The sequence below is a fragment of the Callithrix jacchus genome, chromosome 3 (assembly GCF_049354715.1).
Source record: "Callithrix jacchus isolate 240 chromosome 3, calJac240_pri, whole genome shotgun sequence".
Classification (NCBI taxonomy): Eukaryota; Metazoa; Chordata; class Mammalia; order Primates; family Cebidae; genus Callithrix; species Callithrix jacchus.
This window is the reverse complement of record NC_133504.1, coordinates 32518979-32591067: the sequence shown is the minus strand read 5'-3', so window position 1 is coordinate 32591067 and position 72089 is coordinate 32518979. Positions and strand designations below refer to the sequence as shown.

The window sequence follows — 72089 nt, the reverse complement described above, 5'->3', positions numbered from 1 at the left end:
AGATTGCCACAAACTTTCAATTTGTACAACATGCATGAAGTTTATTGGACTTCTGTGAAATCCAATAGTGCAAAGCATGATGAAATAATCTATCCCTTTATGTTGTAGAAAGGGCTCAGACTGAAGCTCCAATTCCAGTATTAGTTCATATTGTGCTACTTTGGCTTTGCTGAGTTTCCATTTCCCACCTTTAAAAAATGTAACTTATACATTCGAGAGCTTATAAGATATGTTCTACTTTTAATTTAATAATTCTGTGATCCTCCAATTTAGCCGGGACATGCAAATTTAATCCTGTAACCCTGTAACCAACAATCCCCAGTGTAGGATGTTATCAGCAGAAGCACAGTTGGATTTATTTGAAAAGATGCTCAAGGCATCAATGCTAGCCCGGATGATGGACAAGAGAATCTTTTCAGCTATGACCATCTGGCTTAGCCATGTCCGACCTTTGCACACCAGTCCTTGCTAGGCTACGAGCTATGTCAGGACATGAGCAACAACAAATTATAATTCCACTGCTCAGTTGTGAAAAATCTAGGATAATGGATCATGTGATGTGTAATGGGAACATGAGATTTGGAGTCAGACCTTGGTTTAAATCCTGACCCACCGCTTACTAGCTTATGTTTATAAACAGATAAGTGGATCTGGAGTGAAGGGGAATCAGAGTACATGAACTCTGAGCAGATTTCTAAGAACTAGGACAGAGATGGTTTTACCCTCTGCTCCATTTTAAACTGCCTGGACAGAGGTGCTCCTGGACCTAGAGGTGTGATTTCCAGCCAGCCAGAAGCCATAGGTCGGAGACTGAATCCTACCCTTAAAAAGTGAAGTCAAGAGAGGACAGGATGACCTCATAGCAGCTTAGTACTAGTAATTAGCACAGATGAGTGTCAGAATCATAGACCTTCAGATCTGGTAAAAAACTAATTGATGTAATTCTCAATATTCTACACTATTCTGAGCAGTGATTGACTACTCTTTGCTTCAGTATGCCCGTGCCCAGGGGTGGGTAATTCATCATCTCCCAGAAAAAGAAAAAAACATCCTTTATTTTTTTGCCTTCTGAAATGCATTATTTTCTGAGGACTGTTTTTAACTTTCTTATACTTTTCTTGTGCACAGGTTTGAGTAGGGAGTATAAGAAAGGATGGAAGAAAAAACAATGGCATCTCTTACTGAAACTTGGTCTGATGCTATCTCAGTTTCATTTGTTTTATTTTCAGGAATAATTTAACCTCAGAATCCATGAATTGCTATGAAGAAGCAATTCTTGGTGAGCATTTCCTTTGGACTTATTTTGAATTCCATCACTTTAGAGGGAACTATTTTATATTGCTTAAAAATTCACATTATTATGACTAAGTTTTGGAAAAATGCCAGAACAAATGGTTTCTTTTTTATATCTATTTCAAATACATAGTTTGGTGTTTTCTCTAAGCTCTTGCTTAAAGTGTGAAATTGTTCCCACAGCTCTGGTAATGCTTCTTACATTTCTTATTAAAAACAAAGGGCAGAAATATACTGTAGGGGAAAAAAAACTACCTTTAATAAAAATAGCTAATCTTAGATAGAATCAGACCTACAGTGTCTGTATAAGATTTACAACTTTCCAGAATAGTTAATGGTAATTATTTTTATGTTTCCTCAAACTGAAGTGCTCTTTAGCATTCTTTTCTCTTTCTTAAATACATAGGGCTTATATTTGAGGACAATTAGCAGTACTAGAAATGCAGTAACTGTATTTCACAGGAATAATTCATGCTGTCTACAACCCAGTTGCCACTATATTTTAATATCTAATACATAGTCAGTAGAAACATGCTTTCAAGATTCAATTATTTAGTTTTTATACCCCCAAAATAGCATGCACTATTAATTTCTTCCTGTATGCAGTTATGAAGCATGGTTGTAATGAGGTTGAAGTGTCCGACTTTTTTTTTTTTTGACAGAGTCCCTCTCCGTTGCTCAGGCTGGAGTGCAGTGGTGCAATCTTGCTCACTGCAACCTCCGCCTCTCAGGTTCGAGCGATTCCTCTGCCTCGTCCTCCTGAGTAGCTGAGACTGCAGATGCATGCTACCATGCTGGGCTAATTTTTGTAGTTTTAGCAGAGACGGAGTTTCACCATATTGGCCAGGCTGATTTCAAACGCCTGACCTCATGATCCACCCGCCTCAGCCTCCCAAAGTGCTGGGATTACAGGCATGAGCCACCGCGCCTGGCCAGGTCGGACTCTTAAGGAATCACCCATCTAGGAAATTAAATATATTTCAAGAGGAATATTTATGGGTACCAGTCTAAACAGTGCTGTTTATCATCAAGTCATACTAAAATCTACCATTAAGGCTGGGAGCGGTGGCTCACGCCTGTAATCCGAGCACTTTGGGAGGTCAAGGCGAGTGGATCAAGAGGTCAAGAGATCGAGACTATCCTGGACAACATGGTGAAACCCCGTCTCTACTAAAAATACAAATATTAGTTGGGCGTGGTGGCACGCACCTGTAGTCCCAGCTACTCGGGAGGCTGAGGCAGGAGAATTGCTTGAACCCGGGAGGCGGAGGTTGCAGTGAGCCGAAATCGCGTCACTGCACTCCAGCCTGTGGCCTGGAGACAGATCGAGATTCTATCTAAAACAAACAAACAAACAAACAACAAGCAAACAAACAACCTATCATTAGAATCTGACTAATTTTTTCTAACAAAAGTGACGAATTTTAAGACAGGAAAACAGAGCAGTGCAGTCAGTGCTCAAGAGGACAGACTCTGGAGCCAGATAGCCCCAAATTTGGATTTTATCTTCATTATAACTACCTACATGACCATGAGCAAGCTATTTGTATTTAAACCTAAGCACTTTAATTATACACTTAAAGATCAGCCTAATAAGAATTTTTAACCTCATTAAATTCTTGTGAAGAATAAATAACACACACAAAATATCTTCTATGGCACCTAACATAGAGTAGATGCAATAAATATTAAGTGCTGTATTAGTCTATTCCTATGCTGCTAACAAAGACATACCCAAGACTGGGTAATTTATAAAGGAAAGAGGTTTAACTGATTCAGTTCTGAAGGGCTGGGGAGGCCTTAGGAAACTTACAATCAGGGGTGAAAGGGAAGCAAACACATTCTTTTTCATGTGGCAGCAGGACAAGAAGTACCAAGGAAAAGGGAGAAAGCCCCTTATAAAACCATCAGATCTCATGAGAACTCACTCACTATCATAAGAACAGCATGAAGTTAACAGCCCCCGGGATTAAATTACCTCTCACCAGGTTCCTCCCGTGACACGTGGGGATTATGGGAACTATTATACAATTCAAGATGAGATCTGGGTGGGAACACAGCCAAACTATATCAGTGCTATTATGTGACTGCTTAATCCTGCATTCCAGAACTGCATATTGTGATGGCTATATTCCAGTCCTTGTGAAAGTACTGGGGATATAAACATTTGAAAGTTCTGGTTTTATTGGTTCTCCAAATCTAGCAGAGAGGAAAGAAACATACATAAACAGCAGTATAATGGGAAAAGTGCAGTGGCAAAGGGACACGGGTACACTGCCTAGGGGAATCGAGAGAGGCATTACACATAAGACAATGTTAAGACGCAGAATTTTAGAAACATTTCTGATCCTTTTCTAGCTACTGCAGAGGCTCTATGGATAAGATTTCTGGGAATAAATCACATGCTTCTAAAATCCACTGTAATTTATTCAAGCTTTTAAGGATGCTGTCCAGGCATTATTCTAGTGATTCTCATCAAAGCAGAGTATTTACAGCATTTTCGGAAGTGTCAGGAAATTCTATAGAATCTCTGGGGTCCCTTAGCTGACCGAAGGCCATGTGTCATTTCATGTGTTGTAGTGGGTTAAGTGTGGCCTCTGGAATCAGGCTCCTGGGGTTGAATTCTGACTCTTCCACAAGCACCAGTTTGCTGTATGCAAACTACTCAGCTTCTCTACACTTCAGTTTCTTCCCCTATAAAATGGGGAAGCAGAATAACAATTTCATAAAATTTTGTGGGGATTGAGAATAATACAGGTAAGTCACTTTCAGATGTTAAGTGTTAAATGAATGTTAGCTTTTATTGCATATGATTAAAAAACTAAAAAACCACTCTCATTTCAGGAAAGTTGTCATTTTTTGTTTGGTTTGATTGGACCATAATCCACTAATCAGAAGAAAGAGATGGAACTCCTGGTGAAAAGGAAAAATCTAGAGGTGCTAGAAGGAACACCTCCATTTGTTATTCTGTTCTTTTGTATTTCCCTGGATGGTGAAAGGTGAAGGATTCTGTAAGTGTCAAATAAGATAAGGGGCTAGTTTCCATTTACATTGTTATGATAGCTCTATTTTCTGTGTGTTCATTCATAATGCTCTTATTTAATGTGTAAATATGTTTTAGTCCTGACATAGGGTGCTCTTGGTTTTATGACCAAATCTGTAGCCATGCCATCCATAATTTTATTTTTCACATTTTAATAAGAATCCATTGGTTTATCCTTTAATTATGTTCTTCCTGTAAAAAGATTCATGTAAGAATCAGCCAAAGCTAAGTAAACAACCCCTTAGATAGCCAAGACAATAAAGAAAGGAGCAAGGTCTTGGAAAGGAAGATATGTCATCCATAGAAATATTAATAATAAACTCTGAACACAGGAAGTGGTGGGAGTGTAGTTCATACTAAAATAAACATGCTGATTAATTAAAATCTCAGTCACCATGCCCTGCCTGCAGGCACTTCATTGTTAGTTTTTCTAGGAGCAAAGCTTTATTGTTGTTCTCTGATTTCCAGAGATTATCATATGGGCTGTCTTACTATAATTGAAAAAGCAGTTCCAGAATCACCAACTGCTCCACACTACATGACAACGAAAAAACACACCAACACACTTGATGCATACTAAAAATTTTATATATATACCATTTCGGCAGTAGACCAAACTTATTTCATTTATCCGTTATATTTCTTAACCCCAAATACTTATTATACTCAAATTTGATAGTAACAAACATTTAATGGGAGGTTTTCTGCTTAAGCAGGCTTTTTAAAACCTGTGCAATATTGTGAGACATAACACAAATACAAAAAAACGTATGAAGCATGGTTGAAGAATATAATGAAAATTATAAACAGAACACCAAACATGAGAAATAAGATATGGCTACAGTCACAGAAGTTTTCCATATCACTGTGTGTCTCTTCCGGATTCTATTCCTCCTTCTTTCCCATGTGAGACAGCAACTGCCTTGACTTTACAGCAACCACTTTCTCTATAGTTTCCCAACTATATGTACATCGCTAAGAACATAGTTTAATTTTGCATTTAAAAAATTAATTTGAGTGGATACATACAAATGTATTATTATATGTTCTGGTTTTATTTATTCAATATCATCTTGAAAGATTTTAGAATACAGCCAGGGTTTATTTTATTTGATTGCTGCAAAAGTTCTAATCTCTGAATATATCAAAATTACTTCTCCATTCTACTGTCTTTGGACATTTGGATTGTTTCCAGTTTGGGATAATTAGAAAAAAGGATGCTACAGACATTCTTTTACATGTTATATATTCTGGTCCACATAGGAAGAGATGGTATGAGTTTTATTTCAATGTTTGAAATTGTAGGATAAGACATGCATATCTTCAGTTTTACTAGCTAATTCCAAACCGTTTTCCAAAATGGCTCTACCAATTTATACTCCTAGTAGCAGTGTACGCAACTCATAGTGTTCTCACTTTTCTCAATCTTCTGGCTCTGTAAGGGTATCATATTACAGTTTTAATATGCCTTTTCCTGATTATCACTTATGTTAAATACCTTTTATAAGTTTTGCAACAATCTGAATTTCCCACTTTGAGAAGTTCCTGTTCAAGTATTTTGTCAATTTTTCTACTGGATTTTCGTCCTTTTTCAAATCATTGTTTGTTCTAAAGTCTCTGTACTATTCCTTTGTTACTTATTTAACAAACATTTTTTTAATTCTATGACTTGTAGTTTTACTCTGTTGATGATGTCTTTTGAGAAATGAGTTCTTATTTTGATGTAGTCAAATTTACTCATTTATTTCTTAAATGTGCTTTTTTTGTGTCTCGTTTAAGAAAGAAATATTTTCCTAACCCCGAGGTTACAATGACAGTCTTCTACAGTATCTCCTAAAAGCATTCGAATTTTCTCCTTTACATTTACGTTCACAGCCTGCTTGGAGCTGTTGTTTTTGTATGGTCTGAGGTAACAGTATAACTTGTTTATTTTTTAAATCTAGAACCATTTTTTTCATGGTAAGTATATTGAGAAGACCATCCCTTACTCATTCTTCTGTAGAATAACCTCTGCCATAATAATAATGACAATAATAATAGCAATGACAATAATGATAGCAAATATAGTGCTCATTGTATATAGTCAAATATACTAATTTGATTAAAATGTGGCTATTTTGGGGCCCTCTCTTTTGTTCCATCGGTGTATTTGTCCATGTGCTTATTTCAGCACCAATGCTGTTTTAATTATTATAACTTTATCTGTGCTTAAGATGTTTTAGGTGATTAAAATTAATTATATATTAATTGAGATATTGAGGGTATTATAGTAAAAACTAGATGTCTGTTAAGTTTCATAATTGTTAATGATCAACTTGATGATCAGAATCCATGTTAAATGTAGTTAAATCAATAATTCTTTTTTTTTTTTTGAGATGAAGTCTTGCTCTTGCCGGGCTGGAGAGAGTGTGGCGTGGTCTCAGCTCACTGCAACCTCCGCCTCCTGGGTTCAAGCTATTCTCCTACCTCAGCCTCCCAAGAAACTGGGACTACAGGCATGCACCACCACGCCCAGCTAATTTTTGTATTTTTAGTAGTGATGGGGTTTCACCCTGTTGGTCAGGATGGTCTTGATTTCTTGACCTTGTGATCAGCCCATCTTGGCCTCTCAAAATGCTGGGATTACAGGCATGAGCCACTGCCCCTGGCCAATAATTCATTTTTAAAAGATGACAAGTGATTCTTGATGCTCTAACTCTAGTATGAATAGATAATAGAAAGAAGCAAATGAGGAAGCGGCGGATCTTAACCAGGGGTGCACAATAGAATACATTGTGGAAGCTTTTAAAATTTACATGATTTACTAGACCCAAGGAAATCTAAAATATACGCTAGAAGTGAATTTTGAGAAAGCTCCTATGTGATTCCAATCATTATTCTTGTTGATAATTACTCGAAAGAGTGACTTTTTTACAATGTTAATTTTAAGTGCCAAATCTATCACTCATTATGACTTCAAAGATTTACAGAAAGTTTTAGTTTTCTCAACTGTAAAATAGGGATGAATGACACCTACCTGAAAGAGTTTATGAAGACTAGCAGGCATCATCCTTTTTTAATCTTGGTTTTGTGGTCTGTAAAATTGAGCTAATAATTATTTAGTATAAAGAGCAGCCAAAAGTATCTAAACACAGCAAACTTTATGGAAGCAGTTAATGAGTTGCAAAATATTATTTAAATATAAGTTATTTTTCTCTAAAGAGCTATCAGGTCAAGGAAGGGCTGGGAACAAGAGATAGTGAATTGCTTAGTACAGGAAATGAATACAAACTTTCAGGGACTTAGTGTCAGTTTCTATGAGAAACTGAAAATGGCGTCCTGTGCTCTTTCTGAGGCACCATCTTCTTGTGAGTGGGGCCATTTGTCAGGTAATACAAGTGGCAGCAGGAGATATGCGCATGTTATTTCCTGAGACAGGATCTCACTCTGTCATCCAGGCTGGCTGGAGTGGAGTGGCATGATCTTGCCTCACTGCAGTCTTCACCTCTCAGGCTCAAGCGATCCTCTTACCTCAGTCTCTTGAGTAACTAGGACTACAGGCGCATGCTACCATGCTCAGCCAGTTTATTTTTACTTTTGGTAGAGATGTGTTTCACCATGTTGCCCAGGGTGGTATCAAACTCCCGGGCTCAAGTGATGTGCCTGTCTTGGCCTCTCAAAGTGCTGAGGTTACAGGTATGAGCCACTGAGCCATGCCACGATATTCCTTTAGCCCTAATACCCAGTCAACCATTCTGTTGTCTCCCCAGTGCAACTAAGAGTGTCTGCCCACTTGATCTTCATCTAGTTTACTTGGATATTGTTTAGCAAAGAATGTGGCTTGGACAACACTGGAATGGAAAAACCTTGTTGAGCAAAGCTGGGTGCAAGTCAAGATTGTTAGAAAAAATTACCAGTTTCGTACTCACACAGATCCCCAAGAGAGCCTTAAACTGGTGTTGTTTTCAAGGCTGATTGTTTAAATAAAAAAGAATTTCTGCTTGAAGAAAATGAAAGAGTACTTGGGTGTCACACCTCGGTTTCAAATGTCTTACACAATAGACACCCATAATAATACATTCTCCTCAATCAGCCTAAATATATTTAACTGGAGTTTCCAGTACTGTCCTCAGTGTTATTAATGTGCCAATGCCTGTATTCAAGAAAGAAACAGTCCTTAAATAATTGAAGTTAGAACCAAAAAGCTAAAAAAAAATAAAAAGCATGATTCTTAGATTTAGTAATATTTTTCTAGCACTATGAACATTAGTCAACATGTTATTTTACACTTATCTTTGATTAATGTTAGTTCCTTCCTTTGCTAAAATGCTTTTAGTTTTATTGTCTTTAAAAATAACTTTTGATGCGAATGCATAAACTATGCATAATATAGGCTAAGATAAAACAAGCAGACAACTCTAACAATTTTGTTGTATTTTGTATGAACTGGACAGATTAAGATTCTCTGTTATTCTTTCTGTCAGGTAATTGTAATTCTACCTTGTTTTCGAGGTTTGGTTTGGGTGTTTTCAAGAAGCTTCCTTCAGTCCTGTCTGAGCTAAGCACCTCTGAGAACACCGTGAATATACATTTAGGGTTATGTTCACCATATGCTACATATGAAATGATGTATATCTGCATATTTCCCCCACTGAATTTAATGTCTGTCCAAAGTAAGGACTGTCTCATTTTACTGCCAACGTCTTCCCCAGAACTTGGCACCAGCTGGTTTACACCTTAAATGTCAGTCAAATGAACCTGAACTAATACTACCTTTTACTGTAATCCATTCTTCTGCTTCAGATAAACTGAGAATGAGATGAACATATTCTGCTAAATAAAGATGGGATGACAATTCTTAACTTCATCCTCTGCTGTTTCTCCCTTACCGACCCTTCAGCCAAGAATACTGTGTTAAACTGTTCAGAAACCCAACAAAGCTGGCTGGAAAGAGAACATTATGTCCAAACCACAGGAAGCATGAAAAGGAAATAAAAGAATTTCTCTAGAAGCATAAAGTTAGAACTGTTAAGATGCCTTAGAAGCCAGAAACAATTGAAATATTTTCAAAGCACAAAGTTTCTTATTTCCTCAAAGGAAAATATTTGAATAAGACTTAACCATATACTATCTTCTAATATATTAGCTTACTTGATTTTCACCCTGCATTTGGCTAACTTAGTTGAAGATATTCTACTAATAATGAGATAGAGTATTATCATGGCTATTTAATATAATTTGTATTTTTTCTCAGGATGTGACTTTTTAAAATTTTATACAGTGCTCAATCATATTCAGGTACATTTTTTCCCCTAAAGAAATACATAAAAATATTTTCACAAAAACTTGCACTTTTTTTCAAAAATTGTTTTGTGTTTTTTATTTAGCATTAAGTATAGGCTAACCACAGTACCTTAAGATTGGTTATTTTAAAAATAGACTGTATGGATGTGCTCAAGCTAAAAGCTATGTATGCAATTTAAAAAATTCCATTTGTCACTGGAAAGTGTGATATACTAGTTTTTAAGTAGACATGCTTCGGAGTCATCCAGATGTGGGATTAAATTCAACTTCTGCAGATTAATAACTGAGATTTTGGGGATTCTATGTAATCTCTTTGAGCTGCACCTTTCTTGCCTGTAAAATAATACCACCATATACATATGGCTTGTTTTGAGGCTTTAAGTGCTCAATTGGTAGTTACTTATATACCCTATATTAAATATATATACATATTTTACTATTCATTTGATGTCAAGAGATTATTTCTTGGTTCATAGAATTTGTCTACTTTCCAATTGGATATTTTCTAATTTCCAATCTGTTATAGGAAAAACAGATCACTGTCTTCATTTTAATACTTACTAACTACCATGTTTTTTATTTCCTTCTACCTCACCATAAACTCCTGGCCTCCATGAGTCTATGCATAGTATAGTCATTGACTGTGAATTTCACCTTGTATATAGGGTCTGTTTTGCTAATTTGCTTTTCTCTTCTCTACTTCATTCATAACCATATGAGTTTATGAACATCGTGCTCTCTTCTAATTGCAAAATGTCCTTTATATGGCCTTTAAATGCATTGTCTATTTTGAAAATTAGGTGCACTTGCCTAGGCAGCTTCTCCACACCCTCTGCTCCTTCCAGTCTGCCTCAGTCTTAATATATGTTCAGCCAGACTTGGTTCTCTTTGGTCACAATTTCACCTTCTGCGTGTTTCCCAGTCTGTTCTTATGTATAGCACAGAGTTCTTCTTACTTGTTGTATCATGTCTCTATATGTTTATTATTTATTTATTTACTTACTTATTTATTTTTGAGACAGAGTCTTGCTCTGTGACCCAGGCTGGAATGCAGTAGTGCAATCTAGGTTCGCTGCAACCTCTGCCTCCGGAGTTCTAGAAATTCTTGTGCTTCCGCCTCCTGAGTAGCTGGGATTACAGGTGTGTGTTACCACGCCCAGCTAATTTTCGTATTTTTAGTAGAGACTGGGTTTCACCATGTTGGCCAGGCTGGTCTCAAACTCCAGACCTCAAGTGATCCGCCTGCCTCGGCCTTCCAAAGTGCTGGGATTACAGGTGTGAGGCACCCCACCCAGTCTTTGTCTTTATTTTTCAGGACACTTCCTCCTACAGGATTTGTTGTAGGTAGAACATTTTATCTACATAGAGTCTCTGAGCATGTCTCCGCTTTCTGATAACTCATTAGTCTTACAAATCACAAAATTTTGGAGCTGATATCTATCTTTTATTTAGTTTAATTTTCTCGTTTTGCAAATGAGGGTGTTGAGGCCTAGAGATGCACATAGCAAACATTGTCTTTCCTTTCTTTCCAATTACAATCCACCCTTGAAACCTAGAGTACATTTTATGCACATCCCCATGTGTCTGCGAAATCTGAATATGCTTTGGTGTTGAGAAAATAATTACTATTAAAGATTTTCATATAATTTTAGAGTCATAATATCAAAACACTGTGCCTGTAATGGGTGCTCTTGTTGTCAGTACTTAAAACCAACAGCAGAGAGGATGTAGAACTTTTGCCTCTGCCATATTTCTGTTTGTCCCCTGCCATCTATTAGGACTTTGGGTAAACTCAATCCCCATGAAGGGCAGTGTGTGTTGTATATAGCAAAGAGATCATGGGCTTTGAGACTGGACAGATCAGGATGGAATTCTACCACTTTACCAGCTCGTGGTCTTGGTTAACTAACGTAACCTCTCTGGGCTTCAACAAGGACCATAATTCAAACTTGAGGTGAGAATCAGATGCAAATTAGAAAGGCATCTACCACATATGTGCTGCATAATTCTTGGCTATTATTGTTAAACTTTATTGGATATAACTAGGGGAAATGCATGCATAGGATAGATACAACTATCTCCAAATTTGTCTTCCTCAGAGAAATAAGTAGTACAATGAAACAAATGGAACTAGAGAAACTTACTTATTTCATTGTTCTTTTAAAGAGTCATAAAATGTTAGGGCTCAAGACAAAAATAAAATAAAGGAAGTGGGGTTGGGGGAACAAAGGTGATATTATGCCAAACGACAGAAAAATTTAGTTATAAAAAGCACTTTTCTTTTCTTCTTTTTTATTTTGTCGTTTGACAAAGCAAAGTATTTTGCATGATTGCCTTTACTCATTTTTGTTCACTGGTAGTTTTGTTTATGTGGATCATAGACAAAAATAAATCAACTGTATGATGTCATTCAATTGCTCACTGATGTAGAAGTATAGAAGAAAAATCCACAGAATTTGCAGTCACGTGGACCTAGGTGTCAATCTTATCATTTCTTATTTGGAATATTATGAGATAATTTAGAAATAAAAGCATCTGGCAAAAGACCTTAAGTCAGATACATGTTTTGCTGCCATTTTCCCAAGACATGATTTAAATCAACAAATGCTTCTCTTCTGTTTCCTTTAGGAGTGTAAGATGCAAATGCAAAATCTAACATGGATACAGGTCTCTAGATCTGTGACATTATCTCCAGGGTATATTTAGTGCATGCCCAGTAAGTGCTCATGAGGCATTAATACAGCAGCTTTCACTGGAAGCGTTTGAAGCATTGTACAGAATTTCTTATTAAAAGCAAAAGTAATCATCTAAATAATTTACTTTTGACCAAGTTTAGCGATGTTTAGAAAATAAGAGAGGAAATCTGGTACACTAGAAGTGGCACAAAACTTGAGAGTCAAACACATGAAATTCAATTCCCGCTTTGCTTTATATGAACTCGGTGATTTTGGAATGCTGCTTAATGTGTCTAAGACTGTTTCCTTATCTGTGAAATTAGGATAGGAGAAGTGACTTTACAGATGTTTCATGAGGATCAAATGAGATGACATACATGAAATTTGTGGTACATAGTAGGTGCTCAAATGTTAGTAGTTTTCTGGCCTTCTGTACCTTTTTCTCCCCTGTAGAAATCATTGTGAAAATAAAATTCATTTTTATGATAACTAAGATGCCTCTTATGTAAGTTTTTCTTCTAGGAACTTATATTTTAAAATTAAATTATAAAAGGCAACCCAAAAAACAAGAAAGAGTATGTGCAAAGCATATATCTAATAAAAGACTAGTATCCAAAATGTATAAAGAAGGCTTACAACTCAAAAATATCAAGAAAAATGACCCAATTAAAAAATGGGCAAAGGACTTTAGTAGATGTTTCTCCAAAGAGGATATACTAGTGTTCATTAAGCATTTGAAACTATGCTCACTGACATTAGTCACTAGGGAGATGAAAATTAACAACATGCTGCGGTGATAACCACTTCACACCCACGAGGATGAGCATAATCAAATGACAGACAATAGTGAAGAAATTGGAATCCTCACTCATTGCTGGTAGGAATGTAAAATGTGCAGCTGCTTTGTAAAATGGTTTGGCAGTTCTTCAAAAATCTAAACATAGAGTTAGCAGATGACCTGGCAATTTCACTTTTAGGTATATATCCAAGAGAAAGGAAAACGTATGTCCACACAAAAAAAAACCTTATGAAAGAATGTTCATGACACCATTATTCACAATAGCTGAAAAAGTGGTAACAATTCAAATGTCCATCTACATATGAATGGATAAACAAAATATGCTATATTCATACATAGAAATATTAATTGCAATGAAAAAAGAAATGAAATATTGATATGTGTTACCACATGGATGAACCTTGTGAATATTATGCTAAGCAAAGTGAGGTAAGTCACAAAAGATGACATATATTTTCCATTTATAGGAAGTGTCTAGAATAGGCAAATTCATAGAGACAGAAATAGGATTAGTGGTTGCCAGGGGGTGGAGGGAAAAAAGAACCAGAAGTCATTGCTAGTGTATACATTATTATTTGTTGGTTTTTGTAAATATATATATATATAGTAAAATATATATATAGTAAAATATATATATATTACTTATGTAACTGCTTTTAATGTTTTTATTATTTGTAGGGACAGGATCTCTCTGAATTGCCCTGGCTGTTCTGAACTCCTGGCTTCAAGCAATCCTCCTGTCCCAGTCTCCTGAAATGTTGGGATTACAGGCATGAGCCACCACACCTGGCCTAGATTATTTTTTTAGTGCAAGTTTAGGTTCACAGAAAAATGGAGTGCAAAGTACAGAAATTTCCCATTTACCCCTTGCCACTCCCATAGACAAAAACCCCCACCAGACTGGAACATTTGTTACAATTGATGAACCTACATTAGCATATTATTATCACCCAAACTCCATAGTGTACATCACAGTTCACTCTTGATGTTGCACGTTCTGTGAGTCTTGACAAATGTATAATGACATGTATCCACCATCATAGTATCTTACAGAGTAGTTTCACTGACCTAATAATACTCTGCACTCTGCCTATTTGTCCCTCATTCCCTTTACCTCCGGAAAACACTGAATTTTTTCCAGTCTCCATTATTTTGCTTTCTTCATAGTGTCATATAGTTGGAATTATACAATATATAGTTTTTTCAGATTGGTTTCTTTCATTTAGTAAAATGCATTTAAGGTTTCTTCACATCTTTTCATGGTTTGATAGCTCATTTCTTTTTAGCACAAAATAATATTCTATTGTCTAGATATATCGCAGTTTATTCATTCACCTTCTGAAGGTGAATCATAGCTGCTGCCAAGTTTTGAGGAGTATGAGTAAAACTGCTATAAACACCCATGTGCAAGCTTTGCGTAGACATAAGTTTTTAGCTCATTTGGATAAATACCAAGGAGTGTGATTGTTGGATGATATGGTAAAAGTATGTTCAGTATTATAAGAACTTCCAAACTATCTTCCAATGTGACTGTACCCTTGTGAATTTCCACTAGAAATGAATGACAGCTCCTGTTGCTCCCCATCCTTGCCAGCATTTGGTGTTGTTAGTCTTTTGGACATTCTAATGGTATGTGGTGGCATCTCTTTGTTATTTTAATTTTCAATTCTCTAATGCCATGTGATCTTGAGCAACTTTTCATATGCTTATTTAACTTCAGTGTAACTTGTATGGTGAAATGCCTGTTCAAGTATTTTATACATTTTACATTGAGTTGTTACTTTTCTTGTTGTGGAGTTTTCAAAGTTCTTTATTTTTTTTTTATTACAGCCTGTTATCAGCTATGTCTTTTTTTGAAATTTTATTTTTAGTTCCAGTATCCATATGCAGGATGTGCAGGTTTGTTACACAGATAAACGTGTGCCCATGGTAGTTTGCTGCACCTATCTACCCATCACGTAGGTATTAAGCCCCTCATGCATTAGCTATTTAACCTGATTCTCTCCCTCCCCTGACTCCGTTCCAACAAGCCCCAGTGTGTGTTGTTCCCCTCCCTGTGTCCATGTGTTCTCATTGTTCAGCTCCCATGTAAGAGTGAGAACGTACAGTGTTTGGTTTTTTGTTCCTGTGTTAGTTTGCTGAGGATAATGGCTTCCAGCTCCAACCATGTCCCTGCAAATGACATGATCTCATTCCTTTTTATGGCTACATAGTATTCCATGGTGTATATGTATCACATTTTCTTTATCCAGGTTGTCATTGATGGGCATTTGTGCTGATTCCATGTCTATGCTATTGTGACTAGGGCTGCAATAAACATATGTGTGCATGTATCTTTATAATAGAATATTTTATATTTCTTTGGGTATACACCCAGTAATGGGATTGCTGGGTCAAATGGTATTTCATAGTGGGCAAAGGACATGAACAGACACTTCTCAAAAAAAGACATATGAAGAAAAGCTAAACATCACTGATCATTAGAGAAATGCAAATCAAAACCACGATGAGATACCATCTCATGCCAGTTAGAATGGCGATTATCAAATAGTCAACAATCAACAGATCCTGGCGAAGCTATGGAGAAATAGGAATGCTTTTACACTGTTGGTGGGAATGTAAATTAGTTCATTATGAAAGACAGTATGGTGATTCCTCAAGGATCTAGAACCAGATGTGTCTTGTGAAAATATTTTCTCCTAGGTCTGTGGCTTCTCATTCTCTCTTTGCTTTTTCTACTTTTATTTTAGTTTCAGGCAGTACATGCGCAGGTTTGTTACGTGGGTAAATTGCATGTCACTGAGGCTTGGTTTTCGAATGATCCTGTCACCTAAGTAGTGAGTGTAGTATAGGTAGCCTTCCAACCCATGCCTCCTTCTCAGCCTCCTCTATCAAGCAGTCCCCAGTATCTGTTGTTTCTATCTTTAAGTCTATGGGTATTAAATGTTTAGCTTCCACTTGTACGTGAGAATGCGGTATTTGGTTTTCTCTTTCTCTGTTAGTTGGCTTTGCTGAGAGTTTTTATTAGAAATGGATGCTAGATTTTTTCAGATGTTTTCTCTGTATCGATTAACATGATCATGTGATTTTTGTTTTTAACCTGTTGATGTTATAAATTATATTAATTGATATTCAAATATACCCAGTTGATTGTTGGTGGTGTTGAGTTCAACTATGCCCTTACTGATTTTCTGCCTGCTGTAGTTGTATCTGTCCCTTCTAATAGAGGGATATTAAAATCTTCAACTCTAATAGTGGATTCATTTATTTCTCCTTATAGTTAAATCAGTTTTTACCTCACATATTATGCTACTCCTTTGTTAGTCATGTAAATGTTTATGTTTATTATGTCTTCTCAGAGAACTGACATTTATCATTATCTAATGGCCCATTTCATCTCTGGTAAATTTCCTTCCTTTGAATTCTGTTCTTTCTGAAATTAACATAGCTACTCCTGCTTTACTTTGATAAGTATTAGCACTGTACATCATTCTCTATCTATGTACTTTTCATCTATGTACCTTTATATGTAAAATGGGTTTCTTGAACACATCAAATAGTTGGATCTTGTTTTTTGTCCACTCTAACAATCTCCATATTTTAACCAGTGCATTTAGAGCACTGATGTTCAAAGCAATTGTTGATATTGTTGAATTAATATTTTTCACAGTTGTTACCATTTTCAGCTTATTGACCTTATTCTTTGTCCCGATTTTTGCCACTTTTTTGCCTCTGTGGTTTTAATCATTTATTTTATATAATACTGTTTTATTTTTTCTCAGTAAATCAGTTATGATGTCTTAATTATTTTTAGCGGGTTTTAAAAACTTTTTTTAGTATTGTAGTTTTTTTTTTTACTATTTTAATATTTTTTCTAGAGTTTGTAATACATGTTTACAACTAATCTAACCCCACTTTTAGAAATGGTATACCATTTGTATTAGTCCATTCCTGCACTGCTATAAAGAACTACCTGAGACCAGGTAATTTACAAGGAAAAGAGGTTTATTTGGCTCACAGTTTTGCACACTGTACAGGAAGCATAGCGGCTTCTGCTTCTGAGGAAGCCTCAGGAAACTTTTACACATGGCAGGAGGCAAAGCGGAGTAAGGCAATTCTTACATGGCAAGAGCAAGACTTGGGGAACACTGCTACACACTTTTAAACAACCAGATCTTGCTATAACTCACTCACTTACTCACTATCACAAGAATATGACCAAGAGGATGGTGCTAAACCATTAATGAGAACTCCACCCACATAATCCAATCACCACCCCAAGCCCCACCTCCAACACTGGGGATTATAATTAAACAGGAGATTTTAGTGAAGAGACAGATCCAAACCATGTGATTCATCCCCTGGCACCTCCCAAATCTCATGTCCTTCTCACATTGCAAAATACAGTCATGCCTTCCCACACAGTTCCCCAAAGTCTTAACTCATTCTAGCATTAACCCAAAAGTCCAAAGTCCAAGGTCTCTTCTGAGTCAGCGTTAGTTCCTTCCACTTATAAGCCTGTAAAATCAAAACAAGTTAGCTACTTCCAACATACAATGGGGATATAGGTATTGGATATACGTTGTCATTCCAAAAGGGAGAAATCAGCCAAAAGAAAGGGGCTATAGGCCCCATGCAAGTCTGAAACCCAGAACACTCATTAAACCTTTCCCTTTTTTTTTTTTTTTCTGAGATGGAGTCTCACTCTTGTAGCCCAGGCTAGGGTGCAGTGGTGCAATCTCAGCTCACTGCAACCTCCACCTCCCAGGTTCAAGCATTTCTCCTGCCTCAGCCTCCTGAGTAACTGGGACTACAGGAGCTTGCCATTATGCCTGGCTAATTTTTTAAATATTTTTACTAGAGACAGGGTTTCATTGTATTAGCCAGAATAGTCATTAAATATTAAAGCTCCAAAATAATCCCTTTTGACTATGTCTCACATCTAGGGTACACTGATGCAGATAGGGTGCTCCCAAGACCTTGGGCAGCTCTGCTCCTGTGGCTTTGCAGGATCCAGTCCCAGTGGCTGCCCTCAAAGGCTGATGTTGAGTGTCTACAGCTTTTCCAGGCACAGGGTGCAAGCTGCTGATGGATCTACCATTCTGGGATTTGGACAACAGTGGCCTCTTTCTCACAGCTCCACTAGGCAGTGCCCCAGTGGGGACTCTGCATGGGGGCTCCAACCCCTAATTTCCCCTCTGCATCACCCTAATAGAGATTCTCCATAAGGGCTCTGCCCCTTTAGCAGGCTTGTACCTGGACATCTAGGTATTTCCATACATCCTCTGAAATCTAGGCACAGGCTTCCAGACCTCAACTCTTCTTACACTCTGTGCACCTGCAGGCTTAATGCCACATGGAAGCATCCAAGGCTTATGGTATACATCTTCTGAGCAAGTGGCCCAAGTTGTGCATAGGCCCCTTTGAGCCATAGCTGGAGCTGGAGCAGCTGGAATGCAGGGAGCAGTGTCTAGAGGTGGCACAGGGAAGTGGGGTGCTAGCCCTGGCCAACAAAACCATTCTGTCTTCCTAAGCCTCTGGGTCTGTGATGGGAGGGGCTACTGGGAAGATCTATGAAATGTCTTAGAGGCCTTTACCCTATTGCCTTGCATAGTAGCATCTGCCTTCCTTTTAGTTATGCAAATTTATACAGTTTGCCTCTTCTGAAAATGGGCTTTTCTTTTCTACCACATGACTAAGCTGCAAATTTTCCAAACTTTTAGGTTCTGCTTTCCCTTTAAATAAAAGTTTTAGTTTCAGATCATTTATTTGCTCATGCATATAGGCTTAGGCTGTTAGAAGCAGCCAGGTCACATTGTGATTACTTTGCTGCTTAGAAATTTCTTGTGTCAAATACCCTAAATCATCTTTCTTAAATTCAAAGATTCATAGATCCTAGAACAGGAGCACAAATTCTTTGCTAAAGCAAACCAAAAGTGACCTTTGTTCCAGTCCCAATAAGTTTGTTCATTTCCATCAGAGAACTCCTCAGCCTGGACTTCATTGTCTATGTCACTATTAGCATTTTGATCACAATTTAACAAGTCTCTAGGAAGTTTCAAATTTTCCTTCATCTTCTTTTCTTCTTCTGAGCCCTCCACAGTCTTCCAACCTCTGCCTGTTACTCAATTCCAAAGCCGGTCCCACATTTTCAGGTATCTTTATATCAGTGCCCCATTTCTCAGTACCAATTTTCTGTATTAGTTTATTATTGCACTGCTATAAAGAAATATCTAAGACTACATAACTTATAAAGAAAATAGTTTAATTGGCTCACAGTTTTGCACAACGTACCAGAAGCATAGTGGCTTTGGCTTCTGGGGAGGCTTCAGGAAGCTCTTACTCATAGATGAAGGCAAAGGGGGAGTGAGGCACTTCTTACATGGCAGGAGCATAAGTGTGGTGAGGGGATAATGCTACATGGTTTAAAACAACCAGATCTTGCAATAACTAACTCACTCACTATTACAAAGCAGCACCAAGAGGATGGTGCTAAACCATTAATGAGAAAGAACTCCACCCACACAATTCAATCACCTTTCCCCACGCTCCCCACCTCCAACACTGGGGATTGCAATTCTACATGAGATTTGGGTGAGGACAGAGATCTAACCATATCACCACCTCACAAATCATGTGAATATCTTGTAATAACAAAATAATTATTTCCTCCCATCCCTTGCATCATGGCTGTCATTCATTTTACTTGTAAATAAGCAAAAATAAGCATATATAAAAAATATGTATACAGAATATATATATTTATATATACATATAAAATTGAATAAATTGTTGCTATGATTACTTCAAGCAAACTGTTACCTGTTAGGTCAATTGGAAGCACAAAAAATAAAGGTTTATTTTATTCTAACTTATTCTCTTATTCTTTCTTTTATTTTCTTCCTTTCTTTGTGTAGATTTTAGTTTCTGACCTATAGTATTTTCTTTCTCTCTAAAGAACTCCTTTTAACACATTTTTGTTAAAACAGGTCTATTTTGATTTCTGATGATGTCTCTGTTTGCCTGCCAAAGTCCTAATTTCTCATTCACTTTTAAAGGATACAAAATTCTAGCTTTCAAGATGTTAAATATTTTGCCCCACTCTATTCCTGCTTACATGGTTTCTAAAAAGTCAGATATAATTCTTATCTTGGCTCTTTGACTGGTAAGATTTTTTTTTCCTCTGGTTACTTTCAGAATGTTTTGTTTATCTTTGATTTTCTAATATGAAATGAAATGCCTATATGTAGCCTTTTAAATATTTATCCTGTGTTCTCTGAGCTTCCTGGGTCAGTAGTTTGTGTCTGTTACCAATTTGAGAAATTCTTACTGTTATTGCTTCAAATATTTCTTCTTTTCTCTCTTTTTCTTCTTTTATTCCCATTTTGCTTATGTTATACTTTTTATAGATTACCCACAGTTATTAGATATTTGTTGATTTTGAGAATCTTTTTTCTCTTTCCTTTTCTGTTAGATGTTTCCATGCCATATGTCCAAGCTCAGATACTCTTTCCTCAGCCATGTCCATTCTACCAATGAGCACGAAAGGCATTCTTCATGCCTGTTAGTGTTTTTGCTCTCTAACATTTCTTTTTTATTCTTAGAATTTTCATCCGATTGCTTGCATTGTCCATCTGTTCTTGCATGCTAGCTACATTAGAGCTCTTAGTGTATTAATTATAGTTGTTTCAAATGGCTGGTCTGATAGTTCCAATATCCCTACCATATTTTAGTCTAGTTCTGAGGCTTGCTGTCTCCTCAAACTGTGTTTTTTGCCTTTTAGTATGGCTTGTGATTTTTTTCCTTGATGGCTGGACAGGATATGCTGGGGAACAGACTTGCTACAAATAGGTTTTTAGTAATGTGGTGGTAAGGTACTGGGGACGGAAAAGCATTCTATACAACTAAGATTTGCCCTCAGTCTTTCAGTTAGCCTTTGACTGGGAATTTCAGAAAACTCATAGTGAGAGTTTTCTCTCTCACTAAGTGGAACAGGATGACTACAGGAGGCAGGAATTGAGTATTTCTCTTTTCCAAGGTCACAAGTGCTGATAAAAACTAACACCTTACACTATTGTAAAATAGTCTCTTGAGGGCAGAACTGTTAGGAAGACCAGAATGTTTTCGCCTATTTCAGAGCACTGGTTTTGTTTCTTCTCTCCCTGCCAGAAGCACATGGAATTTTCCTCCAATATGCACTTGCATTGTCCATTGCATTGAGAATTTAGTTGAACTCACAAAAGTGTGGGGGGTCTCCCTGTGACTGGTTCCCTGGGAATTTTTAATGCTCAGACTTGTCCTATTGTAGGGACCAACCAGGTATTCTACTCAGGCACTGGTTGGTTCCAATGCAGGTTTCTTTTTAGGATTCCTGCGCTGGTGAACTGTGATTTTTTATATTGGTCTAATTCGGGGCAGCAGATTTTCCTTCTGACCTCACTTTTATGAAGGATCTAAGAGCTGTTGATTTTTCAATTTGTTGAGATTTTTGCTTGTTAGGACAAAGTGACAACTTCCAAGTCCCTTGCATATGAGACCAGAAACCAAAACCTGGAATTTACTTTTGGAGTAGAGAAAATGCTCTGGGATTCGATAAGGATAATGATTAAACAACTCTGCAAATATTCTAAAAACCACTGAATTGTGTACTTGTAAAAAGTGAATGTGTGTCACTTTTTAGTATGTCAATTGTATCTCGATAATAAAATCATAGAACAGATTAGCCAGAAATGCAAATAACCTTCACAATTTTCATTCCTGATGACAAAACAAACAGATGCTTGAGAAATGCTATTTATGACATTATAAATAGCTATAATAAAATATATTAGTTTTGGTTTTTAAACGCTATGTCAGAAAACACAATATAGTACCGTTAGGTGACAGGACCATAGTGTCATTCATTTCATCAATTATTTTGCTTCTGTATGTTTTACTGACTTCGATAAAACAGTGTTGACCATTAGTCAACAATTTTAACTGATAGCTTTTTTTGTTATCTACCAAACAATATTCAAGATTTAGAAGTCAGATAGCAATGTTTGTTCTAAAACTCAATTCATAAATGTCCGTTTTTCTAGCCTGTGGGCTAGAATACAGGACCATGTAGAGTAATACTCTAGACTCCAAAGGAAAGAAAGTTGATTGAAACTAATCAGGTTTCAAAGCTCCAGCCGTTTACTGGGAAAATGCTCCCAGAAGATGACTCAGGCATTGGCTAGAAAAATAAGGATTGTGTAAACCAAAAGGACAGAGGAAATCAAGACCTAGAGCTTTGCAGTGATAATTTTTGGATGGAACAGATTTGTATCTCAATTCAGCAACTGCGCCTAAACCACCATGATTAGAAATTTGTCTTAGATCTCAGTGAGTGACATTGAAAATTATCTTTTATCTTTCCGAAATTATTAAGGATTAGAACAGACCAGAATGGTAGGTGGGGTCATATGTGGATCCAGTTTTGGAAAGATAAGAGATGCAGAGGTTGAGGCATTCAGGCTGGCATGTGGGGAAGATTTTTAGTGTGTGCCGGTTAACAACTTACTGCCATATGAAGACTCAGGAACCCAACTGCCTGGATTTGAATTCTAGTTCTATCATTTGCTAGCTGAGTGACACTGGGCAAATTATATAACCTCTTATACCTGGATTTTCTTATCTGTGAAATGAGAAAAACAAAAGTACTACTTCATAGGGTAGTTTGCGATAAGTATCACATATGTAATAGCTTTGATAAGAAATCAAGAAATGAATAGCAATAAGAATAAATTCACTGTAAAATTATATGACATATATCTGTATGTAAATATATATATATATATATATATATATATATATATATCCATAGCCACATAATATGTGGTATGTGCACACACATTTACACAAAAATATATTAATAAACAAATCATTAAAAAAACACAATTTGAGAAATCTTATTAATTGACTCTGGTAAGTCACGTTCTCATTTTCACCAGCTGTTCTCACCTGCTCAGACACTTAAGTCCAACATGTTGTCTGATGGATCATGGGAATAAGTAGACAAAGTAAATATGGAGACTATCAAAGAATTCAGGACTCATTGAGAAACTACCTTAATTCCCACACAGTCCTTGATTGCTGAAGAAAGCAACCCTGGCCGTGATGAAACACCTAGTAATGCCCATAAACTTGAATTGCAGTAACGACACAGGCCAGACATTTTTGGAGCTCCAATTTAAACGGCCTCTTTCCAGTACTATTGTTGTGTGAAGATATTTAAATTGTCAAAGTCTCTATTTGACTGTCAAAATTTGAAATTACAGTATGTACTTATATTTCCTTGAGAATTCATGGAACAAATTTCATTATAATGTATACTTATATTTTCTTAGAATTTGTAAAATAAGAGAATAAAGTTAACAAAACAGAAATAAAATTAATGTGAATAATGAAATATTATTTTTAAGCAGAATTGTTTAATTCAGAAAGGGAGACAATGGGTACCTATAATCAAAACGACCATTCTCTCTCAACTCTTCTACTCTACGCCATTCTTTCTGCAACTAAAATTGGAAAGAAGGTGGATGGCAGTGTTATGCCCTAAGATTGTAACTTGTAAAGAGATAAGAAAATTATTTTCCAAATTGTCATAAGTATAGTTCTGTCATTACTTTAGTAGCACTGGACAGACCTGGGTTTGATTCTTGCTCTACCTATTATTCAATGTGTGCCTCCTCCCGATATTTCAACTTGAGTTTCAGTCTCTTCTTATGTGAGGTGGCAATAACATTAGTCCTCACAGGTACTTAAGTACTTGACATAGTACTTGGCACAGGCTAGTTTAAAAATTTTAGCTATTCTCAGTTTACTTAATATTCATACAAGCCACAATATAATTGTACCCTTCTACTAACTTAATAATTCACTTTTGTTCTTGGGTTTAAGAAAACCCAATGGTTCATTCCATAGTTCATGTTTAATATGGGCATTTTTTTCTTTTTGAATTCCAATGCATCTGTTGCTGACCCTAGACTCTACCAGTAGCTCATCAACATCTTTGGACAAAAGAAGAATCTGATATTTGGTTCATTATTTATGTGAAGTTAAGGAGTTGGCAGCATACACAGCTGAATGAGAATTCTAGAAATGACCTTTTTAGCCAATGTACTGGCAAAGAAGCACTCATATATTAAGACTCTTCCAAAGTAACAATTTATTTCCATATTACCTAGACAGACAAAAAAGAAATTACCATTTGTTCCCCAAAGCAGAAAAGAAATCAAGCAATTCAAAAATTCAGGCTTGGGTAAAGAAAATTTATGATATTTTCCAATAAATATTAAAAGATAATTTTAGAAAATTTTTTTTTTTTGAGAAGGCACCTCACTCTGGTTGCCCAGGTTGGAATGCAGTGGCACTATCTCAGTTCACCACAACCTCTTCCTCCCGGGTTCAACTGATTCTTTTGCCTCAGCCTCCTGAGGCTGAGCACACCCCATCTGGTTGATTTTTGTATTTTTAATGGAGACAGGGCTTCACCTCATTGGCCAGCCTGGTCTCAAACTCCTGAGCTCAAGTGATCTGCCCTTCTTGGCCTCCCAAAGTGCTAAAAGCTGAGACTACAGGCATGAGCCACCGTGTCCAGCCAAATTAGTTGTTTTTTTTGTTTGTTTGTTTGTTTGTTTAACTAAAGGACATTTTTAGGCTGTAATTTGATTTCATATTACCATTCAATGCAAAAAGTGTGATATTTGTTTGAGTTATAGGACTAATGCAAATTTCCAAAATCTAAAATGTCCTTTTGCTTACTTTAGAAACGAAAATAACGTAATAGAAGAGAAAACATCTTCTTGGTAACGATTAACCTTAGGAGGAAGGATCTGAGAGCACTGATGGACATACGTTCCATAGGATTATGAATGAGAAAGAAAGAAACTTGGTCATTAATTATTCATTTGTTTTAGAAATATCTTTTGAAAAAGTTTCTAAGTATTTGCACTGTGCTATATGCACTGGGGACAGTCATGTTAAATGATTCTTGCCTTAAAGACGCTTACAATCTAGTAAGAGAAGGCAACTGAGCCACTAATGGTTATACTACATCAAGTTACAACCATCGATGGCTATACCAGAGCCATCGATGGTTGTATTACATCAGTGGTTACGTTTCAGTAGCAAGCAGATACAAGATGCTTTGGGAATATCATGTGAGGGAAATCGTGGGAAGAGAAAAAATGAAACTGAAACTCCTCAGAAAAAGCAAAAACAATATTGATTTTAATAAAGCCCTTCTAAAATCAAACACATTTAATACTTTATTTGTATAATACATTGAAGTATGTCTTGTTCTTTAAAATATAGTTTCTCCAAGTGATTCTCAGGCTCAATCATGATTACAAGATACATGAAATTAGGCACATTAATATGAAACAACTATTCAGTAATTTTTACGGTGCATTATTTATAAGACACCACAAGTCACACAGTTTATACAAGTTAAAATGAGCTATATGAAGTATTCTGTTTTTGTGTATTTCCCTGCTAGGTGAAGTGAATATTCTTTTAACATTGGACCTTGGTGTTACCTGTTTTGAAAGATGGATATTGAAAGTTAAAAATCAGTCACTATATAGGCACTGCTGTATGGAAAACACATTTTGTTTCTATATATTGTAAGCGGAAATGCCTTTTGAGTTACATATTTATGCCAGGAAGCTTGACAAACACTGAACAGTCTGTAAAGAATGGAAAATCTCTTGACCATCAATTCAAATGAATATAATTTAACCATTTGCAGCAATACTAATTTACATTATTAATTACTCTAAAATGTTCTTGTTGTCAAACCAAAATAGTTTTGAAGTTAGGGATCTGCTTTGTCTCTTCATTCCTGTGGGTGCCCCAATTCCCCATAATATTTGCAGCTGAGAAATATGTACTTTTATTCACTTTTAAATTTTCATTTAAGTGACAATCAATTAGGAGCATATTAAATCCTCCCTTAACATGAAAAAAACAAACACACACACCAAAAACCAAAAGGAAACCTCAAACCACTTCTGAATGACTTCAGACTCTCTTGGATCCTGGATGCTGCTTTTGCATACTACTGTAGCACACTAAAACGATGCCTATCATAAAATAAGGATGGCCCAATCTATTGACAATCTAATCTAATCTAATCAAGGTGACCCAATCTAATGACAGTATTGGATGGCAAGTACTTCTGAAGTCAGTTAATAGAGATACTTTAAAGAAATTTCATTCCAATAAATACAGTATAAAAGTCTTTACATTATATTCATAAATTCACAAAATGCACTCCGTAGATATCTGGTCAAATCTGCCAGAAGATTCCAAAGCCCACACCTTTTGTTTCAAATGTAATTAGGACGACTATAACAAAAGCAGTAAAATGCAAGACACAAAATCTTGGTCATTTTCAAATGATTTCAACCCCATTTCTTGGGAGAACAAGTAATCAAAGTATGTTGCAGGTTGTGCTTGTTTTTAGACAGATGTTATCTAGGACCATAGTCTAGAAACAGTTTCAGATTTTTTCATTATCATCATTGTTGATTTTTTTAAACGCCACTGGGCTGGCTTGCTTCAAAGAAGTCTTAGAAACATCTGTGTGCATGGTGGACATGGCAATTGTCTCATAATCATCATCCCGAGACCGGAAATCACAAAAGTTAAAGAAGAACTGCAAGTCTCTCTGGAAGTTTTTGTTCAGGAACCCATAAAATATGGGGTTGACACAAGTGGATATCATTGCTGTGAGGTGGCAGAGCAGGAATAACAGATTGTGGTTGCAGGTAGCAATGATCTGATGATTCCAATCAAACACAGTGTTAAAGATGGTAAGCGGTAGCCAGCAGACTGCAAATGCTACCACAATGGAGAGCAGCATGATATTGATTCTTTTGGTTTCACTGGACCTGTACTTATTGTCTCTCATCTTGTCCATCATGTTGTTTCTCCTTTTTAAGCGTATATATATCTGTGGAGGAAAAAAATATAAGTTTAAATAGAACCACTCATTTAATGAGGAATTCTGTGTAATGAAGGTAAAAATGGAAATGATAGGGAAAAAAAGTTTTCTTACCTTGAAGTAGCAAATAAATATAAAACAAAGTGGACCAAAATACTGCAGCACCAAGAGGAGAGTGGTATAAGACAACCTATGAGAGTCTGATGGAAATTGATCAAAGCACACGTATTTGTCTTTGTACGCATCAAGTGTTACATTTTGAAACGGCTCATCGGTCAATACTTGGTAGATCAGGAAAGGCAGAGAAGAAGCCACAGCAAGGACCCAAATCACAGCAATACCTACATAAGCATGTCTATTATTTGGTCTCCACCCTCGAGGGTTGATTATCAGCTGATGTCGTTCCACAGCAATGAGAACCAGAGAGAAAATGGACACAGTGATTGAAACACATTGCACGAAAGGATTCAACTTACACATTGCTTCACCAAAGACCCAGTGGTCCATTAATGTGTAGACAAATGTAAAGGGGAGACACATGATGGCGACAAGCAAGTCTGAGAAGGAAAGGTTCACAATCAGGATGTTGGTAACATTTCTCATCTCTTTTTGTTTCAAGACGATTATGATCAAGGCCAGGTTTCCAGAGACACCAAGAATGATCACAGCTCCATAAGCAAGAGCTAAGGTAAATATCATGGCTAAGGGCAGATGACAATCACCATTTTCAAAAGCCAAAAGGTGGGCATTCTTCTCTGAGAAATTAGAGTGGACTGAATGATTTTCAACCTGGGAAAATAATGTTGAATTCATTTTGATTGGTTTGGTTGTTATAGATTATCTTAGACAAATGGATAGTATGTTTCTTCAAAGCAGGTCAGCTGTTCAGCTTATTCTTATTCCCCATATTGGAATCCAATTACCAAAATTATTCTGAATTCTTCATTCCCTTGAACTGAACAATCTGTAAAGAGAAAATTACCAATTGCATTACTAATTTTATTGAGGGCAGTCAGAATGAATTCTGACTCATAGAACTCTTTAAAGTGAACACACTGAAATAAATAAACAAAATGTAATCTTGTAAACATCTTTCTAAAATAGCAGAAATGGTGCAAACATACCGTTTGCACTGTAAACAATTTTAATTGGACTTGCATATAGAACAAGTCTTAGTAAAACATAGTGGTCAGTAAGGAATCTATAAATCTTATGCCCCAAGTCTTGCATAAACAGTAGTAACAGCAGGCAAAAATATGAATGCATAAAACCCACTTAATGCACAGATTAAAACATAAGAAAAATAAACAAAGCAAAATAAAATAAATTACCTAATTCTTCCTTATGCTATACAAATGGAAGAATTCATGTCAAGGTCAAGTTGTAGCAATAGCTCCACCATACATACACGGGACGGCTTTTTAAGCCAGATTCAGTAGAAGTATATTCAACAAAAGATGATCAATAGAGTGCAACATCAAAAAACTTTGCCATGAATGACTATCGAGAGACTAGACAGTGTTTAATCCGGAAAACACTCGGTAGGGATGGTACAGATGTCTTCTCGTACTTTAATGGGTAGCATGTAGAACACAGAGAATTGAGCTTAGGATGTTACATCTCATTATACGTACAAGTTAAAAGTAGGACCAAGAGGTGCACATTATTTCTTTAAATCACATCATTATGTGGAACAAAAGTTTAATAAAATGGAATTAAATGCCGCAAATTTAGCAAGTGTTCCATACACAAAAGCTTATAACCACTATATGAAAGACCAATTCAGAGTTTTTCCATTGTGTAGGAGATTCAAACTTTAAGAGTTTATTACTTTATTACTATGTTAGAAGTTTCAAGGATTTCTAAGGAATTATTCATGTAAATATCTTTCCTCCCCACCAGATTCTTTGTGGGTCCAATGCAAGGATCTAGAGTTTTGTTGTAATTTTGACTTTTCACAGCATTTTGTGATGTATTTTTCTCTTATTAACAACACAAATCACAGACTTGTAGAGAGTTTAAAGGAGTTTTAAGTTATTTTAAAAACTCCTTTTTAAAAATAAGTCTGATTTTCCCTAGATTACTACATAAATAAGTGAGATGGGATTTTTTTATGTTAATTAACAGGCCAGCGTGCCTGTGTTAAGAAACTGAATTGCATTCTTTTCTTTCTTAAATAGACCAATAAAGAAAATCATTCAGACTTACTTCCATTGAAAGAAAGATAAGAAATTTAATGAACAAAAAATGCATTTGCCTTTTACATAATACCTCTAATGAACCTTTCCTTTAATGTTTTTGCTTTCTAGAACACAAGGGTTTTTAAAGTTATTGAACCATAATTTGGCCTTATAAAACTTAAGAAGGATAAAGTAAGGGTTGCTATAATGAAGTCAGAATGAAAGGATTAAAGAATGGTGATAGAACGATTTCAGATATTAATGTTATTAGAAACCTGGCTCTCTCCTTCTCTGTGCATCAACCTGTAACAACTCCCTATTATTTATGTGATAACCACACTTTTTCTCTCAAGAATTCCAAAGGCAGAGAGAACGATCAGTGAATGTCAGAGTTTAAGAACAATCTTAAAGAAGCAAAAATAACTTCAAATTATTTGGAAATCTCTTATTTTAAGAATTCAAGAAAATTTAGCATCATATTTCCTATTTCAGTTACTATAGAGATACTTTATTATAAGTTTATAATCTTATAAACTTTATTATAAGATTATAAACTTATAATCTTATAACTTATGATAAGTTTATAATCTTATAAGATTATAAGTTTCCCTTCACTATTTAAAGTAAAACTAGCAGAAGAGGAGAAAACACATTCCCTTTTATCCATGTCACCAAGTGTCAACAAGTGAATGAGGACCCTGGTATGAGACACGAGGGATGGAACATTAAGTTCATTCCCCAGCCTGACATATTCAGACATTATACCTCTCTTCTAATAATCCCAATGTGAATTCCCTGCTCTAGGCAGGCGAGTCTGTTCACAGTCTACCAAATATAGCTCTGCATTTCCACCTCTGCCATTCTTCTTGCTAAGTGTTCTCTCTCTCCCACCACCAATCCAAACTCTACCCATCTTTCAAAGCACCATTTAGTATCTAGAATCCTTAATTGGTTCCTCTCATTTTTCATATAACATCTTTGAGGTAGGCATTGTGCATATTTCATAGTAACTTGCAAGTATTAGATTTAGAATAAAACTGTGTTGACTGATATAACACTCATGGTTGGAGTAGTAGGTTCTTGGGTACATTAATCCTAACATCAATAGCTCAATTTCATCATAGTCCTTGGACATGCAAAATGTATGTTAATTAAAACAGCCATTCCAGGTCATGTATCCAGGGGAATATATTACACTTTGTGTAAAAAAATTATTTCTGGAAGAAAATTTATTTATTCAACAAATGTTAATTAAACAGTTATTTTGTGTTAGGCATGATTTTACTGGAGAGACTGTGACCTTTTCAGTGGCTTTCTAGTCTTATGGGTAGAGAAAGACAAGAAAAAATTAGTAAAAGATATAGCATGCTAGATGATAATAGTGTTATAAAGAAAAACAAAGCAAGAAAGAGCGACTCGGGGGCCAGGCGAGGTGGCTCTCATACATAATCCCAGCATTTAGGGAGGCTGAGGAGGATCACCTGAAGTCAAGAGTTCGAGACCAGCCTGGCCAACACGGTAAAAACTTGTCTCTACTAAAAATACAAAAATTAACCAGGTGGGGTGGAGTGCAACTATAGTCCCAGCTACTCGGGAGGCTATGGCAGGAGAATAGCTTGAATCTGGGAGGCAGAGGTTTCAGTGAGCCAAGATGAGGCCACAGCACTCCAGCCTGGGTGAGAGTGAGACAAAAAAAGAGAGAGAGAGAGAAAAAAGAGGAGCTGGGATTCTGGGATTTTTGGAAGCTGCAATTTATTACTTGACTGTAAAAGATGGCCTCTGACTATCTAAGAAGGAGGAATGTAAGTTAAGACCTGAGAGGAGTGGTGAGTAGGGAAGCCACACAACTATCTCAGGGTTTGCATCCCATATGGAAAGAACGAAAATCCTTAAGGCTTCAGTGTTACTGGTGTACTAAGTAATAATGAGAAGTAGATAAACAAGGGATAGACCCTTAGAAAATTAATTGGGAAGTTTAAAGAGAGAGGGTACAGACTGTGTAGGCCTTTTTTTTTTTCTTTAAACAATCTTTGCTTTTAATCCTGAGAGAGCTGGGGAACCTCTGGAGAGTCTCTGGGAAAGGTGTGAAGTTATACGACTGTTGTTTTAAAATTACTATTCTAGCTGCTGTTTTCAACACACTTAACGAAAGAGAAGAAGTGATGAGATTCATTAGGAAGGTAGTGCACTAATATTAGTGAGAAATAATGGGGGCAGAGACCAAGATGAATACCAGGGAGAGAAAGAAACATAGAAATATTCTATCTACTGACTGATTTTGGCAAATGTGAATACATATAGGAATTCATGTAGACATTAAATTATTGCAAGTACAGGCTACAGATATAGCTTTCTTACAGATGAGTTCAGGTAAACATACTGAAGCTCCAGTCTGATGCCTTTGAAATTGTATTAATAGGCATGCTCAGTGAGGAAGGCTTTTTCTTACTAGGTACAAGTTAACTTAGCTATAGAGAAAATGAAAACTTTATTTTTTTAAGGTGTTTTCAAGACCGTTTTACTAAGTGCACATTTGGTAGTTATTTTAGTGTATAAACCAATTCTGCATTAAATAAAATGTGTATTTTCAGTTTACCCTAGAATAATTTCAAGAAAGAATAACTGTCACAAAATAACGATACTAAGAATTTATCTTTGCAAAAGAAAATAATTTCATATTTGCTATTCTAATATAATGTGTAAAATAAGCTATGCAGCTACAGAAACTACAAAAATTAATGACTACTAAATCTCAGTATAGCTGCCATGTGCATCTAGAGACAAAAACAGAGACATTACATACATCACCAGCTGGCAAATTAGCCCCCTTGCAGAGGGAAATTTCCTCTTCTCTCCTTCCAATTAGAATGCTGGCCTTTCATTGCTTTCTCTTCGCAGTGCTGTTACTACTTGAAAATACAGCTCCCTGATCATAACCTGCCGCAGATAATTTTTTTTTCAAATACTCAGGATTGGCTGTTCACCTCACTAGTGTTGGAAAAGAAATGTCAGCCTTGTTACATAGAGCCTCCCAAAGTTACTGCTAGCTTATCTAAATGAGTTACATAATTCTCTGCTCCTTCCTAGCAGAGGAGGGCTTGTTCAACAGACTGCTGCCTCAAGACAATAAAGACCAATAAAGCAGTAGTCACTGAAGAGCACTCAGTCTTTAGTCCTGGGTGGGGAACTCCTCGGTCCGGTTAGCTTTCTGCGCCTTCCCTTGCTTCGCCAGAGAGCCGGTCCAAGGTCTTAGGACTAACAGCTACTGCTGTTCTGTTCCAAGACCTGGCAGACAAGCTCCACATGTCCCCTGCCTGTGTGTGCCATCCCTCCAGTCATGCTTTCTTACAGGATGAGGGGTGGGGGAAGCAATGCATGCTCGTGTGTGTGTATGTGTGTGTGTGTGTACATGGAAACACACTCTCTTTTGCTCCTCTCCCCTAGGTTTTTCCTGTGCTCCAGGAACACACACGCACTTATCAGAAAAGCTTCCTACCCGTGATAAGAGACTGGCAAAACAGAAAAGATACAAACAACCAAAAACGAGCAGATCCCAAACCCAAAGTCAATTCTCTCTTTGGCCCAACCTCAGACCTTAAAACATTCGCATCTCTCCAGTCTACCCGGGAACCAACGGGACACCCTGTCAAGCTATCTCCACCTCCTGTACATTCCCAATCTCCTAATCCAGCCATGCTCCAACTTTTCTAAAAGAAAGAGCTAAGGAGTTCCATGATTAGAACTCCGATGATTAAAAGCTTCGGGTGTCTACAGGGCTCAGCATCGCACTCGAAGCGGCCAGCACAGGGGAGCGCGGCTCCACCGCAGCCGAGACGCGCGGAACCCGCAAGTGGGGATGGGCGTGCGCGCTGGGGTCCGCGCCGGCGGCTACTGGCACCTCCGCCCGCTCCCAGCCCGACACCTGCTGCGGGACCCGGGCGGCGGCGGGCGACGCGCCTAGCCCACTGTTCTCCGGCTCACCCCAGCCGGTTACTCTGCGAAAACTCCGGTGCAGCCAGAGCGGGCGCCTCTGCGGATGAGCGGGTGCGGGATGGACGAACTCGCGCACATTCCCAGCCCCTCGGCCTTTTAAAGAGAACCTGGGTAGAGGAAAACTTGGGTCCCCATCCAGAAATTCCCCGGGAGCAGGCGGTGGGAAAGCCGGACTCCGCGTAGTGCACCCTCTCCGTTCCCCGGTGTCGGCCCCATGCCCTCCTTCGGCAGGAGCCCGCGAGCGGTCCACTGATGGGGAGCGACCTGCGACCTGCCAGCGCGGGAGACCCACCTCGGTCCCCCAGAGCCAGTGTCGGACACTCGCATCGTTTATCTTCCCCTCTCATCCTTCAGTGAGAGATTTCGCAAAAGTCTCTGGAAAGGAATAAAGTCGCAACTTACCCTCTTTGGAATTCGTCTTTTTCGCTCCTGCTTATTGAAGAGGGAAGGGTGGGAATGGAACCGAGCAGAGAGGGGAAAGATCCGCTGGTATTTCTCCTGCTCAGATCCTAAAGATTGATGAAGCTAGGAAGAGACGCCCCCTTAAAGCCGAACTCCACCTCAACCCGGGATCACGTGACGGCGCCCCGCGAGTAGCGCCTGAAGCTCCCCCCGCCCCACAAACACCTCACAAAGGTGACCCCTCGGGGAAGCGTTGCCTGGGAATTCTGGAAAGAACAGCAATCCACCAGGAGCTACGCATTGTTCGACACAGAAGCCCCGCGCTGGGGAAAGGAAGCCCGAGTCCCCACGGTCCCTGACTCCGGGGAAGGCAGGGCAGTTTCCCAAGGCTTGAAAAAGTCAGTCTCACTGGGCTTTTCTTTGTTTGCAGGTCAGTGCCATCTTGTGGCCGAAGTCAGACCCGGCTGGAGAGCTCCGGCGCCAGCCCAAGCTAGGAATCCATGGGCTCGCTATTTACGGGAATAGAAAACAAGAAATTCGCCACAATAATGGCACTAATACGTTTTTTTTTGTTTTCGTTTGTGACGCTCAAATAACTCTCACGCCAGTGCCGAGAATTTGCTTTCCTCAATTTATAAGTGAACAAAGAAAAGACTTTTAAAAAGTCAAAGCAGTCAATCTCAGATGAGGCAGTCTGGCCTTTTGGCCCTCCTTTCTTTGGCCCACTGAGAAAATACATCTAGTCAGATTTGTTCCCAGCGCTTAGCTGCTTTTTAGTTTTTTCAGAGGAGAGCCATGAACCGAATATTTCCCTGGTGGTCGAAAAGAGTCAATGCAGTTTCCTTGGTGATTAATCTACTACAGTACTGAACATTATGAAGAAAAAATAGAATGTACACAGAGTACGTTGAAGGCGGCCAACCCCATCATGGTGCCCGATGATTCAGGCCAATTACTGACACACGGATCTGAGAGGTTTTACCTGGTTCTATTCTAGTTTCAAAAGTCAAAGTTGTACACACACACACACACACACACACACACACATACACACACAAATGATGTAGACGATGGACTGATGCAGATGAGTAGAACTTCTTCCAAATAAAAGTGTTGAAAATAAGAAGTCTTTCTAATAAAGATACAGGGCACTGCCCAGATAATTCATAAAGGTTTCCTTACAAAACAATTCTAATGGCAATCTTTCTTCTAATTACAATAAAAACAAAATTCCAAGACATATGGACTGAAACTTTATACTGTTAAAAAACGTTTTCTTTTTCTCATTGTTATGCTGCATAATCATAAAGTTCAATATAAGCTCACTTATTTATATAGATAGTGATAAACACAACCACTGGATGTTTTTCCAAGAAAGCTTTCAAAAATATGTGTCACGAGACATACTTTTATATAGTTGGAAAGGGATTATAACCAAGAATTAAAATGTCATGATTATGTGATGATTGTACTATTACTGTATAACAGATATAAGCATACGTATAAAAATCTCTAATGGTTAAGAGCAAAATGACAACAACATAACAGATTCATTTATACCCCCACACACACGCACACACATGCACATATATATATATAGACACTCTTTTTTAGCAAGGATGAAAATATAAGGCACAATTTAGGAATTTCAGTTCCTTCAAGGAACAATAACTAATATTCATTCAGGTTTCTATGCATCCTCTGTCTACTCCATTCCCTTAAGTCACATTCTATTCTTAGGAAGTTTTCCCCATGGTTTTGATCATCAAATTGGCTATCTTTAGGCTGCTGTAAGAATTACAAATGAAGTAATCTAATTCTCTACTAAGAATATATTTTTATGTAGAAACGTGTTATGTCAGCAAATATTTTGGACTTGAGAATATAATTTGGACTCAGGTACTATGCTTTCCCTACTTCCCACGAAGGCTAATGAAGGCGTGTTTGCAAGAGGTCTAAGCTGTTACGGCCATTGTATTTTACCATTTTATTAACTCAATTTTTATGAAGCGTTCTCCCTAAGGCAAATCTTTGAAACTGCATTCTTGAGTGATTAATGTCAAATACCAATCTTTGAAAGAACATTGCTCTCAAAGACTCTTTTCTATGACAAATTTATGCTACAAACAGAAGTTCTGAAATGCTTAACAGTGGCTGGGGGCAGTGGCTCAGGTAGATCATGAGGTCAGGAGTTCAAGACCAGCCTGGCCAACATGGTGAAACCCCATCTCTACTAAAAATGCAAAACTTAGCCAGGTGTGGTAGTGTGCACCTGTAATCCTAGCTACTCAGGAGACTGAGGCAGGAAAGTCACTGGAACCTGGGAGGTGGAGGTTGCAGTGAGCCCAGATCGAGCCATTGCACTGCAGCCTGGGTGACAGAGCAAGACTCTGTCAAAAAGAAAGAAAGGAGGGAGGGAGGGATGAAGGGAGGGAGGGAGGAAGGGAGGAAGGAAAGAAAAGGCTCAATACCAAAATTATATAATTTTGAGAAATTCTATAATTGAGAAATTAGGCATAGTCCAATAACCAAACACAACATAACATCCTCCAATAATGTGATCTTACGGAAGATTTGAAATATGCAAAGTAGTTTGAATTTCTTCAAATATATATATTAAAAAGTTTCTCATTCCAATTTTAAGATCATTTATTTTTCTACTCTTAAGTGAATAATCAGCTGCATACTTTCCTATTTGGGATTCAAATTAGATAAAACTTCATCTTTGCTAGGGATTTTTTTCTTTAATTCTGTATATTTCCTTCTGTAGTTTCATAAAAGCCTGACCTATATACCAAGGAGAATTATATTAATGACCTATTCTCACATTCTCTTGGATAAGAGTTTTGCTCTGTTGTTTAAACCGAGGAATAGATCTACTCATTAAATCTCTGTAAATCTAAATTTTATATTCTAAACAATGGAACAATTTTATGGCCTGGCTTAGCCTTTAAATTCCATGATTCAATAGCTATTTAAATAAAAGTATGACAGTATGCTTGCTATTGAAATTGAAACATACTAATTACTTTACTGGTCTTCTGAGGAATTTCTGCTACAAGGGTTAAAGTTTCTGAAATGCTACCAGGCCTTGATACAGGTAAATTATCATGAATTGTCATTCAGAAGAATCTTAATAGGCATTAACACTACACGTGAAAACTAAAATGCAGATGACATTGATAAGGGGGTGATTCCATGCGGATAGAACTGTGATGAGGCATGTTAGTGAATCAGTTCATATTCTATGAATTGATTATGTGTCAAGATTTTCCTTCTTACTGTGACTCACTTGCCGAATTTCTTTGGATCTTTGATGCCCAAGAACTTAAGGTACAATGTTATTTTATGCACCACCAAAACAAACAAACAAACAAACAAAACTTTCAGTAAAGCAATGGCTTTCCATCAATTGCAAGTGAATATTAAAGTACGAAAATGCTTTTTCAGCCTACCTCTTAAAGCCAGGGAAGGATAGTAGGTAAAGAGTTTTGACTTGATCCGCACAATCAAATAGTCAGTACAATCATTTTATTCATCTGACTTTTGAAGAGCATTAACTAGCAGAAAAAAGTAAGGATAAATTTCATTAAAAATGTTAGTATAGAAGTTCACAGACAATTCGATGATCTCCCTTGTGTAGAAAACGTGCAATACTATTTGTGGATTTTCTCTTGATCTCAATTTGAAATGCACGTGCCTTTCAGTAAAGTTCTCATTTTGTCACATGGGCTACATATTTCGGGGCATTTTTTAAAACTCTGTCACACTAAGGCTCTAGACAAGTAGGATCTTAAAATTTAGTAAACAGTCAAATATTTTTCTGCATGCCTCATACTGTCAGATACCCTTTAGGCATTCAAAAAAATGTGTAATGTTACATTATAAAACCATAGCATGATGTTTTTACTACATGATATAATGAAAGGAGCTTTGCCACAGTTAATATTGTTTTTAATACTTATTATTACTATACCCTTCAAATCTTCTTTTTTTTTTTTTTTGAGATGGAATTTTGCTCTTGTTATCCAGGCTGGAGTGCCGTGGCACAATCTTGGCTCAGCACAACCTCTGCCTTCTGGCAGGTTCAAGCAATTCTCCTGCCTTCTGAGTAGCTGGGATTACAGGTGCGCGCCACCGGGCCCAGCTAATTTTTGTATTTTTAGTAGAGACGGGGTTTCACATGTTGACCAGGATGGTCTCGATCTCTTGACCTTGTGATCCACCTGCCTCGGCCCCCAAAGTGCAAGGTAGGAATAGCTGGTAAAAAGCACAAGTAAGAATACCACCACCACAGCTCTCATTATCTGTGACAAACATCGCTAATTGTTCATCTTGCCCCTGACTCCTACTCCCCAAAATCTCAAGCTTGGTATTAGACTTTTTTACAGCACAATGCTTCAGATAGCCAATATAAATGGATCAGACCTGGCCTATGAAGTAAAGCTATGAAGGTGTAATTTTTTCCAGAGAAAGGAGAAAGGAGAAAGGTGGGGTGTGGTGGCTTATGTTTGCAATCCCAGCATTTTGGAAGGCAGAGGTGGCCAGATTACCTAAGGTCAGGAGTTTGAGACCAGCCTGGCCAACATGGTGAAACCCCATCTCTACTAAAACTATAAAAATTAGCTGGATGTGGTGGCAGGTGCCTGTAATTCCAGCTACTTGGGAGGCTGAGGCAGGAGATCACTGGAACCCAGGAGGCGGAGGCTGCAGTGAGCGGAGATTGCACCACTGAATTCCAGCCTGGGTGACAGAGTGATACTCCATCTCTAAATAAATAAACAAATAAAAAGGAGAAAGTTTTTTTTTTTTTGTGCACCTAAATAATAGCACAAGCAGGTGCATGCAAAAGTGGCATGAAATATTTTGGGGCATCATTTTGCTAAAGTAAGTATCCTCCTTTCATTCCTTTGTTTAAGGTCTAGCTATTGCTTCCTTTCCCCAGGGACAAATACAACTAGAAAGAGTAATAAGGATGGTCAATGGTATAATAGGACCCATTTGATCTTACAAGATTGTTTAGCTGCCACTCTCCACTAGCATAGCATGTGGGTAAAAACTCAACTGTGCAGATTATTGCAACCACAAATTCAAACCTTCATTGAGCCTTAAGTATTACCCAGAAATGCCTTGGTTTAGGTGATTACCAATCTCTCTCCTCTTAGAAGCTATTTTGAAAATCCACCCTTCTCCAAGCCTCCCACCTCATACCCTCAGTCTCAATGGACTCCTTATTTTTGAGATAGTTTTAAAGGCCATACTGTATTTGCCCCCTAACTTTCAAGTCCCTCCTTTTGGCAGTAGATCCTCCAACCCAGCTCTTTTAACCTCAGGCTTCGACTCAACCCATCCCACTGAGGTTTCCCAGCTGAGACCCCAAGCACCATGTGACAGACAAGCCATCCCAATGCGCTCTTCCGAGGTCCATGAGCATAAAATCTACGAGTTGCATTCCACTAAGTCTGAGGAACGTTTGTGAAACAATAAAATAACTACAATACCTTTTTATTCAAAAATTTACTTTTCTTAGCTTAGGACTAAAATAAAGACCAAAACAAAATTGCTCATCTCTTTCTCATAGTAACTCTCTTACCGGAGTCACATCTTCCCTGGCTGCTTCTGTTTCCTGGCCAGCTTCTTTGAGAAGAATAAGGTACACTTACTGTCACCTCATTTTTTTCCTCAAATATGACCCACCTGAAATTGCTTCTGCCCAGGACGCTAATGACCAAAGCCAATGAACACGATTCAGACTTTCTTGTATTTATTCTTGATGTAGTAATGGACTCAGCTGAGCACCCACTGTTTCTGGAATCTTTTTTTCCTTTGACTTCACTAACTCCACACTTCAGGCTTTTCTTCATTAGCTGCTGCTCAGTCATCTCTCCCAAGATCTACTATTTCTATCTACTTCTTAGGTGTTTTTCTCCCCAGGATTCTGTTATGTAAACAGGCCAGAGACAATCCCTGTGTGATAGCCTAAAATGGTCCCCATACTGTTTGCTTCTCCACAGCCGGCTAAGGCCCTTAGCCCAAAGCCTGCCAGCACCACCTCAAAATCTCACACATTTAATTGCTCTAAATATAGTCAAAAATAAATTAATTTTAGCCCATTTAGAGCCCACCTTCTTTACATGCCCCATGGAACTCCACCCAATGTCCGCTAACCATAAATAAGACAAATCTTGTAGCTGTGAAAGACACCAAACCACAGCTCCCTTCAGCACACTCTGACACAGAGGCTCCCCAGCTTATTGCTGAGTGACATCTCCCAGATGTGTAAGTCTCCTCTCTGCTTTTCCCTTCTGCCCCTTCTGGGCGGTAGCCCCACCGAAGTTCTCTTGCAATCTTCTGCAAGTGCTACCCAAATAAACTTGTGTTGTTAGTTGTCCTGTTTCTTCCTTGATCAACCCCCAAATTACCAGAATTTACCAGAGATCCCAATCTTAATCTCCTTTTTTTCCACTCTTAACATAACATACAAACATACCTCTGCCTTCAATGACATCCTCGCATGTGCATAACCCTCATTCTTTACCAAAAGTACAGATCCCTCTCAGGTTTCCTCGACAGTACGTTTCTTTTGTGTTTCTCTGCTCATGGATCTGACCAGCAGTGTCATTCTTCTCTCTCAACCCAGAACCTAAGAATCGTTCCAAGTATTCCCGTCTCTTTCTCACTCTCACTCACAAATCCAACTAGTCTCAGACTACCAGTGATTTTATCTCCTACATATCTCTCACGTGTGTTCTTTCATCTCCATCAGGCTCTACTTATTTCTCTGCTAAATGGTGTAAATCCAACAGCTTTTTTCACAGTCATCCAGTTATATCAACTCTCCCCCTTAAGTCTTTTAGCTGCTTTCCATCCAGATGTCTCAATTGAAGGTCCAAAGACATCCTTTTTAATCGACATTTTCAGTATGATCCCTTACCCCATACGCTGCAGTTATATGGAACCATTTGCATGATTCTGAATGCCACACACTCTCTCACCTTCATGCTATTACAAGACTTCTTGCCTCTCCATCCCCTTTCCATCTGCCTGTTTAACTCTTACCAACCCTTCACATTTCAGTTCAAGTGTCTTCTCAGCTATAAAACCCTCTGTTATATCCCCAGTTTATTTTTAGGAATGAATTACCTAGGAATATGAATAAATAAACCTAGAGTTTATTTCAACTGCAGACTTACCACATTGTATTGCTGTTAATTATGTAGTTGCACATATCTACAACTATACTCTGATCACTTACTGGTAGTGACTATTTTTTTTTCATCTCTTAAACTTAGGAGCTTGGAAGGGTATTTGACACATCATAAGATACTAAACAAGTTTTGTTGAAAGATTGAAAAACTAGGAATAGGGTAGGACTACAAAAATTTTGAATATCACAAATCAAGCCCATTTGTTCATCTCAAACATTAAAAAAGTGTCTTCAGCATTTGCAGCTATGATGGATGATTGCTACTTTATGCATATACATTTTATGCATCGTTTGCTTACTAATACTCTCCTTCTGATAATATGCCTCATATTTTCGGATATCCTTATGTGTTAGCTCTACATCCTCTATTAGGTATAAACTTGAATATGGACCCTATTTCCTTTGAAAATGCTTGTAATGTCTACTTGAGGAAAGGTCTCATATTTTTTCTACCTGTTCAATAACATATTTTAATAGCTGAGTTACCTGTGAGAATAATAAAACTAAGAATATGGTAACAAACATTTTTGAGGAGCATATCATTCAACTTTTGATCCTGGGCTTATGCTTTGAACAGTTCTGTAGACATTCTTTTTAAAGACTAAAACAAAACAACATACCAAAAATAAATAAATAAACTGTTTCCCTTTCATTTGCACATAAATATAGTAAAGCTATATTTAGACTTATAACTAGATTTAAAATATTAACTACAAAAAATAGATAGGAAATGGGCACTTTTTAAAAGTATTAGAGGATACTTTTCTCAGAGGAGTTTTGAACTACAGAAGGAAATAATTATATGGCCTATATGTGGATTTACATAATAAAATGTTATATTGTCAAAGGAATCCATGCTGTCTTCTTGTACATATATTTGTGCTACAAAACTTAAAAATAATATAAGTAAAGAATGAAGTATTGATATGTAAGCAGACATAACTTTTTGAAACGAGTAAATGAAATATAGTTATTACTAGCTGCAGGGAAAAGGATGTGCCAGTAATAATGGAAAACTTTAGCAACAGTATTTTCTTTGTAAATTTTAATATAGAGGGAAAATAAACAATGTCTATGGTTATCAGATTTTTCTGGAGATGTAAAAAGATGATTTTTCTACACATATGTCTGTAATGCATGCTCATTAATGGCATAAAGCCATACGTAGTCGGGTCTCAAAGGGACTCCAGATCTATGATTCAAAATATTTCATTTTCCAGACAAAGAAAGTGAAGACTGAAAAATCAAGTGCTTTGTCTAAAGCCACACCATTAATTTGAGATTAAGCCTGGCTACAACTCAGGTGTTCTGATAAATGTCTATTATAAAAATATGTGTGTAATGTATGAACGTATAAAATACATCTGTATCACATCTACGTCTGTGTGTATTTTTAACATGGATATTTACTATTAAAAAGAATTGTGTATTCTTTCTGCAAATCAGACAGTGCTTTATGGTTAAATCATTAGATCATCAAAAGGATACATTAAGTGTTGCTTAAGGAGCATAGTGTTTATCAGAAGTCAATAAAATGTTAATGGTGCCTCCATAGGTCCTCACAAGTATCATTGAGTTGTCTGGGAAATTGACTCTATGTACACAATACTTTGGGCTAACCTTTTTTACAATAGCTTTTGTTCTCTGAAAAAAAAAAAAAAGAATCATATATTTCACAATAAGTTAGCTCCTCATTTTAAATCCTAAATATTTATTTGCATGACAAATTATTACTATTCCAAAGAAATCAATGCAGCATAGAGCATCAAAAAATATTTTTGATAACACATCTTTTATGTATTAAGGACTTAAATTTACCATTATAGAAAAGGTGAATGAAGAAACATTTACCCTTAAGGAATACAACAACGTTCTCAGAGAAATAAATGCATAAAGTAAAATAATACTTTTTTCTCCAGTTTATTTACCCCTACTACCTCTATAACTAATACATCAAAATCAAATATCATTTGAGATGATACCAAAGCGCTTTAGAACTTGCTCTCCACAAATGGTAGCTGTTTATTAAAATGTTAACAGTAGCTTTGACAAAACCACAGTCATGTTTCTTAACAAAGTCTTACCCCAGGAATTGTTGGATGACTGTTTTATTGTTCAATAATTAGTCTTAGGAGTCCCAAGTGACCTTTAACTTTTACCTTTCGTAACTGATAATGAACCGTAATAACAGGGAGATAACCAATTCAATTTTGTAACATGCATAAAATCCAACTTAATTTCCCAAATGAGCATTTTATAAACAGTGAGTAGGAAAAATACATAAAACAGAGGTGGACATTACTATTTGTGTTCCGGTATTCCCCTCTGCTTAAATGTTACTCCATACAATAAAAATAAAATTATTATGTTCTACAAAGAGTAATGATGATCAGTCTTGAATTCTTCCTGGTAAATTTCAAGGTAGAAGCACACTTATCTTCATATCTTCCTCTTAATGTAGCATATTGCTTAAATGTGTACACTGATAACTTTCTCAAAACAAAAAATTTTTAATAACTTGTCAGTTACATGTGTCCTTAATACTGTGTAGTGTCACTTGTATTTAAAGAAGAAATGCCGACTCCCACTTTTGAGACTTACTTGTTTGTGGGTTCAGTGGGAAGGGAATATGGTCAAGTTAATTAGAATCTTTGTATCAATGGTACACGCCTTTTATTTTCAATACGCTAATGACAGTGACTTCAACTTAAAGGTTCATATCATCAAAATAGAAAACAAGTTTGTGGAAAAGAAAAAAAATAAGATTTGTTCTATACTTTTAATATGCAAAAGCCTGTGGCATAGACTAGTGTTTTGAAAGACAGTCACAATGGGGTTCACTTGGAGGTTGTTTTAAAGACAATGTGTATTTTTACTTTTTTTAAAGATGTAGTCTCACTTTGTGGCCCAGGCTGGAGTGCAATGGGCGATCTCAGCTCACTGCAACCTCCACCTTTGGCGTTCAAGTGATTCTCCTGCCTCAGCCTCCCAAGTAGCTGGGATTACAGGCGCCTGCCACTAGCCGGGCTAATTTTTGTATTTTTAGTAGAGATGGGGTCTCACCATGTTGGTCAGGCTAGTCTCGAACTTCCTATCTCAGGTGATCTACCTGCCTTGGCCTCCCAAAGTGCTGGGATTACAGGCGTGAGCCACTGTGCCCGGCTGACAATGTGTATTTGAAGTGTACGTGTTATGACTGCAAGAGATGGAAGGATAGAAATTTATGTGGCCATGTGTATTGCATTAACTGTAGAGACGGTAGAGTTAAGAAAGTCTAAAACAAGCCTTGTTTTCTCAAGGTCATCCCTTCTTGACACTTTCATCCTCTGCTCCCTACTGCAGAATCCCAGTCACCTGTGCAGACTGCCTATTCTGTCAAGCTTTTGGGGAGAATATACTAGTATTTCAGAAATAACACATACAAGAATATAACAGCAATGATGTTTACTTGAGTTCTTTAGAAGCTCTTGGATGACTCTTCGACTGATGAAATGGCAGTCTATACAGATCCCCCGAGTACTGAATGGTAAAATTCAGCAGAAAGGGCGCACAAGAAATTTTCTTTGACCTCTGGTGTAACAGTAATGGCTGTTAGAATTACAAGTCGCATTGCTCCCAAGGGGTAGAGTTCTGTTCGGTTTATAGAGAGCTAGTCCCACAGGACTCTACTCAGCAGGAGATGCTGTCTGTTACATAAGAGTTCTCAGTGTTAAAGTGGACAATAACTACACCCTTTCTCATGGTACAGCTGTGTCCAAAGACACACGGACCTCTCCCCAATCTCTCTCTCCTTTCTTCCCTTTCTCTCTATCTCTCTCTCTCTCTCTCTCTCACACACACACACACACACACACACACACACACACACGCACACACACATACATGCACATACACACCCAAGCCTAATGTACCTGCCAACTAATGATTAGCTAAAAATAAAGCAAACCTGCGCAATACAGATTTGGAAACATTAGGGCTGAAAATCATGTTGAGAAGGAACAGGAGGACAGGTTTTTTTCTTCTTCTTTTTTTGTGTGGGCTTTTTTCCCGTCTCTCTCTCTCTTTTTTTTTTTAACCTATGACAACTCGTTTTTAGCCCTTCGTCTTGTCTTTGCTATTGAATATAGTCTTGAGAAGCGTTGATTTCATTTTAGCCTCACTCCCCTGCTCCCACCGCTTGCCCACACCCACAGCTGCCACTCCTGGGAGTGGGGGCACTTCCCTGCTATTCCGCATCCCTGCAGACTCCCTTGCCACTCCTGAACATTATGTCAACCTCCCCACCTCCACGCTTCCTTACTTTTAAAAAGGTGCAAAGAAAGAGCTGTGTACTGTTTTTCTTTTTTTCCCAAAGATAAAACCTGAGACTCGATGCTTGCTCTCAGGAATCCTAACTTAGAGGCACGGCCACTCTCACACCAGTCCAAGACTTCTCAGAGTTCACTACACAGGGCTGGGGGCTGGACCCGCAAAATCGATTTGCCCATCAAGTTAACTTGGTCGGCCTGGGACCCAAGGCCAGGGTGAAGGGGAGACATCCCGGGCCCTGTCGCTTTTCCCTTGAGCCTCCAAACAGCGGCGTAGGGCTGAGATGCCCCCGCCCCCGGCCCCAGGCTTTGGAAGAGCCTGGCGCTGAGCAGGCGCCCCGGAGCGGGGTCTCGGGGGTCCCCGGAACAGTCACGTGTTCTAGAGACGCCGTTAAACTACCGCCTTCTCTTCCCACCGCCGCCTCCAGGTCCTGCTCCAGCCGCCGCCGTCGCCGCGGGGTGCAGGAGCAGCTGCGCAGGGCAGCGCTCCCGGGAGCCCAGGGCCTGCATCGGTCGGGGCGCCCCGAGGTACAGGCTTCCGCCCCTCACTGTCACCCCCTGCCGCGCCGGGTAGGCCTGCACCGAGGGGCCTTGGCGGGTCCTAGCGCTCGCTGCGAGTCCGCACAGGTCCCTGGGAGCCCGCACCCCTGTCTCTGGTGCCGGGGCGTTGTTGGGGGTCCCAAGAGGGCAGGGTAAGGAAGGCGAAGGGAGCGCGGCTGGAAAAATGCGGATTAGGGTGGCGGATCAGGCAATTGTCAAGAGTGAAGAGACAGCGGAGAGGGTACTGGGCTGAATTCTTCATGTCGAGCAGGTTCCTCCAGTCTCCAACTCACCCGGGTGGAGCAGGCGTGGGCCGAACCCGGGTGGAGAGTGTAGGGGATCCGCGGAGGAGCCACCTGGGGAGGGGGCGGGGAATGGACGGAGCGCTGTCCCCGGCTGGACGCGCCCTGGGTGCAGCCAGGAAGGCGTCCGGAGCTGGGAACGGCAGCCCGAGAGGTGACTGGGTCAGGGCTCAGCCCTAGAGGGTCTCTGGCGAGGCCAGGGGCGCAGCCCGCGGGGCGCCACTCAGGCAGTCCAGTTGACGCGAGCGGTCCAGCACTGACCCGAGCCCGGCAAGCAGCTGCGCTCCGAGGTTTGCGCTTCTATTTGCAAGGTGGCTTCATATGACAAAGGCAAGCAATAACAAACATCCATAGAACTCGAATTCCAGAAACAGGAATTCTTTTTCCCAAGTTCACAGACCTTTAATTAATCTTTTAAGGGAACTGAGGCTTTGTGTTGGACCAAAGCCAAAACGATTTTACCATCAGCCGTGGAAAATAGCCTAAGGCTCTTTCAGCCGAATTTTGCAGTCCGAATGCAATTTTAGATTTTAGATTTCTCAAGGGAAGAGAAACTCTGCCGTTAGAATTTGGAAGGGAGGGTGGTGCATGCCTGTGTTTGTCAGCTGAGCAGAGCTGTATTTATCTTTCCAATTCAAATTGTGGCATATTCTGGCTTTAAGAACAAACCATGGGAATATTTAAGAACATGGACTCATGCTCCTGTTCCACGATCACAGCAAAATAGACAATAGTTGATATTTTATCATTGCAGGAGAAAAATAATTACATATATTTTGTTCTTTTGTGTGATTGGCATCCTTTGTGAGAAGAATGATGTGTATTTTCTAAAGGCAAGAAATTACTCGAACAAAGAAACCTTATTTAAGTGTACAAGTCAGACTTTTAATATCCTTTGAATTCCCTGCAGTTTCTCCTATTATTCTTAAGAACTATCTACTACACTCTTAAAATACTTGCAATCTATTCGGAAGGTTTCATTTGTTTAGGTGAACAACTTATAAGAAAATGCCAATAAATCTTTAAGAAGACATTGAATATCAGTTGTCATAGTTTAATAACGAACTTTCATTTTTCACACTTTTTACTCAGAGACTAAAGTTCTGTGTTTCAGCATGGAAATTTCCATGGTAGGAGATACAACTAATATAAAAGAGAATAAGTAAAAATAGTAATTAGATATAACAAAAGTTTCATGCTATCGATTTCAGATCTCTTATCAAATAATATTCCATGTTAAAATATTGTTTCTCTGGTTATATTTTATAATTTCTATAGCAATCTGAGAAGGTTCACATATATCATTACTTTTATTATAGATAAAGTATGTTGCATAAAAATGTACAGCACTTATAATAACACTCATTGAAAAGTAGAGGGTTATTAAACGTATTTGCGTTTCCATTGTAGGTCTGCTCATTGTATTTTTCAGGAAAAAGGAAGGGAAAGGGTAAGTTTAAGGCAAGAAATCGTGCTTTTTTTGTTTGTGTTTTATTTAAAGAGCATTCTTGTACCTTAGATTTTCGACTTAAATCTGATTGGACAAGTTTTTCTTAATGTTTAAACTATCCCCTGGCTACCAGGAGGCACTTAAAAAAAAAAAAAAAAAAACCTGCATGTCCACACCCCCCACCCAACTGCCAGCATTTGCAATATTCATTATTTAATTGTAAGAAGATATTCTCCCTTCATTGGATCAAAGAATCACCTAATGTTCATTTTGTGCACACTGTATATTAGGTATTATGTGTTTGTATGTTTATGGGGTAGATGGTGTGGTGTGGGACTAGAGGGAGAGTAGGAGAAAGTTGACTACAGTTACACAAAAATGAAATGAATAAATGAATGTTGAATGAATGTATGAATGCTGAGACAATTTTTTAAATTTGCTAATTAATCTATCAGTAGCTACATCAAGTAGTACTCATTATATTCAGCAACAGTACAAGTGTCGATGCTATAGTGAAAGAATATATTGCTGGCAGTCAGGACAAAGCCATTCATTTATTAATTAATTCATCATCCAATTTGGGGCCTTTTATATCTCAGCAATCTACAGTTACTCAGAGTTTGAACTTGAATTAATCCATCATAGAATATTCTTTGCATAGTACTTGTATTAGTCATTTTTGTGCTTACAGCAGAGCAGACCACCTACCAGAATATATGTTTAATAAACACTTCTTGATAGAATAAAAGAAGGAACAACTAATCATTCTTAGCTATTCATTAATAAAAGGGGCCTATCCTTTAAAATTATATATAAATTATTCACTTTCTTAAAATTCTCAAATATTTTAAGGAATGAAAGAAACATCCTCAGTTTTTTCTCCAGCGTCCAATGAATACTCAGGATGGCATTTCTTTCACCTTCTTACTAAGGATATGTGGTTTTATAATTTAATGCATTCAATATTTTATGTGCATATATTTAAAATAAAAGTTTTAATAACAGACTGCACAGTTGTGGAATCTGATGTACTTCTTTTTTCACTGACATTTTTTAAATGTTGTAAATATATCTTGGAATTTTAGTTTCATGTTGCCTGTGTGATAGCCTTTATCAATGAAGATATCCAAATGAAAAATTTAAAGCGCTAAACTCTCTTTATTGTCTATTTAGGTATCTCTTCCTCATCGCATTTTGGGGCCATTTAAAACATCCATAATTTTAATGGTTCCCTATAAATATATATGTAAACATTCATGTACACACATATATATGCACACACAAATATATAGTCATACTTAGTCATAGTATATCCTGAATTTCCCCACATTACCAAGATGATTCATTTCTGTTATTTTAAAGCCAGGGAAACTAAACTGCTTTTCTAAAATGATTGGTAACGAATATTTACTTAGCATCCACTGTGTGTAATATGCTCTGTTAAACATCATTGCTAGAATAAAAATAATTGAGACTTTTATCTCCATTAGAATCTAATAGAGCGTTCTAACCACATGGATTGGAGAAAATCTGAATTTTAGACTCAAAACCACATTGTTTCTATTACCACAAATTGTGCTGCATCTTCTCTTTCTTCAAAAAATTTTGGACAGCAATTTTACACTAAATAAGTATCATCCACAGTTACATGTTTCAAAAAAGCACAAAGCCATTGTAGAAGGGGCTGTCCAATTTCTCTCTTATTCTTGCTTAGGTAATACAAGGAAAGGTCATCAGTAACAACTGACCTGCCACAAAGTTAAAGAAAAGGATTGACTCCAGAAAGTAAGTAAAGAGAAGAACAGCTAAGTAGGATTGCTATTACAAACAGCCTGTACACATTATGAGTATACACAAGATCATGAATAAGCTGAATTGAGCCACGGGGTCATCAGAACTCAGGAAATTAGGCAAAAGCACCAGTCAAAGCTGTTTTGATTAGAAGCCTGCTGACCTATCCACAGTAGTTGGGAAAGGCTATTGACTGGGAATATGATGAATAACATGATTCAGTAGGTCATGTGAGTCACTTTTGTACTAGGTATTCTTTTTCATTGAAGCAATATTAACGTATATTGTTGGCTAGGGTCTAAGAATGAATGAATACAGTCCTGAGTCTTTGAATTAACTTATCCTTCAAAAGGATGTAGTTAGATTCCAGAAAGTAACTTGATCAACATAAAATCACTTGTAGAAGTTGTGAAAATCTTGTAACTTTTCTCATAGCACAACAATGATTCTGTCATCTTGTTTGAAACTTACTATGTAAAGAACTGAAGTTAAACTTACTTGTAATGAATGTATGTACACAATAGTATTTGCTGTTTAGAAATTTATTGAACCAGAACCTGTAGGTCCCTCATAAATTAAAGATAACAGTCTTTACTATTAATTTAAATAAGGTTTTTTTGTAGTTTTAGTATAATTATTCAATTATGGATCCAGAAATAAGTAGATAAACATGCATTGATAGGTAACAAAAGTGCTTTTCTAAATACATATATATCACAATCCCTATGAAAATATGTTTATTGGAATTAATTTGCTTGCTGGTTTGTGTTTTCTGTAGGAAATTTCTGTTAAAAAAAAAAAAAAAGGAAAGTGGCAGAGCACAGTGGCTCATGTCTATAATCCCAACACTTTTGGAGGCCAGGAGTTGAGACCAGCTTGGGCAACATGGCAAGACCCCATCTCTACAAAAAATAGAAAGATTAGCCATTCGTAGTGGCAAGTGCCTGTAGTCCCAGCTGCTTGGGAGGCAGAAATGAGAGGATTGCTTCAGTCCAGGTGTTCAAGATTACAATGAGCTGTGATTGCACTACTGCACTCCAGTTTTGGCAACAGAATGAGACCCTGTTTCTAAGAAAAACAAAAAAGTTTTTAAAAAATGAAAGTCCTTATTTTCCTTAAAGGAGAGGAGGGTTTTTTTTTTTTTTTGCCTTTTATTGGTATGTTTTAGGCAATTTAGTGCTTCATCAGGCAGTACCATCAAAAATATAAGATGTAGCGGTAAATACATAATGCCATTGTGGTATGACATTAATTTTATTTGAAACAAAAAAACTTATGGGGAGTTATATTAATATTACTTCTACATTTACATTGAAGGTATAATGTTTTCCTTAAACAACAAATTCATTAATTCATTTGTAAGCCAAAATCTATACACAATTTTAAAATTCATTAACAGTTGAAATTTATTTGTTTAAAAAAAAACACTTACAGCACTACTAGTCCATCAGTGGTTGTCCTAATCAGAGATAGTATATCTCAAAAGACTGAGGATTGGTCACAGAAAGATTTCATCATCCAGCATTGTGTTCACACAGTAAACAGTACAGCTTGATAAACACATTTAATGAGTACCTACTATATGCATCTAGGTCATGAGCCAGTGATACTATTCCCAAGCAGTTTAAATTTGAACATTGTGTGAACTAGGTGATATTTATTTCTAGAGTTTTGTTTGAATTTTTTATTCTCTCATAAACATTTATTTAATACCTGCAGTGGTAAAGTTACTATGCCATGTATTGGGATGGAGACCAAAGTGAGTAAGAGATAGTTTCTGCTTTTCCATTGCTTGTAAATCAGCAAGGTAGACTGGTAGGCATTACGATGCCGTGAAAGCAGATTACGATATGCAGCATTTGACAACTGTAGATAGAATGTAACAGGAGTTCTGAAGAGGAGGTCATGTGCAGTTGAGTTGACCAGGACAGGTGACTTTTAAGTTTGGCCTAGCTTGAGATCGAAACGAAAGGAATTTTAAAGGTAAGATTATGGGACTAAACTATGCACCAGGTATCTTGACTTGGAGAATAATATTAATGAGCAAGTGTAAATTATGAATCTTGAAGTTCTTGTCTACATTTGCCTTTTTCTTTCCTTACGTTATTTACTACATAAATTTTAAAAATACAATCTACCTCAATACAAGTTAATACATCTTAGAAGTATTGATAAAATTAAACTTACTGTAATCATTATTGGCTGATATTTGCACTGCACTTGGAACCAGTTAAAGATTTCATAAACTTTCTTAGGAGATTAATAAGGTCATGGGAGCTTATTGTAAAACTTAGTTTCCCTCTGAATAGATTAACTTAAAGGAGTCATGTAATTTTTTTTAGATTTCTAACAAATGCCTTTTTATTCCAGGCAGGACTATAATATGGATTTAGAGCTCAGTGAGTATTATAACAAGACACTTGCCACGGAGAATAATACTGCTGCCACTCGGAATTCGGATTTCCCAGTTTGGGATGACTATAAAAGCAGCGTAGATGACTTACAGTATTTTCTGATTGGGCTCTATACATTTGTAAGTCTTCTTGGCTTTATGGGGAATCTACTTATTTTAATGGCTCTCATGAAAAAGCGTAATCAGAAGACTACGGTAAACTTCCTCATAGGAAATCTGGCCTTTTCTGATATCTTGGTTGTGCTGTTTTGCTCACCTTTCACGCTGACCTCGGTCTTGCTAGATCAGTGGATGTTTGGCACAGTCATGTGCCATATTATGCCTTTTCTTCAGTGTGTGTCAGTTTTGGTTTCAACTTTAATTTTAATATCAATTGCCATTGTCAGGTATCATATGATAAAACATCCTATATCTAATAATTTAACAGCAAACCATGGCTACTTTCTGATAGCTACCATCTGGACACTAGGTTTTGCAATTTGTTCTCCCCTTCCAGTGTTTCACAGTCTTGTGGAACTTCAGGAAACATTTGGTTCAGCGTTGCTGAGCAGCAGGTATTTATGTGTTGAGTCCTGGCCATCTGATTCATACAGAATTGCCTTTACTATCTCTTTATTGCTAGTTCAGTATATTCTGCCCTTAGTTTGTCTTACTGTAAGTCATACCAGTGTCTGTAGAAGTATAAGCTGTGGACTGTCCAACAAAGAAAACAGACTTGAAGAAAATGAGATGATCAACTTAACTCTTCATCCATCCAAAAAGGATGGGCCTCAGGTGAAACTCTCTGGCAACCACAAATGGAGTTATTCATTCATCAAAAAACACAGAAGAAGATATAGCAAGAAGACAGCATGTGTGTTACCTGCTCCAGAAAGGCCTTCTCAAGAGACCCACTCCAGAATACTTCCAGAAAACTTTGGCTCTGTAAGAAGTCAGCTCTCTTCATCCAGTAAGTTCATACCAAGGGTCCCCACTTGCTTTGAGATAAAACCTGAAGATAATTCAGATGTTAATGAACTGAGAGTAAAACGTTCTGTTACAAGAATAAAAAAGAGATCTCGAAGTGTTTTCTACAGACTGACCATACTGATATTAGTATTCGCTGTTAGTTGGATGCCCCTACACCTTTTCCATGTGGTAACTGATTTCAATGACAATCTTATTTCAAATAGGCATTTCAAGTTGGTGTATTGCATTTGTCATTTGTTGGGCATGATGTCCTGTTGTCTTAATCCAATTCTATATGGATTTCTTAATAATGGGATTAAAGCTGATTTAATGTCCCTTATACACTGTCTACATTTGTAATAATTCTCACTGTTTATCAAGGAAAGAACAAATGTTGATGTCATATAAAATATATTTATAATAACTGTTTATGTATAATAAATATAAATTCTGTTAACATGGAATTTAATTTATGTGAAAGAGTTCTGGATTTGAATATCAGTTCATAATATGTGGAAGATAATTTATTCAATTATGCAGCCAGTGTCAATCCAATGTATAATTTCATTTTAGAAAGTAGTTGTATTACCTTTCACTTCCATCTTGTCTTATAAACAAATAAAATTTATTTTTTGTTGAAACTAAAAGTTGTATCTAACCAGTATTTTTGTCCAAAAATATAATAGGAAAAAAGTTTCTTGAGGAATTTTTTATTTCAAACTTGAAGAATATCTACCAGCTATCTATATTCATTTCTACTCCACAGGCTTCTTAATGTTTAGTTTGAGAGCACAGAAAAAAGTTAGTATGCCTGGAAAATCATAAGTAAATGACAGATGTATGCCCAAATTATGAATATAAACATTAACAACAGTTTTGGAAGTCCTATAGGAAAATGCTATTGCCTGTTGAGAACTGGTCAAATTGTCAATTTCACTTCACTGTCCTAGTAATACACAAGTGATTTACCAAATAAACAATTTTAATTCTTTTCCAGACTCATTATACAACATTGAACACTACCAATAAAAGTTGTTTTCATATATATCTTTTCTATTCTAAAATGTGAAGTCTAAATGGTATCCATATTTCCAGCTATTAAATAATTTTAAAGAATATTTTAAATGTATACAGATAATTATGGTTTTGGCAAACATATAGAATGATTAATATATGTTATACTATTTCAATACTGTAGTCTCATATGCTGTCTTATTAAATTGAGGTCAGTCTTTTCAATTGTTGTAACTTTATTTTAGCCAGTTTTTTAAGGAACTAAGTCTTTGAAAAGAAAATGGAGTGTTTGCATATATGATTCAGATGTGCATAGTAACATTGACGTCTTCAGTTCCTATAACAGATTTAAGCATTCCCTGTTCTTAGTAAGGGAAACAATGAAACAAAACAAACAAAAAACCTTTAAGTTTGCAAGTAGTAAGCCATGCTGGTAAGTATTTAATCAACTAAAAATCCAAAATCCCTATGGGGGCATTGTTTATGCCCTCCTTCCCTAGATGATGTCCACACACACAGGAAGCTAATGTGATTTCTTGCCATGGGGAAAATAGTGCTGGTCCACAAAATATCCTCTGCTGGTACCTGCTGAACTCCAGTTGAGGCATGATAATCTTGACTTGTCTCTGTGTTACATCAGGCTCTGCTGTACCACGTATGGTCTGTTCTCAACAAGGTGAAGGCCAGAGAATCCAGCTCCAGAACCTCCAACCCCTGCTGACATGGCAGGACTGATACTCTCATTGACTTAAACTGTCATTGCTTGAGTGTCAGCCATATCCTGTTTGAGTTTCAGCTAAGGCTGTCTACTCTGTGGAGTCTTGCTATGCAGTCAATGACATTGCGCCTTGCTAAACCTGGAAACTATTGGAGAACTTTATGTCCTGTGGAGTGGAACTCCACAGGAACTTATGAAACTCTACCCCACACATAGAATTGAGGCAACTTGGGCTTACTCAGGCCTTCTCCCTGCTCAGATGTGATAAGCTGCCATATCGACTCTGCTGTGTCCACTCCATGTTGGCACAATAGCACCCTGCTTCTCAGTCCTTTTTTAGACTTTCAAATATAAATCTGGTTACAAGCGCTGTCTGCTTTTAGCTTCCCTCTAATCTTTCTAGTGCTATATGAGTGTTTTTTTCAAGTTTTTATATTATAGCAGATGGAAAAGGTGAAAAACCTCTGTTCACTTTTGCTTTTCTATTTTTTCCTTTTTATTCTAAGAGATTCTACTTTTTTCTGCCTAGTAAGAATGTCTCTCACTAATATCATCCCCTTTCTCTTCACTGTGACATAGTAGAACTACATTAATCAAGATTTGCTTTTGGAAGGGAGGATTTTATGATTAAGACTTTTCCTCCCCCCTCTGTCTCACCATGCACAAAAAAAAGAAGGGGAAGGGTAGTACTCTGAAGACTGACCTCTTGTTTAAAAGCAATTGGCATTTGCACTTTCACTAGCACAATTAATTTCAAGGTTTGAGGTTAGTGTCTGGAGGGAGAAAAATCTCACTGATAAGGGCTAATATAAATGCATAGGGAGATGTTTTATCCTGTTAGAAAAACTTACATTAGCCAATGTACAACAGCTGTCAAACTTCACAGGTTTTATGGCTGTTGATAGATGAGTTTAGTTAAGCTGGATAAACTAATTTGGGGCTCTTAAACTACTGAACTCAAGGGAAGAAATTTATCTTTCCTAAATAGAAATAACTGAATGTTCTTAATAATTGAAAGTTGAGAACTTTGGATGGGTTGGCAGACAGTCGTTAAGATGGGGATTAATGGCTTTAGAAGATTATTATAAATAATGATTGTTTTATAGACACTTGCTGAGCGAGTTAAACAATTTATGTTCATTCAACTCTCCATTGCTCAAAGGCTGATTATCTAACCTTTTTTCCTGTTCTCTCCTGGTGTCTGACTTGATTACTCATTCAATAGCATCTGCACAGAAGCATGGCTAGGGGAAATGAGACGAAATTATAAAGTCAACCTCATTACTTTTTTGCAATTATGTAGAAATATTTAATTCAGGAAGAGATGTTAAATTGGGTTTTCGTGGTTATTTAAATTATTCCTGACCAGACATGGTGGCTCACGCCTGTAATCCCAGGATTTTAGGAGGCCAAGGTGGGAGAATTACTTGAGCCCAGGAGTTCAAGACTAGCCTGGGCAATGCAGGGAGACCTTATCTCTACAGAAATTTTAAAAGTTAACTGGGTGTGGTGGTGCATGCCTGTAGTACTAGCTGCTCAGGAGGCTTAGGCGGAAAGATTGCTTGAGCTCAGGAGTTAGAGGCTGCAGTGAGCTATAATCATGCTGCTGTACTCCAGCCTGGGGAACAAAACAAGACCCTGTCTCAAAAAAAATAAAAATTATTCCTGCCACCTATATTGCCCATTCCTGTGAATAATAAAACACTAGATTAAAAAAAAAAGCTGGCAAAAGCATGAAGAACAACTAAATTAAATGATGAAGAAATGTGCATTAGGATTATTTTAATTAACAGGCATCTACTAAATATCTAGTGTGTACTAGGAACTCTTATAGATGACAGACCAAAAAGATCCCTACTCATTTGGTGTTTGCCTTCTGGAAGGCGGGGAGCCAGTGGCAGGAGGTGAACAAGCAATAGCAATAAGAACAATAAAAATGAGGTATAAGGTAGTGGTACACTATGTAGACACATGTATTGTTTCCAAAGGCTACCAAAACAAAGCACCGCAAACTGGGTGGCTTAAAACAGCAGACATTTATTGTCTCACAGTTCTAGAGACCAGAAGTCTGAAATCAGTGTGTCTGCAGGACCATGTTCCATCTGAAACCTGAAGGAGAGCCCTTCCTTGTCCTTTTCTGGCTTCTGTGGCTAGCTGGCAGTCTTCCGTGTTCCTTGCAGCTACATGACTCCACCTTCTGCTTTGTCATATGATGTTATCCTTCTGCTCTGTGTTCCAGTGTCTCTCTTCTTATAAAGACACCAATCGTATTGGATTTCCCCCCAACCCACCTACACTTTAGTAGAATATCATCTTAGTGGAACTAATAATATCTGCCATGAATTTATTTTCAAATAAGATCACATTCTGAGGTTTTGGAGACTAAGATTTCAGTACTTTTTTAGGCAGGAGGACAGTTCAACCCCTAACAGTATATTAATGATTGGAACCTTTAATACAATATACAGCAGGGTCAGAAATCATGTGCATGTGCTTTGAGGGAAAAAAAGAGATGGATGCAACTTCACATGGGATGGCTCCATACTTTCATTGAGAAGATGACTTTTGTGCAAAGACTTGAAAGAGGTGAGGAAGTGGGCTGACTATCAGGGAAAAGAGGACTCCAGGCAGCTGGTACAGTCAGTGCAAAGGCTTTAATCAGGAGCACATTTTGAGTGTCCAAGGAACAGGAAGCATTTACTGTAACAGAAGTGCAACAGACAGAAATGAGATAAGGAGCCAATTCAAGGACAGATCTTACAGGTCCTTGCAGGTATTTTTAAGGACATTGACTTTCACTTTTGGTGAAAAGAGGAGCTATTGTGGATATGGATCAGAGAGAAGAGACAATCTGTCTTACAATAAAAATAATAGCTCTAGTTATGAAAATAGACCGTGTTCCTCTGACTTAATTTGTGATATTTACCACCACGATGCTTAATGCTGATAGATATGTTAGTTCACTGGGGGTTGCAAAAATGGGGATGTTTTAATTCTATCATTTCTTTCACATTTATTAGATTAAATACATTAATAAAAAGAACTTTCTTGTGTCTATTATTTGGTTATGCAATGTTACAGTTCTTTTAGGAAAGACAGAACAAAAGTTTGATACTATCTTTTTATTTACTAACTGTTGGAAAGTGATTGACTCATGTATGTAAACATACATACATGATTGGCTTTGATTCGTTGTCTTTTTATCACGATTGAAGCTCAAATAGTTCCATCTTTGGTGAGTAGGAACCCTTCAAGTTGCATCCAGGTCATTATATTTTTTTGGTACAGTATTTACAATTTTTATCTGTGGGACAGTCGGATCCAGTAGTAGCCACTTAATCACAACAGAAGAAGGAGTCCATGGCGTCCATTCTAAACCATAAATGATCACGGGAAAATCTGAAAGAATGAGAGTTTCTCAACTACGAGATTTTAGGTTTCTCTCTTTTTCTCTCAATAGGTTTCCTAAAGAGGTTGAACTTCAAGAGCTAGTCAGCATAATATTGAACCTAGATAATCCTGAACACATTTAGTAGTTTTACTGTACTACATATAATTTGTTTCAAAGTCAGGCTAATGTAACAGATGCAGTTCAATGTAAATTAGATACATTCTCAAAAGTGTTAAAAGCCAAAACTGTTTAGTAGTGGATATTCAGGTTAGATGGTGGCCAGTCTGACCCTAATTCATCTCCAATTCACCATAGAATTGTTTGTGAGGATGGTGATAAACAGGATGACAAGGTATTACAACTATATTCTTGTACATTTTCCATGAAAATTCTTGTTCCTAGTATTACATCCTAAATACAGGTTTATAATCCTCTATAAATCATTACTGGTCTGATCCAAACTAATAAGATGCTTATTATGGTCTTCATTTATCCCACTTAGCATTCTGCTACAGAAATATTAATATTTTTGATTATGGACAGCTAACCCAGACCATACTGGGGGTAGTAAACAACATATAGTATAGATATCCATGTAATATTTATATCCAATATGAAGTTAATATTTTTCTAAATAAGCCTGTCCTCAGAATTTTAGACACAGGATTAAGAATATGCAATCTATATGTCTACTACTAACTTGTTCCCCATCAACTACATTTTAGTAAATAATTTCTTTGGACTATTTTATTCCTCATGTAGATATGTATTTAAAAGAAGTGACAGTAGATCTGTCACACAAGTCTAAATTTTCTAGTTCTAAAGTTCACACCCTTTTCTTAGATGCTAGCTTGGAAATGCTGCCATCTAAATTTCCTAATCCGTGAGATAAGAGGTCTAGAATAGCAATAGTTTTTGGCAGGCATGGCAACTTTGATTAGTTTTGGGTGCTTGGATACCAGGTAGCAGGGATTGCAAAGGCTTCTATGGTCTCTGGAAGTGGTGATGATATGAATGATGTTCAGTGGCTTCCCTGGAGGGAAAGCAGCAAAATCAGAGCAGCACTGGTGTGGGCCTTCCTTCAGTCCATTTTCCCAGCTAATCCAAGCACAGTCTCTAGTCTCTCTCTTTTCAACAATTGAATTGACTCCAACTTTCTTTTATATGTTTTCTATTACTCACTGTTTTAAGGTGATGTCCTTAATACAGGGAGTCGTAGAATCTCTAATGCCAGTTTACTTCCCTCTAAGTATGATCAAATCATGCATTCAAAGAACCAGATATATATTTTCAGTACTCTGTAGAAACCAGTTGGAAGTGTTATACTGACACCACTTATTCGTTACTCTCCTGGTAATTTTTTTGATGCTAATCTTTTCCTCTAAGATCAGGTTAATGTTTGTAAACTGCTACTTGAACATCCTTATGTATTATAGTGTCAGTTTTTATTCATATCATTTTACTCTCTAATATTAGGAATTTCTCATTTTATACTCTTTTAAAAGGGTTTGTTTCAGGTAATTTTTACATTCATTTAGGTGTTTGATTATTTAGTGATAAGTATTTAATTCTAACAAAAATCAATTTTGATTTTAACAGGAGGTTTAAAGAAAAATTTTCTTCTTATAGTAATCTGTGGTTATAAAGGAAAATTTATAAAACCTAATCTTATAAAAATGCCAGTAATCAATCATTTTGACCTACACAGAATGATCATATCATAAGCTTCAACCTATCAATAAAAGCCTGGAAGCTGTCCAACACTGGCAAGTTATAAAGGCTCAAGACTATTCCAGAAAAGAGATTTATTTTCTTCCACTTCTTTATATTTGTATAATGTTTTCTTTATGTATATTGGTTATAAAAAAAACTTAAGCTGTATTAAAAGACTATGGTATTCACTGTAAAAATATGCATGATGAGAGGGAGCTATGGAATCTCTTGTGAGCATTCCACTAAAATACGGAATCCCCATGAAGGCAGAGACTTGTCTGAATTATTCATAAGTATATCTTCAACGTCTAGTCTGGCGCTTGGCTAACCAAGTGATAAATAATTAAGTGCTGTAAGATCAAATCTAGGAACAGACATGTAACAACACTTCTCAAAGAATTAAATATATTTTTAGAATCAAGAAGGTTCATGAAGCACTGGGGCCTCAGTCATAAGACATCTTCAATCTTGGAATCCGCCACTGAGGTGACTTAATTACTTTCCAGGTATCTGCTTTTCTTCTGAGTAACTATCAGCTCTTTATGCATCTGGTCTTCTCTGTATATTATTCTCTTCTATTTCGTTCCTATTTTCTCCACTTGCTATGACACTTCCCTCTTCTAAACATCAATTTTTTTTTTTTTTGAGATGCAGTCCTGATCTGTTGCCCAGGCTGGAGTGCCGTGGTGCAATCTCCACTCACTGCAACCTCCGCCTCCCCAGCTCAAGCAATTCTCCTGCTTCAGCCTCCAGAGTAGCTGAGGCTACAAGCTAGCACCACCACACCTGACTAATTTTTGTATTTTTAGTCGAGAGGGGGTTTCGCCATATTGGTCATGGTGGTCTTGAACTCCTGACCTCATGATCTGCATCAGTTTTATCTCAGGATCGAAATTTAATATCTAGCATTTCTTAATTGCAACCATTTCACTTTGCTTATGTTGCTAACTTGTTTCATTTTTTTCACAGTAGGCATTAAGCATAGTACCTGCCTAGATAAATGGCATTTTTAGACACTGTAGGAAGTAAAAATAGTCACACGCAAAAATAATGTGTCTAAAAGCTTTTATTGCCATTGATCTAGAGATATTAAGTCCAAAGTGGTAATCCAGTGATGAAGAAAGAAAAAGCTGCCTAGTGGGAAAGTCCCTGTGGCAAGGGAGAAACTCTTCACTTAGGAGCAGACCTGATGTGGAGGAGAAGCATTTCCCCTGACATATGAGATGAGAGTGGCCCTTGCAAGAGTTACACTTAAGACTCAGTGCTTCCTGTGCTTATTGTCTCTGATGGCGACAGAATTTTAGTGTTGCTCTTATTTTCCCAGTTCCTTCTCATTCCTGATGTTCTCACTGGGGAAAATAAAAATAAAAATTTCTGCCAGTCCACTGAATTCTCTCTCCAAAGGTAGAAAATAATTAAGCAAGTTTATTATTAGATAAACATTAAACCAGATTGTAATGCGTATCACAGGCAATTAGATAAAGTAATTGTAAGATCAAGAAGAAGTCTCACCGTTTTATAAAAATAGGCAGATGTAACCCATTGCCTGTATGTTCTCAAGACAACGAATAACTGGTCCACAGGTAAGAGGACTTGACAGAACCATTTGCTCTACATAGTTTATCCCAAATTCGCTTGGTACTGAATGGGCAGCTGTGTTGGCTGGTTGTCTTTATCCAAAATGTCTTATTCTGCTATGTGATGCTGGTAATTATAACTGAGAGCCAGGAGCCTAGTTAAACTCCTGTAGACAGAAATACAGGGGTCCTATCTTCCCTATATGTACAATTCAAAGACAAGGCTCCAAGTTTCTTCAGGAAAAACACTCCTTGTAAAACTGTTAGGACACTTTTAGCTTTTTGGAAGGTTTACATTCAAATAAAAGACATGGAAAGAATTTACAATTACTTGTTTTTTAAAGAATATGATAGAAGAGAAAAGAAGGGATATCTTTTTTTTTTTTGGCACCAGAAAAAACCATGTTTGTTTTTGCTGTTGTTGTTTTTAGATTTGTTTTTACCCTTACACTGTACCACAGTGGTTTCCAGAGGGAAGCAATTTTGCTCCCCAGGGGTCACTTGACAAGGTGGGGAGATATTTTTGATGTTATAACTGGGAGATAGGAGGTTACTGGCATCTAGTGTGTACAGGTCAGGGATTCTGTTAACACGTCTTACAGTGCATAGGACAGTCCCCTGAAACAAAGAAATATCCAACCCAGTAGGCTGACAATGCTAAGATATATTTATATAACTTTCAAGGGCCGGTATCATCTCATATGTGGGGAAACATATTTCTCCCCCACAACACATCTGCTACTAAGTGAATATGTGCTGAGGATTACTTCCCAGCATTGTATTTCTTTCTATTACTCTGGGCTCCTCTAGCTGCTACCCTCTCTCCATTCCACTTCATTCATCCCCCAAAACAGCAAATATATTTGTATTTTTGGCCCAGGCTAATTATTAACAGAACCCACTTTCTACATATTTATTTGTTTTCACATAATACAGATTATATATATATATATTTGCTGTCCCAAATATGTATTTCTTTTATTGGCTTGAGAGTAGGCCTCTTTTTATTTTTAATTTTTAATTTTTAAAAATTTAAAAATTTTTATTGTACTTTAGGTTCTGGGGTACACATGCAGATCATGCAGGATTGTTGCATAGGTACAAACATGGTAATGTGGTTTGCTGCCTCCATCCCCTGATCACCTACATCTGGCATGTCTCCTGATGTTATCCCTTCCTGACCTCCCTACCCGCCGCTGTCTCTCTCTTGGCAACACCCAACAGACCCCAGTGTGTGATGCTCCCCTCCCTGTGTCCATGTGTTCTTATTGTTCAACACCCACTTATGAGTGAGAACATGTGGGGTTTGATTTTCCGTTCTTGTGTCAATTTGCTGAGAATTATGGTTTCCAGATTCATCCATGTCCCTACAAAGGACACAAACTCATCATTTTTTATGGCTGCATAGTATTTCATGGGGTATATATGCCACATATTCCTTGTCCAGTCCACTGACAATGAACATTTGGGTTGGTTGCAGGTCTTTGCTATTGTAAACAGTGCCACTATGAACACACTTGTGCACATGTCTTTATAACAGAATGATTTATAATCCTTTGGATATATACCCAGTAATGGAATTACTGGGTCAAATGGAATTTCTATTTCTAAGTCCTTGAGGAAGCACCACACTGTCTTCCACAATGGTTGAACTAGTTTACACTCCCACTTACAGTGTAAAAGTGTTCCTATTTCTCCACATTCTCTCCAGCATCTGTTGTCTCCAGATTTTTTAATGATCGCCATTCTAACGGGTATAAGGTGGCATCTCAATATGATTATGATTTGCATTTCTCTAACAATAATTGATGATGAACATTTTTTCATGTGTTTATTGGCCTCAAATACGTCTTCTTTTGAAAAGTGTCTGCTCATATCCTTCACCCACTTTTGGATATGTTTTTTTTTTTCCTATAAATCTGTTTTCGTTCTTTGTAGATTCTGGATATTAGCCCTTTGTCAGATGGGTAGATTGCAAAAATTTTTCCCATTCTGTTGGATACCAGTTCACTCTAATGATTGTTTCTTTTGCTGTACAGAAGCTCTGGAGTTTAATTAGGTCCCATTTGTCTATTTTGGCTTTTGTTGCCAATGCTTTTGTTGTTTTAGTCATGAAGTCCTTGCCTATGCCTGTGCCCTGAATGGTTTTGCCTACGTTTTCTTCTAGGGTTTTAATGGTGTTAGGTCTTATGTTTAAGTCTTTAATCAATCTGGAATTAATTTTAGTGTAAGGTGTCAGGAAGGGGTCCAGTTTCTGTTTTCTGCACACCGCTAGCCAGTTTTCCCAACACCATTTATTAAACAGGGAATCCTTTCCCCATTGCTTGTTTTGTCCTGTTTGTCAAAGGTCAGATGGTTGTAGATGTGTGGTGTTGCCTACAATGTCTCTGTTCTGTTCCATTGGTCTATTCTCTGTTTTGGTACAAGTACCATGCTGTTTTGATTACTGTAGATTTGTAGTACAGTTTGAAATCAGGTAGTGTGATACTTTCGACTTTGTTCTTTTTCCTTAGGATAGTCCTGGCTATGCAGGCTCTCTTTTGGTTTCATATGAAGTTTAATGTGGTTTTTCCTAGTTCTGTGAAGGTCATTGGTAGCTTGATGGGGATAGCGTTGAATCTGTAAATTACTTTGGGCAATATGGCCATTTTCAAGATATTGATTCTTCCTAACCAAGAGCATGGAATGTTTTTCTGTCTGTATGTGTCCTCTCTTATTTCGTTGAGCAGTGGTTGGTAGTTCTCCTTGAAGAGGTCCTTTATGTACTTTGTCAGTTGTATTTCTAGGTATTTTATTCTCTTTGTAGCAATTGTGAATGGGAGTTTGCTCATGATTTGGCCTTCTGGTAGTCTGTTATTGGTGTATAGAAATGCTTGTGATTTCTGCACATTGATTTTGTATCCTGAGATTTTGCTGAAGTTGCTTATCAGTTTAAGGAGATTTTGGGCTGAGATGATAGGGTTTTCAAAATATACAATCATGTTGTCTGAAAATAGAGACAATTTGACTTCCTCTTTTCCTACTTGAATACCCTTATTATTTTTTTCTTGCCTAACTGCTCTGGCTAGAACTTCCAATTCTATATAGAATAGAAGTGGTGAGAGAGGGCATCCTTGTCTAGTGCTGGATTTCTAAGGGAATGCTTCCAGTTTTGCTCATTCAGTATTATATTGGCTGTAGGTTTGTCATAAATAGCTTTTATTGATTTGAGGTATGTTTCTTTGATACCTAGTTTATTGAGAGTTTTTAGCATAAAGGGGTGTTGAATTTTGTTGAAGGCCTTCTCTGCATCTATTGAGATTATCGTGTGGTTTTTGTATTTGGTTCTGTTTATGTGGTGAATTATGTTTATAGACCTGTGAATGTTGAACCAGCATGCATCCCTGGAATGAAGCCTACTTGATCGTGATGGATAAACTTTTTGATATTCTGTTGCACTCAGTTTGCCAGTATTTTATTGAAGATTTTTGCATCTATGTTCATCATGGATATTGGCCTGAAGTTTTCTTTTCTTGTTGAGTCTCTGCCAGGATTTGGTATCAGGATGATGTTGGTCTCATAAAATGATTTGGGAAGGATTCCCTCTTTTTGTATTATTTGGAATAATTTCAGAAGGAATCATACCAGCTCCTCTTTGTACATCTGGTAGGATTCGGCTGTGAACCCATCTGGACCTGGCCTTTTTTTGGTGGGTAGGCATTGCTGCCTCAACTTCAGCCCTTGTTATTGGTCTATTCAGGCTTTCAACTTCTTCCTGGTTTAGGCTTGGGAGAATGAAAGTGTCCAGGAATGTATCCATTTCTTCCAGGTTTACTGGTTTATGTGAATAGAGTTGTTTGTAATAATCTCTGATGGTGGTTTGTATTTCTGTGGAATCTGTGGTGACATTCCCTTTATCGCTTTTTATTGCATCTATTTGATTCTTCTCTCTTATCTTTTTTATTAATCTGGCTAGTGGTCTGTCTATTTTGTTGATCTTTTCAAAAAAGCAGCTCCTGGATTTATTTTTTGAAGGTTTTTTTGTGTCTCTATCTCTTTCAGTTCTCCTCTGATCTTAGTTATTTATTGTCTTCTGCTAGCTTTTGAGTTTTTGATCTTGCTCTGCTAGTTTTTTTCAATTTGGACAATAGGGTGTTGATTTCAGATCTTTCCTCGCTTCTCATGTAGGCATTTATTGCTATAAACTTCCCTCTAGTCACTGCTTTAAATGTGTCCCAGAGATTCTGTTACATTGTGTCTTCATTCTCATTGGTTTCAGAAAACATCTTTATTTCTGCCTTCATTTCATTGTTTATCCAGTTGACATTCAGGAGGCTGTTGTTTAGTTTCCATGAAGGTTTGCGGTTCTGAATTAGTTTCTGATTTCTGAGTTCTAATTTGATTGCCCTGTGGTCTGAGAGACTGTTTGTTATAATTTCCATTCGTTTGCATTTGCTGAGGAGTGATTTACTTCCAATTATGTGGTCAATTTTGGAGTAGGTACAATGTGGTGCTGAGAAGAATGTATATTCTGTGGATTTGGGGTGGAGATTTCTGTAGATGTCTATTAGGTCAGCTTGGTCCAGATCTGATTTCAAGTCCTGGATATCCTTGTTAATTTTCTGTCTCATTGATCTGTCTAATATTGACAGTGGAGTGTTAGAGTCTCCCACTATTATTGTGTGGGAGTCTATGTCTCTTTGTAGGTCATTAAGAACTTGGCTTACATAAATAATATAGTATAGACATCTTGTGTATAAACCAATTGCCATTAAGTTTACTGTCAAGAATAATCCTCAGAACACTATGACATTACCAGAGCCTCTCAGAATGTTCTGGTAAACATTTAAAAAATGGCTTTCTGCAGGACGATGGGAATGCCCTGATTTGGAGTGTTTGTGATTTATGCTTTATATATATACTTCCAACATGGTCAATTTCAGGCTATCATTTAAACTTGAGGATTTAAAAACAGGGCTATAAGTGGCTCTGTTAAAGATCTCAGGGACCCATTTTCTACTTTGTTGTTCTGCCATCTCTAGGTGTGGCATTGAGCCTTTGTCTCATGAGCAAAGGTGACAGCTAGAACTGTAGTCATCACTGGGGGGAAAAGCATGAGCCAGATACATTTTAAAGAAGGCTGGTGCATAACACTTTTACTTACATTTTGCATCAGGTTAGATTGTTGTGCAGCAAATATTCACTACCTACCTGTCTTCATGGGAGGAGTTTATTTCCTTTCCTATCGATGTTGTGCTTGGCCATGTGATATGGCTTGGCTGTGTCCCCACCCAAATCTCATCCTGAGTTGTAATCTCTATAGTCTCCATGTGTCGAGGGAGGGACATCGTGGAAGGTGATTGGATCATGGAGTGATTTCCCCCTGCTGTTCTCATGAGAGTGAGTGAGTTCTCATGAGATCTGGTGGTTTTATAAGGCAGTTTTACCTCTCCAACATTCTTCTTCTCTCTCCTGCCACCTGTGAAGAGGTGCCTTCTGCCATTATTGTAAGTTTCTTGAGGTCTCCCCAGCCATGCAGAATGGCGAGTCAATTAAAATTCTTTTATTTATAAATTACCCAGTCTTGGGCAGTTCTTTATTGCAGTGCTAAAATGGACTAATACACCATGTAACTTACTTTGGCTTCATAGTGGACAGAGAATATTTCTCTGTTCCTTGACTTTAGATTTGACCATATGACTTGCTTTGGCCAGTGAAATATTACTGAGTGTAATTTCAACAGTGCCTGTGTGGTTGGGTTCGTTCTCTTGTGCTCTGTTTTTGTCATGAGAAGAACATGTCTTGGAGAACTACTGGTTCAGGATGAGAGACACATGAAGCTGATCTCGACACTATCCACAGCTTACAGCCAAGTCCAGAAGTTCTAAATCAGTCCTGTATCAGCCAAACTCCAGGGGACTTTACAGCTATGTGAGTAATAAATGTATGCTTATACTTGTGACCATGGAATTTTAAAGGGGCTTGTTATACAACACTGTTTTGGCAATACCTGAGTAATCCTGTTTGCCAGATTCAGTCTAATGATTACTCCTACTACTAGACAGCCTGTTAAGTGAAAAGTTTTTCTGCCATCCACTCTTAACTAAAAAAATCAGAGTTTTTTTTTTTTTTTTTGAGACAGAGTCTTGCTTTGTTGCCAGGCGCCAGGCTGGAGTGAAGTGGCATGATCTCCGCTCACTGCAACCTCTGCCTCCCGGGTTCAAGCAATTCTCCTGCTTCAGCCTCCCAAGTAGCTGAGGCTACAGACGCGCGCCACCATGCCCAGCTAATTTTTTATATTTTAGTGGAGATGGGGTTTCACTATGTTGGCCAGATGGTCTTGATCTCTTGACCTTATGATCCGCCCGCCTCGGCCTCCCAAAGTGCTGGGATTACAGGTGTGAGCCACCGCGCCTGGTGCAAGAATCAGAATTTTTAAAAATTACTTAAGGAGGCAGGTAATGGATATTGAGGGCAGTTAACAATGTCTACTACAATTTTAGAGTCTGTCTTTTTAGTAAGCATCTATCTGCCTCATTATTGAGATTCACCTAATGGTCACAACAGAGTCTTTTATAGGAGCAAGCTTCCTGTCTTCCTTGGTATTTTTTAGTCCTGAGCAATCTGTTTATTGTCAGATGTTGAACATCAAGCTATAAACACCCTTCATGTAACTGCATTATAGCATGATTTATTAAATATAGTCATCATTATTTGAAAAACTCAACTTAATAATATAATTAACACCATGAAAATATCAAACTGTGTCTTAAAGGGAAGTTAGTCATTAAAAACCTGGACATATAGCATATATATATATATATATATATATATATATATATATATATAATATCAAGTTTGAAATATCTCTTAAAACTGCCAGTTCCTGAATTATTCATTTAATCAAATGATAGAAGTAAAATCATTAGATTTAACATTGTTTCCAAAGGAACCTATTAAATCTGCCAGCTTAGAGACAGGAAGAGGCTGCAAGCAAGAATGGCACACAAGCCAGCATTTGACTCGTGGTGCTTGGTTTTATTGTAAGTATGTATGTGGCAACTGGAGAACACAATAAAGTCATTATAGTTTTTTATTGCAGCTCTTGACCAAAGCAGGGAACTAGAGAAAACTAGTTCAGAGTAGACAAAATAAATACAAACTGTACAGCCTACCTCCTTGCTCCAGCAGAGCCCCAAGTCACCTGTAATGAACTGTATACTTTCACATCCCGTCTTGGATGGACTCCCCTAATGACAATCCCGTTGTAGAATGAACTGAGAAGAAAAGAGTGAAATGGAAAATTTGGAATTTAGAAGTGGATTTTGAGAAGGAGAGTTGAGAAGACTGGGGTCATTAATCTGATTATGACAACTAGAAGGCTGAGAACATTTGATTATATGGAGGGCATAAAATAAAGATTGCAGCTAGCCTACAACAAAGGGAGATGATCTCTTACAAAACAAGTTTTAAAAACTAGCCATGCACAGTGGCGCTTACCTGTAGTACTAGTTAATTGGGAGGCTGAGGAAGGAGGTTCACTTAAGCTCAAGAATCCAAGGCTGCAGTGAGCGATGATCACCCCACCGCACTCCACACTAAACAAAAGAGAGATTCCATCTGTAAAAAATAAATAAATAAGCAAATAACTTTAAAAAATTAAAAAACTTTCAGCTGCCTAAAGAAGCTAAGCTTTCATAGTCAGAGAGCCCTGAAACATGCCAGCACCAAAATCACTTAGTTTATCTGGCCACATAATCCATTTTCAAATTTTGTAGAGTATGTTTTCCTACTTATTCTTTATTACCAAGAATTTTTATCCATTCTTATCCATTTAATTTTCCAGGTGAATTTTATAAAGTGAAATAGGAATTGCATCAAACAGAGAAATAATTTAGGTAAAAATGGAGCCTCTGCTGCCAGGATCACGATATTTTCTATCAGGAGACGATCTTCAGCAATCTCTCTCACTCCAGATAAGCACTTCTCCCGGGTGAGGATGCAGTGTGTCTCTCAAGAAAGCCTACATGTTTTCGTTTGCTGATTTGAGTGTTTATCTCTGCTTAGCTAATTCTAGTTGGTTGCAAAGTTGGTTGAGGCTCTTCTTTATCTCCAGTAGGCTTCATCTCAGTTCAGTTTGGGGGGACAAGAATCTGGTAAAGGAAATCAGAGCATGTCTATGCAGTCCCTTTTGGCCCATCTTACATTACCATTATTTGATGTAGTGTGATTAAAGTTCACTTTCTTCATCTTTGTATGTGTAAACTAAATATAAAATCCTAAGCCCCCTCACTGGCTGAATGGGTGGGCTCCCTTGTGGCCAAAGAGACCCCAGAAAAACCTTAAAACTGAATTTCTGGCCATGACAAGATGGGAGGTCAGACACACCTCATAATAACTCCCCTCCCTTTTATGGTTTACATGCAACAACTGACCAGCATTAATGCTAACACAGAGATCATAAGATTCACAGAGCCGACTCTTTGTGGCAACAAAAAAATTACAAATAGGACCTAAGGCCATGCCAAGCAAGGGTTAAGTCACACACTCCTACACGTAAAGAATAAACTATGTTCTGACTGCCACAAGGTTTTTCTTTTCTCTAGCAGTTAAACAAACACAGGCCTCCAGATTAGCAACATTAAAACAATTACAACTCATTCAGTCACAGACACTGACAAGCTGTACCCCGTTTCACCAGCTGTGACTACAGCTTGCTTTGGACAGGAGACTGACGTCTGTCACTTTCTCCTGACCATGGCTTGGTTCTGGCTGGTTTACAGAAGCTGCACGCTGGAGAGCCTTCAGGTCCAGAAAAGACCCGTTGACATATAAGGCCTAATTGTAACACATTTAAATGTTAAGTTGCCACCCAAAATCAACATGGGTCTTACCACACATGCACGTTCCTTCAATACACATGCAGCACGATTACCTTCACAAATATTCACAGCTCCTTGAATACCTCTTGAATACGTAGGTTTAGCCAATTCTTTCAGCATAAAGCTCCTATCCCAACCCCTCCTCCTTTGAGAAGCCTGTATCTGGTCTTGGTCAGAGGCTGTGCTTCCCAGCCTGTGGGACCACCACCTAGCAATCAACACTCTATCACCAAAACTATAATTACCATCACTACAACCTCCACTACCAATATTGTTAAAGATTGACTTAGCAATTCCAAACTCCTAAAGGTCAGAATTTAACAGATGATTACAATGAGTGGCGGATCCGTATAAAACAAAAGTATTCTTGAAAATTTCTAGCTCTGCACACTCACCTTAATCCTGTAGACTGACTTCTCATTGACAAATGAATCTTCCCTAAATGCATTTTTTTTGTTTTAAGTCCAGATATAGGATCAAGATTTCCTATGTTGATCATCTAAAAAATAGTACTTGGACTTTTCTACAAAAGGTTCAAACCTACTAAGTAGCTGTCCTTCCCCAAACCTAGGAAGGCCATGATGATTACTATATAGAAATTTGAAAGCCTCCACAACTTTTTTTTTTCTTTTCAGTATCTTTAACCTGCTGATGATCATATTTCTGAATTTTAGTAAGCTTCCATGCCTCTTATTGAGTAATCTAGGACTTTCATTTCTTGAATAAGAGTAGAAACACATCAATAAATTTTACTCATCAGGAAACACTGAATTATTTTCCTTAGAAGCAGCTAGATTCAGTATCTGAGAAAAATACAAAAGACTTTTCCCTCTTTCGTGCTGTGAAACTAAATTCAGTCTTCAGGATCAGGAAGTTAGAAAAGGACTTACTCTTGAGAGTGACTAAAGAGGAATATATCAACCTTGGGAAGAAATAACATGTTCCAGAGAACAGAACTGGATGAGAGATGGGAGGTAGTTTGCTTTTCTGGGTCCTACATGATCATCTGCATAATCTGATTTAAATTCTGCACTGTTGACATGTTTCATATTATTTCATTACCAGTATACTGGAATTGATCAGAAACATAGAGAAAGAGACAAAGATGAAGATGAACTAGGTAGTTCAGCATTTGTTTGCTCTAGTTAATTGCTGCAACAACTGAATGAAGAGCTATCTTTGTTTTAGAGATGGGGAAACTGAAGCTTATACAACTAAATTACAGACATATATCAATATCTGAATAGCAGCAGAGACAAGATTTAAGACTCAGTTGTCTGCGGTCAAGGTCACTGTTCTCTTTTTGTTCCATGCTATACTGTCTTAAAACAACAACAGCAACAGCAGCAAAATAACAAAAATCAAAGAAGACCTTTGTTTCTCCTGCCCTAAATAAAATAACTGCCTTTATCCTCCTCTGCCTCTACAGATACAAGTTTTCTTTAGTGACTCTTGCTACTGTTTTTTTTTTTTTCAAACAGACTTTTATTTTAGGTTCAGGGGTACATGCACAGGTTTGTTACATAGGTAAACTCATGTCACAGGGATTTGTCATACAGATTATTTTGTCATGCAGATACTAAGCCTTGTACCCAATAGTTATTATTTCCGATCCTCTCCCTCCTTCTACCCTCTATTCTCAAAAATGGACAAATGGTATCTAACTACACTAAGAGCTTCTGCACAGCAAAAGAAATTATCAACAGAGTAAATAGCCTACAAGATGGGAGAAAATATTTGCAATCTATGCATCTGACAAAGGTCAAATTTCCAGCAACTATATGGAACTTAAGACACATTTACAGGAAGAAAACAAACAACTCCGTTGAAAAGTGGGCAAAGGACATGAAGAGACACTTTCCACAAGAAGACATATAGATATAATTAACTTCCCTAAGGTTCACAAGCAGGTGGTAAATCATCTACCACCACCCTACCCCACTCAACCCCACCTCACATGCCAAGGTTACACTATTGGAGAAAAACACTGGAACAAATGCAACATTCAGGCCAGAGAGGCCCACCTCAAGCTCCATTTTGTAAGGGCTGCAGTTTAACTGAGTTGTTAATTCCTGGGCATGAGAATCTTTTTTGCTATTATCACTTGAGACCTGTGTCTGTTTGTAGTACCTGGAGGAGTTCCTTATTTTGCGATTTTATAGTATCAACAGAAAAGATTTCTTGAGATGAGCTGTGTGAATGGGACTGTAAATTCAC

At 37.5% G+C, this 72089-nt stretch overlaps 3 protein-coding genes across 7 annotated transcripts; 1 reads left to right on the top strand and 2 right to left on the bottom strand.

Annotated features, from left to right (window-relative positions):
• Positions 1–25326: 25326 nt before the first annotated feature.
• NPY1R (neuropeptide Y receptor Y1) lies at positions 25327–33980 on the bottom strand. The gene is made up of 3 exons (XM_002745274.6): positions 33641–33980; positions 27180–28029; positions 25327–27074 (listed from the first exon to the last, which is right to left on the bottom strand). The coding sequence occupies exons 2-3, from the start codon at positions 27876–27878 to the stop codon at positions 26622–26624; spliced, it is 1152 nt and encodes a 383-aa protein (XP_002745320.1). The 5' UTR covers positions 27879–28029; positions 33641–33980; the 3' UTR covers positions 25327–26621.
• Positions 32202–34170, bottom strand: LOC144581916 (uncharacterized). The gene is made up of 2 exons (XM_078367816.1): positions 34050–34170; positions 32202–33613 (listed from the first exon to the last, which is right to left on the bottom strand). The coding sequence occupies exon 2, from the start codon at positions 33583–33585 to the stop codon at positions 33223–33225; it is 363 nt and encodes a 120-aa protein (XP_078223942.1). The 5' UTR covers positions 33586–33613; positions 34050–34170; the 3' UTR covers positions 32202–33222.
• Positions 34171–45458: 11288 nt separating this feature from the next.
• On the top strand, positions 45459–53245 carry NPY5R (neuropeptide Y receptor Y5). Of its 5 annotated transcripts, none has more exons than XM_017970171.4 (4): positions 45459–45682; positions 47407–47446; positions 49161–49231; positions 51608–53245. In XM_017970171.4, the coding sequence occupies exon 4, from the start codon at positions 51621–51623 to the stop codon at positions 52956–52958; it is 1338 nt and encodes a 445-aa protein (XP_017825660.3). In that variant the 5' UTR covers positions 45459–45682; positions 47407–47446; positions 49161–49231; positions 51608–51620; the 3' UTR covers positions 52959–53245. The 5 variants fall into 5 exon arrangements, with proteins under 5 accessions (XP_017825660.3, XP_035148641.2, XP_035148639.2 ...); XM_035292748.3 differs by having other exon boundaries at positions 45587–45724; XM_035292750.3 differs by lacking the exon at positions 49161–49231.
• Positions 53246–72089: the final 18844 nt, after the last annotated feature.

Coding starts and splice junctions, on each gene's coding strand:
- NPY1R (XM_002745274.6), bottom strand. CDS start 27,878: ATGAATTCAACATTATTTTCCCAGGTTGAAAATCATTCAGTCCACTCT. Junction 27,075..27,179: donor TATTTATTTGCTACTTCAAG/GTAAGAAAACTT, acceptor TTTCCTCCACAG/ATATATATACGCTTAAAAAG.
- LOC144581916 (XM_078367816.1), bottom strand. CDS start 33,585: ATGAGAGGGGAAGATAAACGATGCGAGTGTCCGACACTGGCTCTGGGG.
- NPY5R (XM_035292750.3), top strand. CDS start 51,621: ATGGATTTAGAGCTCAGTGAGTATTATAACAAGACACTTGCCACGGAG.